We start from the raw sequence: 70,125 nt of genomic DNA, 5'->3' as shown, positions 1-70,125 counted from the left end.
AGGGAAAGGGGAGGGGGAGGGGGGGAAGAAGGGGTGGGGGGAGGGGAGGGTGGGGAGGGGGAGGGAGTGGGAGGGGGGGAAGGGAAGGGGACGGAAGAGGAGGGGGGGAGGGGGAAGAGAGTGAGAGGGAGGGGGGCAGATGGAGGAGGGGAGGGGGGAGAGGGAGCAGGGGAGGGGGAGGGGGAGAGGGCGGGGGAGAGGGGGAAGCGGGGAGAGGGAGGAGGGGAGGGGAGGGGAGGGGAGAGGGGAGGGAGGGAGAGGGTGAGAGGGGGAAGGGGAGAGGGGGGAGAGGAGGGGGTGAGAAAGGGAGGGGGAGCCAGCAGACCCTCCCCTCTGCCGGCGATGGCTCCGCTGAGCTCCGTGCCGCCCCACGCACTGACATGCTGTGGTGATTATTCTTTATGTTTATTAAGAAGTATTGTGATTGGTTGTTTGTTTCCTGCCTTGGGATATATGCTGTAATCTCATTGGTAGTTGATGTCATGTGATTTGTGGTGGCCATCTTAAATTCAGTTCTTTCCAGCCTTTAGTTGGGACTGGGTGTTGAAAGATGTGCTACAGGATTTTTAAGTTAATAAAGCCTAGATTAGAAAGGCAAATCTATTCTTTATTTCAATTTATTAACTTTATGTCAGAATGGAGCGATATCTTCAACCAGAACGATTCAATGCTGACCCTAATTCTGCAGGAGTGGATGATAAATGGAAACACTTGTATTGTACATTTAAAAACTTTTTGGGCATGTTGGATCAAGAGTCTCTAAATAAGCTGAATATGCTGATCCACTGCATTGCTCCGGATGTGTATAAGTATATTTTGGACTGTAAAACTTACGACGTGGCTATTTCTACATTGGAAAAGATTTTTATTAAACCAAAGAATGAGGTATTTGCACGTCACCTTCTATCTGCCCGTAGGCAGCAGGTGGGAGAATCTTTGGATACTTATTTACAAGCACTTCGGTGCCTTAGTGTTAACTGTAATTATAAGGCCGTGACGGCTGAAGAATATAAGGAAGAATCGGTACAGGATGCTTTTATTAATGGATTACTGTCTAGATCAATTCATCAGCGGTTGTTAGAAAATAAGACTTTGGATCTTAAGAGTGCTTTTGAGCAAGCTTCTACATTGGATGTGGCTCAGAGAAGTTTGGATACTTATGCTCTTTTTAATCGGCCTGTGAGTGTGGTTTCGGCAGTTCCGGATGAAAAGGAATTATGTGGACTTAATAGGAGTGGTTTACTAGATTCTGAAACAGTTTCTACTTCAGCGGCTGTTGCCTCTAGGATTCAGAAGTGTTATTTTTGTGGGAACGTCCGGCACCCTCGTCTGAAGTGTCCTGCTCGGGAGGCTGTGTGTAGTAAATGCGGCAAGAGAGGTCATTACGCACGTGTGTGTAAATCATCAGGTTCAATTACCTCCTCTGTGACTATTCAGCCTTTAGATAGGGCGTTTATTGCATCAATTTCTGCTGCATTTGCTCATGGCCTAAACAAAGCTATAGTTACGGCCCAAGTTAATGGGTTGGAAGTGAAGGCCCTTATAGATACGGGCAGTACCGAGACTTTTATAAGTCTTCAGTTTGCAAAGGAGAAGCATTTGAAAATTTCTCCTGTTTCCTATCAGTTGTGTATGGCTCAGACGACTCTCACTTCACAAGTAGCTGGTTGTTGCCTTGTGAAATTGATTCTTCTAGGTAATACGTATACTGATATACGCCTATCTGTTTTGCCTAATCTCTGTGCGGATATTTTGATTGGTCATGATGTGCTTCAGTTACACGAGTCTCTTAGTCTTTCATTTGGAGGGACTAAACCACCTTTATCTATTTGTGGATTAACCTCTTTATCCATTTCTCCATTATCACTTTTTTCCAATTTGATGCCGGATTGTAAGCCAATTGCTGTCAAGTCAAGAAGGTATAGCAGTCAGGATAGAGAATTTATTAATTCTGAAGTTCAACGTCTCTTATTGGAAGGAATCATTGAACCTAGTTGTTCGCCTTGACGGGCACAGGTAGTTGTCACGACTAACGAGAGACATAAGAAACGAATGGCGATAGACTATTCCCAAACTATTAATAGGTATACTCAATTAGATGCGTACCCTTTGCCTAAGATTGATGAGCTTATCAATAAAGTATCTCAGTATAAGGTTTTTAGCACTATTGACCTAAAGAGTGCTTATCATCAGATTCCTATTGTTAAGAAGGATCAACCATATACAGCCTTTGAGGCTGGTGGAAAGCTGTATCAGTTTTGCCGAATACCATTTGGTGTTACTAATGGTGTTGCTTGTTTTCAACGGGCAATGGATGCTTTTATAAGTGATAACTGTCTCTCTGACACCTTTTCATACTTAGATGACATCACGGTGTGTGGCAAATCAAGGGTGGAGCATGATTCTAATTTAGAAAGATTCCTTCAAGCTGCGGAAAAAGTTGGTTTAACTTTCAATAAAGAGAAGTGTACTTTTTCGACCACTGAGGTAAATCTACTGGGGTACATTATCTCGGGAAACAAGATTAAACCAGACCCAGAACGTCTGTGACCATTGATTGATTTACCTTGTCCTACTAATTCTAAGGCTTTGCAACGAGTTGTTGGACTGTTTTCTTACTATTCTAATTGGATTGCAAATTTTTCACAGAAGATCCGGCCTCTTATTCGGGTTACGACATATCCTCTATCATGGGAGGCCAGGACGTGTTTTGATAATTTTAAAAAGGATATCCTTGGAGCAGTTGTGCATTCTATTGATGAGCAGGTTCCTTTTGTGATTGAGATGGATGCTTCTGATTTTGCAATTGGGGCTACTCTGAACCAAAATGGAAGACCTGTGGCCTTTTTCTCACGTACCTTGAACAATAGTGAAAAAAGGCATTCTTCAATAGAGAAAGAGGCGTATGCAATAGTAGAAGCACTGCGTAAATGGAGACATTATTTATCGGGGTGACATTTTATGTTGGTAACTGATCAAAAGTCTGTGTCCTTTATGTTTGATGTCAAACATTTTGGAAAGATTAAGAATGATAAAATAATGAGGTGGAGGATTGAGTTGGCATGTTACCATTTTGATATAGTTTATCGTCCGGGGAAGGATAATGTTGCTGCTGATGCGCTGTCGAGGGCTTATTGTTCTGTGATTCACGGAGATACGCTTATTAATCTTCACAATGCCTTATGCCATCCTGGGGTTACGAGGATGATACACTTCGTACGCAGTAAGAATTTGCCCTTTTCAGTTGAAGACGTCAAGCGGATGACTTCATCATGTTCTATCTGTGCTCAGTGTAAACCGAATTTCTTTAAGCCTCAACGAGCTCATCTTATAAAGGCTACTTCTCCTTTTGAACGTTTGAGCGTCGATTTTAAGGGGCCTCTTCCTTCAACTACTCAAAACCGATATATATTTACTGTTGTGGATGAGTTTTCAAGGTTCCCTTTTGCTTTTCCTTGTGCAGATGTATCAGCTGCTACAGTTATCAAATGTCTGACTCAACTTTTTGTCATCTTTGGGATGCCTGCGTATATCCATTCGGATCAGGAAAGTTCTTTTATGTCTTCCCAGTTGAAGGAATACCTTCAGAGTCGGGGAATTTCTACTAGCAGAACTACCCCGTATAATCCCCAGGGTAATGGGCAGTGCGAACGATACAATGGGGTGATCTGGAAGGCAGTTATGTTGGCTTTGACATCCCGGAACCTTAAGAATACACAGTGGGAAATGGTACTGCCTGATGCCCTGCATTCCATTAGATCATTGCTTTCAACGGCTACTAATGTGACCCCCCATGAAAGGCTCTTTAACTATCCGCGGAGATCTACTACGGGATATTCGGTACCTTCATGGCTTACTATGCAGGGACCTGTGCTGCTTCGACGCCATGTTAGATTGTCAAAATATGATCCTTTAGTGGAGGAGATGGAGCTGTTGGAGGCAAATTCCCAATATGCTCATATTCGATTCCAAGATGGGAAAGAAAGTACCGTTTCAATTAAAGACTTGGCTCCTTGTGGTGGCCAGCCCTCTTCTGAGGATATTAACAATCGTCATGATTCAGATAATGTGGATGCTGTTACAGATACTACGAATATTTCCAATCCGACTGCAGATAATTATACTTCTATTAGTCAGCCCTCGATGGATGTTCATGACCGTCCCAGTTTACCTCCTGATGGGATTTCTAATCCGGAAATCGTTGAAAATTGGGATATGGATAGCCTTCCTGCAGAAGATACTTCTGTGTCTCCTGGTGTGGGAGGGCAAGGAATTTCACCAAGGTTAAGAAGGTCGACACGAACAAGATATCTGGTCGACCGATTGAAAATGGACTTTTAAATTGATAGTAATATTTTAAAATTGTTGAAATATTATATTATATTGTTTTAGTTGAGAGATACTTAATACTTATGTGCAATGTTACTATTTGTTGTTGCTCACTTAGTATTGTGTCATGTTGAATAGTTTTATTTTGTCTGTGCATAGTTTTAGTTGTAAATAATTAATTATAAATTGTAAAGGTTATTTAGGTTGGAGTATATTTTAAAAGGAGGGGTGAATGTGGTGATTATTCTTTATGTTTAGTAAGAAGTATTGTGATTGGTTGTTTGTTTCCTGCCTTGGGATATATGCTGTAATCTCATTGGTAGTTGATGTCATGTGATTTGTGGTGGCCATCTTAAATTCAGCTCTTTCCAGCCTTTAGTTGGGACTGGGTGTTGAAAGATGTGCTACAGGATTTTTAAGTTAATAAAGCCTAGATTAGAAAGGCAAATCTATTCTTTATTTCACATGCCGAGCGCAGCGCCCCGGTCAGCCCGAGCCCCGCCCTCCTGAGGCGGCTTGAGATGGCCGATTGCAGCTGGCCGGGCCGGGTTACCTTGGTAACCCTCCTCCCCTCTCCGCCTCCCGATCTCCGGGACCGGGCCTGAGCGGCTTGAGACGGCCGATTGCGGCTGGCGAGCCCGGTTGCCGGGGTAACCCTCTCCGCTCCCGCTCCCCTCCCGAGCTCCGCCCCCCCTCCCGCTAACCTGCTCGCTTCCCTCTGGCCGCGCTCTGTGTGGAGGTGCGCGTGCGCCGTGCAGCGCGAGCGCGAATGAAGCCCCAGCCAGCCTTTACCAAGATGGCTGGCCGCTGGTTCAAAATCGGGCCCAGCGGGGGGGTGGGGGGTGAGTGGTGGGAGGAGCTTGCCACAAAACAATTGCCTAGGGTCCAGCATGGCTGGCAACAGATACCCAGTCTTCGAGGTCTACCTGCAAAAACGGGGAAAGGTAGGAAAATTAATGAGAATAGATAAAAGATTTAGGCCTAGAAATTCAGTTAGGGGCGCCCAGCTCGCCTGGGCGCCGGAATTACCGCTGCGCGCGGAGCCACTTGCGCCAGCGGGATATTCAGTTTCAGCGCCCCAAGTGGAAGCCGGCCGCTAAACAAGGGTTTTGGCGCCCCACTTGGGGCGCTGAAACTGAATATCGGCGTGCAAAGTGCCGCAGCGCCACCTGCTGTGGCACGGCAGCCTGCGGTACTGCAGGCCTTCCTTTCACTCTTAAGGGGGAGGTGCCTGCAACAGCGCGATCCCCGCTCACGAGTGCTGGCAAATGAGCCCGGCACCAAGGAGAAGTGCCGGGCTCTCTGGAAACAGCCGGCAATGCCGCGGGGGGGGGTGTAGGAGGCCGGGGACGGAGGTGTGGGCAGGCGGCCGCCGAAAAAGCAGCCGGCCGCACCTCCACCTTAACTCGCCCCACTACCGACACAGGTAGGCCCCGTGTACCGGTCGCTGTTTGCGGCCGGCGCGGGGGAGGCGGCAGCGACCAAATATGGCCAGCGGGGCGATAGCGGGGTGCTGCGCACACCGATGACATCATCGATGGCGGCGCAGCGCTACTGGCTAACGCCGCCATTAGCGCCCCGCTAAATATCGCGGTAGGTTTGCACAGTGGCGCAAAAGCCCTCTTTGGGCGCAAACTGGTGGCGCAGGCCACTGAATTTCTAGGCCCATGCGTTTTAAAAGCAACTTTTTTTTTTAAAGACGCAGAAAGCGGGAAAGAGAAATGAAAAGTTTGGAATCAAGATGGCGGCGACTCACCTCGGTTCAGAACGATAAGGCCCGCCCACACACGCACCGATTGGTTGACCGTCAGGTCACCAAAGCATAGGATTGGTCAATCATCCCGTCACTCGATATATCTAAAGCTATATAAAAGTCACAAATAAATTATTTCTGAATCTAAAAATAATTTGTAACTTTTATGTAAGCACATTTGCAAATTATGTAATGTCCTGCACATTACTTTTAAAAGTAATTAATGGTCAGTGGTATGCTCTAAAATTGTCCTCTTGTTCTCACTATGCTGCTGAGATACCACTTTTGATGGACCCTTAGAAATTGTCTGCCTATTAGATTTAGAAGTTATATTTGTATTTCTGAATTCATTGATTCTGTCCACCATCAGCTTTAGTAGAAAAATTGACAATAAATATTTCATGTGCTTGAGGGCAGGTCACTTTATTGTGCAATAAATGTAGGATGAACATGCATTAATAAAAGGTTCTTTCTAGCACCATCTACAGGCACCAGCCTAAGTACAATGAAATGCAATGTCACCATGGGTCAATATTTCTGGTCCTTTAAACCACAGGCTCTGCTCCTCTTAATATTATTTGACTTGTAACTGATGATTCAACCAAATTAAAATTCCTTGCTTTTCATTTTATCATCAAGCAAGGGGTATAAGATATAATTTCTTAGTTAAATGTCAATGGCCTGGTTTTATAATGGACTATTAAAAATGTGTCTCTTCCATATATCCTCATCTTTATGTCCACTCCAGAATCTAAATGGTTTTAGTTGCAAAAATAAGAAGCGTGAGATTTATGTCCGCAGGCTGAATCAGCAGACTTTTTCAGTTGAAACAGATGAGGGATTTACTGTGCAGCAAATACCTCCTTGGGTTTTACTTGTGTTATATCTATCAAGATTTAGCACTCTGTTAAGTCTGCACTATTAGAGCCAATGCCATTTGAAAGTTATGGCAAATTATGGTAGATTTAATGAATTTTCCCCTGTTTTCTCTTGTAAGTTTCAAGGGTTGTGCTTAGCCTAGCAAATAAAACCTCAACAACTTAATATTAGAATAATAAAATAAAATTCTTACTGGCTTCAACTTGATTATAATCCAGAAATGGGCTCAGTATATCATTCAGGTATTGCATTCACACAATGCTCTGCTGCTGCTTTCCATGTTTCATTGTATTCAGCAATGATGTGCTTACCCAAATAATTCATTAGCCAAAGAACTTTCAAAGATGCTACCTCCTAGCTACACCAAAGTTTTCAGAATCAGGTTTGTCCTGATTGGATTCTCAAGTGGTAAAGGAGACACTTGTTCTATGACAAGACAGGCAAGATTGCTTTGATGGTGGCAGAGTCAGTTGTCTGCTACACAAACTAATGAAATGAAAAGTTTGCCACACGCTTTTAAACATGGACAATATTCCTTTAAATTGAGATATCGTCCTGAAGGCATGACTTAATAAAAACATACCACCCAATCAGTAGGAATGGGACCCGTGCAATGTCATGCACTATGCAATGTTGCACTTGGTGTTGCTGCAATGTAGGGTACAGCTATACTGAATCTTTTGTATCAATGCAAACCATTTTCAGATATGCATCAACAAAAAATAGCAGTAGATCTCAGGAATCCTGATCTGACTCCCAAACACACTAAGGTCAAGCTGTGAAAGACCCTGACGAGGGGACAATATCACGCCCACTTGAGTTTGCATTGCAGTATAAATTCTGGGAACATTCAAAAATTTGTATGTAATCTCTTTAGTGCTAGAAGTAGGCCTGTGTACTTACTCTCGTAACATCAAAGGTTAGTCGCCCGGCAAACAGGCATGAACAGACATGAAGTTCTCATGACTGACATTTGTGTGACCTGCAGCAATGTATATTGGGCAGATAAACTTGGATCTGCCAACTGAGCATTGCATTCCACCGATACTAGTCTGAGACTAGCAGCTGTAGTATAACCGTAGCCTCACATCCAGATGCTGAGAGTTGACAACAATAGTGAATTCTGAACTACAGGAAATTATGCATATGGAATTGTGTTGAGTTCTGGGCACCACTTCTCAGGAAGGATATATTGACCTTATAGGGGATACAGGGTAGATTTACCAAAATGATATTGGGACTTAATAGGTTAAATTATAAGGACAGGTTGTATAAACTTGACGTGTATTCCTTTGAGTTTACATCGGTGAGGGGTGATTTAATTGATGTGTTTAAAATGATAAAAGGATTTGGCAGAGTAGATACAGAAAAGCTATTTTCTCTGGTGGGAGAATCTAGAACAAGGGAGTATAATCTTAAAATTAGAGCTGGGTCATTCAGGAGTGAAATTAGGAAGCACTTTTTCATACAAAAAGTAGTGGAAATGTGGAATTCATTCCCCCGAAAGGCTGTGGATGCTAGATCAATTGCAATTTTCAAGACTGGGAAGAACAGATTTTTATTAGGTAAGGGTATCAAGGAATATGGATCAAATGTGCGTAAATGGGGTTGAGATACAGATCAGCCATGATCTAATTAAATGGCAGAACAGGCTCGGGGTGCTGAATGGCTGCCTCCTGTTCCTATGTTCCTATGTACCAGTTTTCATGGAGTCCTTTATCATGGAAAGTGCAGTAAAATTTGAAAAGTAAATGTGCTAATGTTCAAATAATTTGCTGAAGTTACATCATTCATGTCATTAGCTTTAGTTACAGACATTTCAGAGGGCTAGACAGTAATGCTAAACCTACTAATTTCAAAAAGTATCCGTTATTATTATAATTCTAAGAAATAATGGGATCAAAAGGTACAAAGGTGATTTAAGGTGATTGGCGAAAGATCCAGAGGCAACACGAGGAAACATTTTTTTACGCAGCGAGTTGTTGTGATCTGGAATGCACTGCCTGAAAGGGTGGTGGGAGCAGATTCAATAGTAACATTCAAAGGAGAATTAGATAAATACTTGAAGGGAAAAAAACTTACAGGGCTATGGGGAAAGAGCGGGGGAGTGGGACTAATTGGATAGCTCTACCAAAGAGCTGGCACAGGCACGATGGGCCGAATGCCTGCATCATCCTATGATTCTATGATTCTAAAAGTAATTTCAACCTTAATATTTAATATCCTTGAGAAATGGAAGATAGGACATTGTGGTATATATCTTGATGAATTAAGTGTTCTATCTAGTAATTGGATAATCAGAGTATTAAACTTTGTGAATATTTATTGTTATGCATACAAAATCTTTGTAAGATTGAGCATAGGTCTGGTAATCACCCTATTTTGTACTGCTGTTCATAAACAAATTCCTATAAATAAGAAAGTGTATTTTTTTTTAAACTCCTTAATCTTATTTTATCTTCACACGCAGTTATGAAGAAATCCTATCAAACATATAAAGGTCTTGTGTATTTGATAGCAGGATATTTAATACATGCTGTGCGAGTATTCGAAATAACTTGAACAGCATTTTGTCTTAATAATGCGTTGTGAAAAATCTGATATCCATGGTACAATAACATTTCTAATGCAAAAAACAATCAATTCATGTAGTGCTTTATTCGTGTTTAACACACACAAAACACATGGGCACAAGACCTTAGCAGAATGGTAATTTTTTCTATTATTTAATTTTTCATTAAAGAAAAAAAAATGCTTGTGCACCATACTCTTACATCAACAGCACAAAGAACTTATTAAATACAATTGTCGCCAGTAATTTACATTACTACCACGTGATGCAAATGTGTGCATTCTTTTAATTGGTTGTAAACACATTGTAATGCAACATACAAAACATATTACGAGTACAGATTTACACAGTGTAATTATATATACTGCTGTGACCATTTAATGCTGGAGTTTCTGAGTATGTAATTTGCAGCACATCAACATTTCAAACCACACACAGTTACATCTTTCAGAATTATTCAAAACTATTTTACAAAAATTACAACTGCAATTGCAATGCTTTGAACAGTGTTGTGAACTAAAAATTTGATGGTGAACATTTACTAATTGATTGGGGTAAAAATACAGTACTTTTGAAAAGTAAAGGCAATTTGAAACAAATTGTATATATGGTTTATACATAGAACAGATATGTTATCAGATCCAAAGTTGAAACAGCTCTGCAGTTACTCTAACTAGTTGTTCATAAGTTGCTATTATATGATTTTTCCCATAAGTAACATTATACTGTGTTCAGAAGTTCTTTAATATGTTGACTGAAAATACTAACACTTTGTGTGTTTGAATGTATTAGACCTTTGCTACAATTGGGTGTTTATTGTGACACTTGAAGTCAAAAAACTCTAACCCAATTTGACAACCAACAAATAGATACTCATTATTTTTGGAAATGGAAACAGGCTAATACTGTGGTTTGATTACATTCTAAATTGACGTATTAACTTGAAAGTAGAGAAACTACAACAGTAACAGGAATCCTTTAAGCTGCACAAACACCAATAGAACTCATGATTACTAATGTGGCTTCAGGCAGCCTTATCTTTTCCCATGTGGTGACACTTTCAATCCCATCCTGCATAGTAATGAATTGGCATGCTAGCATTAGATTTTCAGCACTTCATAATATAATTCCAGATGGCTGGAATATGGCAACATTTCTTTATGCATTGACCCAGACTCAGTCTGATTTGTTCTCACCAATTCAATCTCGCCAAGACAAATTCATCTGTGCTAAAATGTCCACTTGAACCATTGTAAACTCACTACCACTTACTCCTATCCTACAAAAGTATATTTTATATAACATTTCACCCTACTTTCATTCTACAAAATGCATATAATGTTACCCTACAGGTTATCCTTTCACAAAGTATTCCTAATTCCCAAACTGAGCCCAGCTTGATCTGTCCATCAAAAGATAAGAAATTTGGTCTCTGGCAGTGTGCGTGCCCAAAAGCAGCTTAAAAATATTTGGAGCCCTTTTCTTTCTAAAAAAGCACAAAAATATAAATGCTAAACCTAAAAGTATGATGTAAACCATCTGTGGTAAACATAAATGGCAACGTATAGCAACTCAAAATATGATCCATTAAGGTCCAAAATGAGTGGATCAATAATGGTACTGAGTGCTCATTAATGTTTTAAGCAATGATTTTTCCTGGAACCATAAGGATCAGTGACAGAAAAATCCAATTCACTAAATGCATTGACATTCGAGATCAAATAGCATTCTCAAAGCTATAATCACTTTCTTTTTCTGTCTGGTTTACTTTATAGTGAATAATGACTTTAATGTCGCATTCTGTTCCTGCGTCTTTTAGGGTTGCATCAATAGTACTTTTAATCAGTGAATATATTACAAGCGTTCCTCCACCTGTCACTGAGATCTAGTTCAAAGCAAACATGCATAATAAATGCATGGTTTGCAATGCATTTACAGCATGGTTTACACAAGCTAGATGGTTATATAATGTAGTTTCTGAGTAGAGTAAAATAAATTCATATTAATGGCAAAATTTTCAACCTGAAGCTATAGAAGATAGGGTAGGCAAAACATACAAGGTTATTCTGTTCTCTCAGCAGCCTACCTTTTAAACCAAATTTGTCCCATCCCTAAAACCTCATTTATATCACACATAATGGCATTTTTGCCAAAGAATATTGGAGATGTTTAGTCATGATTTATAACAGACATCACTATGAAAACAAAATCATCATGTTATCATTGAAACAGCTCCATAATCTATGTAATTCCCATTTAAAATGTGTACCTTTTTATTGTAAATACATATCTAATACATGATATAAATAAAATACATCAGGTGCAATGGGATATATTTATATCCCGACCATGGTGCTGACTGCCTTCCCTGCAGTTTTTTTTACTCACAAGTTTACAGGTCAGCCCACTCTTAGGGTATAAACCACATCCCATGGCTCTTAATCAAGTACTTATTTATTTTCACTAATATGCAACATTCGCAAAGACATGGAAAATCAAATACTGTTATATTTTTCCTTTGTATCTTGAATGGTTTCGACTAAGAGTTTTAGTGAATTTTAACCTTTATTTACAACCCATTTTTAGTAGCTTCCTTCTCGGTCACCATTGTTTTTTTATCATGAAATTGTCAGAGAAGCAAAGGATTTCACAATTAAACAATGTTAAAGTTTTAATATGCAACTGCTCCCCAGTTACAACTGCTAATAAATAGAAGGTATTCATCTGTACTATTTACACATATGACATCCACAAAATGTCAAAATATGCAAATACCAGTACATTTAAAGTCTCTGAAGCTACATGTTGAAATAACTTTAAAATGGATGTGACTATATAATACGAATTCTCTCAGTGTAATTTGCCATTCTTCATGTTGCTATTCACTTAGGACATCGCAACTCTCAGTTAAAAAAATGTTTTTTGGTAAATTCTGTGCTTGTTGCAGGGAGGGATTTAAGTGCAGGAAATGGAACACTTTCAATATCAAGCAATTCTAGGTCAGATACAGCACAGTTAAATCCGTAGCAAAGTTCCCTTTACCTTACCTCCACCTCAATCTCAGGAAATTGTCTCCTACTGCAACAATATGATCTTCTTCCTTTGCCCGCATCAGTGATATAGCCAGCTATTCCTACGGCCTCTCTGAATGACATTGATAATTTGGTTTCAACTAGTGCCAAATTAGAAGTAGTATTGTACTTTGGGCCTTTGTTGACTGGAAACTGGGTTCAGTTTATGTAGAATCTTTACTGTTAACCAATAGAGGAGAGTTTCACCTAATCAATATAGGCTAGATTTGAACCTAGAGTAAAAAGCCAGTATCAAATCCACTGTGCCACCTAAACTCCTCCCCTCCAATATATTTCAATGTTAAGGCAACACATGACCGGTTTGTAATTTTTTTTGAGCTTCTTGAGCTATAAACATTAGAATGGGTTTACTTCAAATGTTTTCAGTTCACTCAAAATATTATGGGTTTCCATTGTAAAATCTTTCAGTAAATTCTAAATTTTTCCTTCAAACTTACATCCTAGAAGTTTAATCCTCAGAAACAAATTTCCCAACTTGAACAGCCACACAAAATGCAGACATACATTTAATAGTTTTATTTTGCCTACCCATTCTAATAGCTACTTTGAATTTTTTAAAATTGTTAGCAAACAAGAGAACAACGCCACTTCATCTTATACAGTACAGATCACAATATATACCACAATCAGATGTACAAATTATGTATATTTAGTATAAATTGAAAATTCTTCAGAAAGGCTTTGGGTTGGTTAATGCACAGCTTGTTCCTTGCCTATCAAACAATAAGGTCCAACCCTTGGTTTATCTGCTAACCATCACTCAGGCAATGCCATTTGGCAATTTGTCGCCTTGGGTGCTCACAGATCTCCCTCCAATGCTCCCCCACTGTCCCTTCTGCTGACGCTCCCAGCACCAGGCGCCCGATGATCTCGTTCTTCGTCATTCTGTCAAAATCGATGACCAGAAATTCAACGCTGATGTTTTCAATCCCCTCACATGGAATGTCAAAGACAAACAGCTCATTGAACACTGGATTGAGAGTGCACTTCTTAACATGGGTCTTTTTCTTTGATATTCGTTTCTTATCATGGTACAGGTTGACTTTCACGTAAGGGTCGGCAGCTGGCAAGAAAGCAAGACAATACCGTTTTTCAACTTTTCTAATTATACTTTCTACCATTAATTTTGAAACTCTTTTCAGTTTTTATATTCATAGTAGATTTGAATTGCACTTACTTATTTCAGATATAAAATACAAGTAATCATATGATTAATCTATATTATAATGAGGCTATGCATCCCACAAATGGAAATTCTTATACAAATATTCCATTCAAAATCTTAAAGCATTCAGTATATTCAGTCAGTAACTTTTGATTTAATTGAAGACAATAAATAGATATAAAGATAGAAGGATAGGCACATAGGTACATAGATACAGCGACTGGTTGATCTCAGTGGGATTTTGCTCAGTTCCAGCTGCACTATTACAGGCCACCCTATTTGGATAATTACCTGATAATCCAGACACATCATTTTTAGGCAGATGGCGGGCTTTTAGCACAACAACAGTCAGGGTGTTGGTGGTGGATTGATAGCAAAGGGACACTAATAATTCTCCACGACCCACTGATTTCTGTGAATGAGCAAAAGAAAACACATATGAATAAGCTTTCAGAAACATACTGTTATCACTACACAGTAGATCCTCTCACTGCCCTTTCTGATGACACCATCACTGCAGGAGACAAAAAGATGATCCAACATCTGTCTGGTACCTTGTTACCCATTATTAAAATGATAATCTATATTTTAAACATTCAGTAGTGATAAATCCTGTTTTGAATAACATATCCATTTAGAAAATTAAAGCTGTGTTTATCAGTAATTTACTTTGTTAATTTTATTTTATACAACTAAGACTCTAATCCATTTTGTTCAACATATTTTGGGGGCAGTGGTACATTAGTATTATTTTATATATTTTTATACAGCATGAATTTACCTTAAAATAATTACTCTGCTGTTAGATAGCCAAGCCCTTCTTTGTTTGCTAAGTGTGCAGAAAGTGCCCTGGCTCCCCGATAAGACAGCTGCCTGTGGCTCAGAATGGTGAGAAACTTGAGGCAGGCACATTTTGCCAATGAAATACTGTATAGGGTTAGATGAAGTAGGGTGGGAGAAGGCGCCTGTGGAGCATAAACGCCGGCATAGACCAGTTGGGTTTTTGATTTGCTTTTTTTTTAATGAAATAAAGATCTATTCCAATTCCTCAGTTCGGGACACTCACTAGTTGAACATTTCATTGTGGACCATGTTCCTAGTAGAAGATGCTTTTGAAACCATGGTAACTATTATGCTGCAAGAAGTGCACACCCAACTGATAGCTGTACATTTTTATTAAAACCATAAATATACTACAAAAGATTGCATATTTTCTGCCTATAAGATGCATAATCGTTTCTAAAATTACATGTGATCGAAGTCTACCGCGACTTTTGTGTTTATACGCAGCTCGTCCAGTTTCGGTTTCCATTTTAATCCTTTCAAACTCCAGTCTTCTCATGTCTGTGTCACACCAGAGATCTGCCTCCGGCGCTAACCTAACCTCTCCCTTATCCCCATCAATAACTGATGAGCTGTCTATTTCAAGTAAACCCCGCAAAACACACATCGCATCCATACTGTGGGCAGCAGCGGAGCGCATTCCCCCACCCAACAAGAGGACATTTTAAACATTTACCCGACAGTTTCTTTTGGTGATATCCCTGTTCATCTGCACTTTGCCTTCCGATAGATTGATTCCTGACATCGGTACCAGGACCTCTCCAATGACATCGTCTCTTGAAAACCGGTCAAAGCTCAGCACCAGAAAATGCAGAGACAGGTCTTGCACTTGGCTGTAGGGGATGCCGTAAAACGTGAACGTTTCGTCAAAAGCTGGGTCCAGGGTTTTCCTGAGGACGCGAGTTTTCACTCGATGCTTTTTGTCAGGCAAGATTGACATTTTAATATAAGGATCAGACGTCATCGACTGTTCGTCCATGGCAGGCAGCCCGTGAGCCTCTATAATGTTCACAAGTAATGCCTTCTTATCGAAGTTGTACTTCAAGGAGAACATCAAGGATCCCAGTTTGGGCGGACTGTTTTGTCCTTCAGAAGGTGCCGCTGACTTGTCTGATATTGAAGTCTCGGATGATATACTATCTTTCTCGCCTTCTGAGAATATCTTGGGGGGGACGCTCTCGATTTCTGGGGAGCTGCGGACTTTGGCGTGAGTTTTGGTGAAATTTCCGTTCTGATCGCGACTCTCCAGGTCCAAGTGGAGAGAGTTCTTTGGCATTTTGGCTTTTGAAGAGTCCTTATCTTTATGGTCCGATTTTTCATCCGCCCCGAATTTCTTTTTGCTGCTGAGATTCTCGGGATAGATATCGACTCCCTTCAGCATGTGCACGAATTTATATGGAGGGGTTTTGTTGGCTTTTGACGACTTGCGTTGACAGCAGATCCATGCAAACATGGACACTGTAAATATCAGGCCAAAAGCACTGACTATCCCTATAACTGCCGGCACATCATCTAGAAAAAAAACAAATGTATTCAATAGGATTATGAATCCCATTACAGTTCAAGGGGCATTTTACAAACTTCAGTTTTAATCTTATTAAAGCGACCATCTCACATTGCACCTGCCAAATATTCTTGATTTGAATTATGTTTTTCTTACTGCAGTCCAAGGAAGCAGATTAAATAAATGTCCAATTAGTGTAGAATATACTAAATGGACTAAATTGAGATTCGCAGACTTTTAATTTAAAAAATGCAAAAAAATGTTCCTGAGGCACCTATAGATAAGGTAATTCATATCAATGTTGCCTTACCACATTGTCCTGTCGCTATAACTGATAAACAGCGGCAATTCTGGTTATTGTCTAATTAACGAGGCGAATCGGTGTGAATCCGATTAGCTAGACTCCAATTAGCGCTTCCCCGCTCATACCTACATTAACCAACACGCAGCTTACAAAGATACAGATATGGATTAAAAAAAACGTTTGGACAAAGTGAGCAAACTGGAAGTAAGTAAGATCGAGAAAAGTGAACGGGCGATCGGGAAAGGGAGCAATGAGAATCAAACAAATACAGAACTTTGAGAGAGAGGCAGAAAGAAAGAGGTGGAAATAGGCAATTGAATCACAGACCAACTAAAGCATGCGAATCCAGACATACAAGATAAGGAATCGAGAATAGGCGTTACGATTAGAATATGGTTAGCCAGTTATTCATATTAATATTTACAATATCTGCGTTTCATGGGCAAAGTGCTGTGCAGCAGATTGGCTTTACTGAGCCGGAACACGAGGCATGCGGTGAGCACCGTCAAACCCTAAACACCCAAAGGTGGCAACGCTGTGCCGGAAACAGCCGTCAGCACAGGCACAGAAGTGGCAGCTACATATCTGGAACAAGAAAGCTTTTCAATATCCACCCGAGGGATGAGCTTACCAAAGCTGGTCCCGCTCATCACAATCGGAGCCATGGCGATCCGGGCTCTGTCCGCGGTACTGAAAGGCACCAGTTCTCCGGGTAACGCAGCCACAGATTTCCTCCTCTCCCAGGCGGATGGCTTAATTTATGACTTTCTTTTTAAATGATTTCCTGGAAACTGATCAGACGCGAAATAAAGGGTCTGGTGGAGTGGAGGGGGTTATACTATGCTGGAGATGTGCTGAATCCCAGCTCTGGCTCCGGCACCGGCTGCTGCAGGTCTGAGGAGTCGCAAACACTGTAGACGTGGATGGCTGGATGACGTCTTTCTGACGAAGCCTTGCCTGAGCTGAGCTCTTTTGCTCCCCGAGGTATTTAAATTCTGACCATCAGTTATGTTAAACGGCTGTAGTCTGAATGCTAGCTGCTCGGAGGACAGTAATAGGAGGGACGGGTTTTTTTGTTGCGTCGTTTAATTTCTCCTGGCCAGGAGCGCCGGAGGGGGGCTAGGGGGTTGGGAGAGGCTGACTCACGCCGTCAGCACTGGCTGCTGCAAAACGTGGGAGCCTGGTTTGCACAAAACAGACTTCTCCCTCGCCTTACCGATGCACTTTTGTTTTGTGAGCACAATAATGCAACGGCGTCGAAGCATTTCAGATGGACTGGCATCTGACTTTAGTCCTTTTACTGTTAAAGTTTTTTTGGAGGGAAATTAACATGATCAATCGATCTACGCTTAGATTTCGGGCAAATTCTGTACATTAACGATTCTCCGGAAGGGACCTAACCCTCCCGCCACACACACACACATTCCACTCCCATGCCCGCATTAATTTGGCATTTTGCAATTGATCAGGGAAATAGGATGGACATTAATTATTGATACTTCCTTGTAGAGAAGGCGGACACACACCATCTGCTGGTTAAAGAGATTCAAGACTTGCAATGAGTCAGATGTTCCATTGGCGCGACGATATTTCATTTAGTCAGCGCCTGCAAACCGAGACACCGATTACGCACGTCTAACTTCAGTACTGCAGTATGTTATGTTTCCCTCTTAGGGTTCTTTTTATTTCACATGCTCTATCGACCGGATATCAGAGTTAACACAATCTCTGGTTTGCAGCTGTTCTTATATTTGGTTTTAATGGGGAAAAAAAGTACATTTCAAGCAATTAAATGTTGAACTAAACCCGGAGTCATAAATTACTTTGAATTAAGATTGCAAATAAACAGAAGTGTATAAATCACTGCACGTTCCCGTTACTAGAAAAGGTTAGATGTGCATTTATGTTCCTGTTAATTCGCAAATGATCCCAAAAAGCAGTGAAGATTACAAAATTACAAAACGTGGGATCTGCCTGGAATTGACTAGAATGTATAACCTGATTGTACCTTCGTAGTGAAGTCACAAAGGCGTGCCACGTCACGACCAAGTGTAAATTCAATGGACAATAATAGATTAATCCCAAATTCCAAAATAATCTAGAAAATTGAAGAAAAATTTAAGTGCAAAAAAATAAAAATGTAAACATTTAAAACATAAAATAGTTTTAGATTGTTAAAAATTCATCAATTTCAAATAAATAATTTTGCATGATGTATAAAATGTTGCAACACGCACTATAAAGCACTTAGTTGTGCACTGAGAATGCTTCACAGTGCCAGAGCACAGAGGATGATTTGAGAAAGTATTGTCAATGCAGTGTTAAATGCCACCAGCCAAGTATGTTAAAAACTGCGAGCTAATTTTGGGTTTGGATCAATTAGAAACTGCGCAAGATTCATCACAGCTTTTAATATCGTCCGAATCCCTTAGTTAGATTACAGAGAATAACTCACAGAAATAGCAGGAACCGATTATTTATAGAGTAATATTCCACTATTCCCACAGGATGAGTAAATTACTGATCTTTTGTGAGTGAAATTAACTCCCATGTTCCTGCTAACACTTTTAATAATTTTTTATATTGTTTGTTTATTTGTTTTTCATTGCGCAAAAGTATACATCACAGCTTTTCCAATTCCATCAGGTGATGTGCAATGGAATCCCGAATATGACATAACGGGGGAGAAATTCAGTATCGCCACGTTTGGGGCATTATACTCGAGCGGGCGCGAAATTTAGCGCCCGGCGCAAATTATCGCCACCTACTGCTAAATTGACCTGCTTCGCCCCAGGAGGTGCTTGGAGCGCTAAAACAGGCGCTGCACGACTGTCTTAAGGTGCTAAGCCAGAGAAGCGAGGCGCTACCACCGAGGGTGGGCACAGCGCAGGTGCGGCCAGTTAGCGATTGCACGCAGACATGCTGGCGCCGGTCAGCTCTTAAAGGGGAGGTTCGATCTTGGATTGCAGCCACACCCTGTGCATCGGAGCCCTGATTCTCGGCCTGGACAGACCTGCTGCCACATTCTAATGCCTAGGACCATGGAGAGGGTCAGGGAGCAAGCGCAGCGGTTCAGTGAGGGGGCCCTGGAGGTTCTGGTTGGCGCAGTGGAGCGTAGATGATCTATCCTGTTTCCGGACAGTGGCAGGAGGACACTGCCCAATGACTATCGCAAAGCTTGGAGGGAGGTGGCTCACAGAGTGACCTCCAGCAGCATGGTGCCTAGGACCCCTGTGCAATGCAGGAAGAAGTTCAACGACCTCACTCGGGTCGTCAGGGTGAGTACCCTTTTCAGTATCCTCTTCATCCCTGCATGTCCACCTCACTTTATGGCCAAAGGGTCCTGAAAGCCCCAATGCCCAGCCCTCATCCAACACCTATGGGCCTTTCATGAAACTCACACACACATTCAGCACTTTACACACTATAAGGGCTATTTCACCATGGGAGGCAGTGCAGCCAAGATCAGGGCTTCACACTGTAAGGGCTATTCCACTATGGGAGGCAGTGCAGCCAAGATCAGGGCTTCACACTGTAAGGGCTATTCCACCATGGGAGGCAGTGCAGCCAAGATCAGGGCTTCACACTGTAAGGGCTATTCCACCATGGACACAGTGCAGCCAAGATCAGGTCTTCACACTGTACTCAGAGCCCATCCTTTCTCTTGCAGGGCATAACAGGAGGCAGCAGCAATGGACCGGGGGAGGCCGGCCTCACCTTCAAGACCTCAGCGATCTGGAGCAGCGAGTCCAGCGGATTATGGCAGGCCGGATGATTGGCCCCGTCGCCACTGGAGATGCCGACCCCGCTCTGGACAGCAATCACCTTTTTGACCTCTCTCCTTCCACTTGTGCCTCCCACCAGCATTCTTTGCCACTATCGAACCAATACAGTGCATTGCAGCACTCACGCCTCCCTTGCTGCCGCCCTGTCCTCATGCTAAAGCAACTCTTGTACCTCCCTGCTTTCAGATGCTGATTCGCCAGGTGAGGAGGCGGGCCGTCAAGCTGCCACTGTGAGTGATTCTGAAGGCAAGGAGGAAGAGGAAGCCAGACCATCAGTGCCACCCTTAGCCGAGGCAGCCCATGGCCATAATGGGGACACGTCTTCCCTGGAGGGGTGCAGGGGGGAAGGGTCTGAGGAGAGTGAAGCTCTGGGGCCCAGCGGGCTGCAGCAAAGAGGGGGGGGGGGTGGTAGGGAAGCTCAGCGGCCTTCTCCCCAGAGGGAGAGTCTGGCCTCCAGTCCTGCTACAGTGAGCGCAGAAGAGGTGCGGTTCCTCGCTGAAATGGGCGCCCAGGCAGAGCAGAGGCACACTGAACTCATGGCTGCAGTGGCAAGGATGCCCGAATCCATTGAGTCACTGGCAAGGAGTGTCCAGGACTTCAGCGCAGCACTGGCAAGGAGTCTGCAGGATTTTGGCGCAGCACAGGCGGCTTCCACGCAAGTGCTTAGTGGTGCAATGCAGTCAGTGGCTGGTCTGATGCAGACACAGATTGAGGCCACATGAGCACTGACTGCTGCCACCCCCACTGGATCGGGCACGAATCACCAGGGCCCTCGCCGCGCTGCAGCAGGCCAGCAGTCTGTGCTTCAGCAGATTGCTCCGCATGCTGCAGTGCTGCCCCGTGGGAGTGCCAGTGTGTCGTCTGACCAGGGAGTTGCTGTCCTCTGTCAGGATGGAACATTCCTGCTGCCAACACTGTCACTTCTCCACTGCTGCTGCCACCACCTGTAGGACAGACTGCTGCCGCCCATGCAGAGTTGGAGCAGTCAGCAGCCGGGCCCTTCAGGCCCAGAGCTGGTCCAGGCTGTACCTCAAGGGCATCTGCCGACTCAGTTTCTGACACTCAGCAGCCTTTCCCCAGCCTTGCTGCAGCCACTGGGGTCCCATTGCAGAGGAGCTGCAGGGTGGGAAGGGGCCAATCTCGCAAGCGAAGCAGATCACCCTCGAAGGGCAAAAAGTAGGAGGTGTGGCAAAATGCTGTTAATTTTTTAAGTGAAGGCTGAGGATCGTGGTCATTTTTTGTTTACTCTTTTGTTCATTGTCTCCAGGTTGTGAGAGCCAGTTATGTGTCTGACTGCTTTTTTTGGGGTGTCTCTCTATTACTTTGTCATGCGGGAAGGGCACACAGTTTGTTAAATAAAGAAGTGTCTTTATTCAGATTATGCACGTTTGCTCTTTGAACTATTTGATGCCTTGACCGGCTCAGGGGTTGCGGAACGGTTCCATTCATGTTCTTTCAATGGCACAAGCCATTCCCTCAGAGGGGGCCCAGAACCGACTTGCAATAAGCTGCTGATGGACGGCCCTTGCACTTTGTGCCTCCCTCCCGTCCTGGTGCTCCTCCTCCTCCTCCTCCTCCTCTGCTGGTGCTCCAATGTCTGGTGGCAGTGGCTGAGTCCTGAGGATAGCCAGGTTATGCAGCGTGCAGCACACTACAACAAAATGGGAGACTCGCTCAGGTGAGTACTGAAGGGCTCCCCCAGAATGGTCCAGACAGCGGAACCGTTGCTTTAGCACGCCGATTGTGTGCTCAATGATGTTCGTGGTCGCTTGATGGCTCTCATTGTATCGTTCTTCAGCAGGGGTGCTGGGCGCACGGAGCGGGGTCATCAGCCAGGTGCACAGAGGATAGCCCTTGTCCATGAGAAGCCAGGCTCCTGGGTGAGCCGGGGCTTCGAAAAGGTCTGCCACAGAAGTCTGGCGCAGGATGAAGGCGTTGTGGCTGCTGCCTGGAAAGCGGGCATTGACAGCTAGTATCAGCTGTCTGTGGTCACACACCAACTGGACGTTCAACGAATGGAACCCCTTCCAGTTGCGGTAATCCTCGGCATTCTCTTGCAGCGCCCGCAAAGCCACATGCATGCAGTCAATGGCGCCCTAGACCATGGGGAAGCCAGCTATTCTTACAAATCCCGTTGCGTGCTCTTGCTGCTTGTCCAGGGTCATGGGGAAGGAAATGTACTGACGTTTCCTTTTAAAGAGGGCATTCGTGACTTGGCGGATGCAGCAATGCACCGCGAACTGGAAGACATTGGCAATGTCCCCAGTAGCAGATTGGAAGGAGCCGGTGGCATAGAAGTTGAGAGCCACTGTCACCTTCACTGCCACCGACAGAGACGTCCTGCTCCTCAGTTGAGGCTGCAGATCTGGCTGAAGCAGGTGGCAGAGCTCAGTGACCACCTCCCTGCTGAATTGAAGCCTCCGAAAACACTGCTCCTCAGACATGTTGAGGTACGAGAACTGTTGGCGGAATACCCTGGGGGGGTAAGGCCTCCTGTGCCGATGCCTGTTGGCCCTCCTCCGTCTGGCCATGATTGGCACTCTCTCTCGGCGTCTCTGAGCCCTCTCAATGCAATGGAGAAACCCAATGTTTCAACCCATTGCAGCCCCCATAATATGTGGCCACTCAAGGTTATGCCAGGTAAAAATCAAACCAACTACAAAGTTCTGGGCCATAGCCAGAAGTACCTCTGCGAGCGCTGACTCAATGCAGAAAGCTCTCTCCCTTTGTCTCTCTGCAAATCTCTCTCTCTCTCACAGAAGGAGTGTTCCAAAAATTGCTACCAGAAAGAAGACAGGAAGAGCCCCCTTTAAATAGCGCCCCCCCAGCCCCACAGCGACTGGGAACCATTCCAGTCAACCAGTCGCTGGGAGCGCCAGGCGGAAAGGAGGGGGGCGCCACTGAATTTCCGGTTCGGGGCGCCCTAAGGGCGTTGCACCATGAAATGACATCAGGATTTGCGCGCGCAGCTGAGCGGGCGTTGCGGTTTTGCGCCGCCGCTAAATGTCCGCTCAATTTCGCGAGAGGCGCAGGTCTCGCCACGCCCGGGAGCTAGCCGAATCGCACCCCACTTATCGCCCTCTTAAGGCGCTAAATGGTGGTGCTAACAACTGAATTTCTCCCCCAACATTTTTGGTACTGTAACGCTGGACTAACCAAATAAATGATTGGCTGATATTTTCAACAACGCAATCTAGAAGTCTAATTCATTTTGTACGAAATATATTTTATGAAATTTCGGCTGATATTGTTTGCACTGAAAGACTGAATAAATGATTAAGGAGATAACTTTCTATCTGGTGGTAATTTAATACTATACCTGTAGTACTACCCCGAACAAAAAGTTGCAGTCAAAGTGATACGTAATTCGCATTTCAGCAGTGTTTACGTCCATTCAGGAACTCCCCAGCAAGTTTAACATAGTAGTAAATATCAATTAACCCTTGGATGCCACTTACAATCTCGTTTCAGTGGCACTCGGATACAAATGCCAGTGCTCTCTCTTAGGCACCAGTGTTCATTTAGTTTTCAAATGTCAGCCCAATAATATTTTAATATTTTGACCTGGTCACTCTAATGATATAGAAACATAGAAACATAGAAGATAGGAGCAGGAGTAGGCCATTCGGCCCTTCGAGCCTGCTCCGCCATTCAATGAGATCATGGCTGATCATCCAAACTCAGTACCCTGTCCCTGCCTTCTCCCCATATCCCTTGATCCCTTTAGCCTTAAGAAATATATCTAACTCTTTCTTGAATATACTTAATGAACTGGCCTCCACCGCCCTCTGTGGCAGAGAATTCCTGAACAGAACAAACTATAATCTCTTGATTGGCCTCAAAACTAACCTCTGGAAATGTATTAGCCCATCAGGACCTCTTTTACTCATAAATGGACTAGAGCTGGATCTAGAACAAAAGGATGGAAAGCCAAAACAGATAAGAAACATAGCACACGTTTTTAAAAATAAGTAAACTACAAAAGGATATGTAAACAACCCTCCACCACTGGCGCACCACAGCTGCAGTGTGTCCTGTTTACATTCATTAATGGGATGTGGGCGTCGCTGGCAAGGTCAGCATTTATTACCCATTCCTAATTGTCCTGGAGAAGGTACTCCCACAGTGCTGTTAGGTAGGGAGTTCCAGGAATTTGGCCCAGCGACGATGAAGGAACGGCGATATACTTCCAAGTCAGGATGGTGTGTGACTTGGAGGGAAACTTGGAGGTGATGGTGTTCCCATGCGCCTGCTGCCCTTGTCCTTCTAGACAGTAGAGGTCATGGGTTTGGGAAGTGCTGTCGAAGAAGCCATGACAAGTTGTTGCAGCGCATCTTGTAGCTGGTACACACTACAGCCACGATGCACTGTAGGTGAAGGGAGTGACTGTTTAAGGTGGTGGATGGGGTGCCAATCAAGTGGGCTACTTTGTCCTGGATGGTGTCAATCTTCTTGAGTGTTGTTGGAGCTGCACTCATCCAGGCAAGTGGTGAGTATTCCATCACATTCCTGACTTTTGCCTTGTAGATGGTGGAAAAGCTTTGGGGAGTCAGAAGGTGAGTCACTCACCGCAGAATAACTAGCCTCTGACCTGCTCTTGTAGCCACAGTATTTATGTGGCTGGTCCAGATAAGTTTCTGGTCAATGGTGACCCCCCAGGGTGTTGATGATGGGGGATTCGGCGATAGTAATGCCGCTGAATGTCAACAGGTGGTGGTTAGACTTTCTCTTGTTGGAGATAGTCATTGCCTGGCACTTCTGTGGTGCGAATGTTACCTGCCACTTATCAGCCCAAGCCTGAACGTCGTCCAGGTCTTGCTGCATGTGGGCATGTACTGATTCACTATCTGAGGAGTTGCAAATGGAACTGAACACTGTGCAATCATCTGTGAACATTCCCAATTCTGACCTCATGATGGAGGGAAGGTCATTAATGAAGCAGCTGAAGATAGTTGGGCCTAGGACACTGCCCTAAGGAACTCCTGCAGCGATGTCCTGGGGCTGAGATGATTGGCCTCCAACAACCACAACCATCTTCCTTTGTACTAGGTGTGACTCCAGCCAATGGAAAGTTTTCCTCCTGATTTGCATTGACTTCAGTTTTACAAGGGCTCCTTGATGCCACACTCGGTCAAATGCTGCCTTGATGTCAGGGACATTCACTCTCACCTCACCTCTGGAATTCAGCTCTTTTGTCCATGCTTGGACCAAGGCTGTAATGAGCTGATTGGTACTGGCAGAACCCAAACTGAGCATCGGTGAGCAGGTTATTGGTGAGTAAGTGCCGCTTGATCGCACTGTTGATGACACATTCCATCACTTTGCTGATGATTGAGAGTAGACTCCAGAGACTTGAGCACAAAAATCTAGGCTGACACTCCAGTGCAGTGCTGAAGGAGTGCTGCATGGTTGGAAGGTGCCCTATTTCGGATGACACGTTAAACCAAGGCACTGTCTGCCCTCTCATGTGGACATAAAAGATCCCATGGCATTAGTTCGGAGAAGAGCAGGGGAGTTATCCCCGGTGTCCTGGCCAATAGTTATCCCTCAATCATCATAAAAAAACGATAATCTGGTCATTATTACATTGCTGTTTGTGGGAGTTTGCTGTGTGCAAATTTGCTGCCGCATTTCCTACAGTACAACAGTGACTACACTTCAAAAAGTACTTCATTGGTTGTAAAGTGCTTTGGGATGTCCGGTGGTCATGAAAGGCACTATATAAATGCAAATCTTTCTTTTTAAATTGATGGGGTGGGAATTGGCCAGATTGGATTTGTCCTGCTTTTTATGTGGACAGGACATACTTGCGCAATTTTCACTTTGTCGGGTAGATGCCAGTGTTATAGCTGTACTGGAGTAGCTTGGCTAGAGGCACAGCTAGTTCTGGCGCACAAGTCTTCAGCACTACAGCCAGGATGTAGTCGGGTCCCATAGCCTTTGCTCTGCAGTGTGCTCAGCAATCTCTTGATATCACGTGGATCACATGGATTGAGTCAAATTGGTTGAAAACTGACTTCTGTGATGGTGGGGATTGAAGTCTCCCACCCAGAGTATATTCTGTGCCCTTGCTACCCTCAGTGCTTCTTCCAAGTGGCATTCAACTTGGAGGAGTACTGATTCATCAGCTGAGGGAGGGTGGTAGGTAGTAATCAGGAAGAAGTTTCCTTGCCTATGTTTGACCTGATGCCAAGAGACTTCATGGGGTCTGGAGTCAATGTTGTGGACTCCCAGGGTCACTCCCTTCAGACTATATATCACTGTGCCGACACCTCTGATGGGTCTTTCCTGCCAGTGGGACAGGACATACCTGGGGATGATGGTGGTATCTGCAGGATGCACTGCAGCAACTCACCAAGGCATCTTCAAAAGCACATCCCAAACCAGCAACTTCCACCACCTAGAAGAAGAAGGGCAACAGGTGCATGGGAACAGGATCAACCCCAAGTTCCCCTTCAAGTCACAATCCATCCTGTTCTGGACATATATCATTGTTCCTTCATTGTCACTGTGTCAAAATCCTGGAATTCCCTACCTCACAGTATTGTGGGAGTAATTTCACCACACAGACTTCAGCAGTTCAAGAAGGCTCACTACCACCTTTTAGTTGGCAACTAGGGATGGGCAATAAATGCTGGCCTTGCTAGTGATGCCCATTGTAGGGTTCTCAAAATTCCCACATTCCCCAAAAGTTATGGATAAAGGGACCCTATATGGACAAGTTATTAAAAAGGGTACCCAAAAGAAAATGGCTTCTGAAACCTCGTGACCAAGGCCTGCAGGATTTTAAAAGCAAGGCCCTGCAAAAGGCAGGCCCATTCAAATCCTGAAACGAAACCTAACATGCATGGATCTGTGAAAGACATTGTCCTTTTCTAAAGCCAGACAGCTAGGTAAACACAGAATATGCATTCTTCATCTTGAGAACAGATCAAATCAGGATAGGCCTAATCTTGAGGCCATTAACTTTCTGCATAAATAATCGGTAACAGCTCAAAGTAGCTACCAAGCCAGGAAAAGATGATTAAATTTCATAAATAACAAACAGCCAGGATATTGAAGCCATTAAACAAGGAGGCAACCGCCCCAAAAACAGTTAAGGTGAATGACTGTAATCACTTTAGACGAGCCCGCCAAAATTAAACAAAGAACTGACCTGATTTGGCGCGCAGATAAGGGGTGAAGAATCGGGTATAATTGTAGGCCCACCGGTAGCCAAGATCTCTCCCCGCTCTCTCTCTTGCTCCTGTCTCTCTCGACACCGGGGACGCCCATTACAACACCGGGGGCCAAACGCGGGAGGAGAACGGGACCCGAATCAAACACACACAGGACACACGGGGCCGCAAACGGGCAGACGAGACGAGACAAATGGCAAAAACCGATAAGCAGAGAAGGGCAGCATAAAGAAGCATTGGGGATGAGTGGGCACACACCTCGGTCCAGTTATAAGCTGGCGTTTGAAGCATGGGTAGAAGAATCAAGCCAACACTATAGACCGCCAACCAAACCCCAACCGCAAAAGAACCGTCGGCGACCAAACCACCACCAGAAGAACAACCATTTCTGCAGGGTAAAGTACCCAACAAAGACTTTACTCCCTATCTCTAACGGAGGAAATGGAGGGTACTTTACACAGACGATTCCACCACCGCGCCCTGGGACCACGTGACGACGGCAGGCCCCAAAGGACAACAAGAGTGAACCCCAAAACCACAACCGGCTTAATAGACAGGTTTTGAACCATCAAAAGGGGAACCCCATTGGTGAGCATAAATCCCTGGCCCCTCGTAGTTTAATCTAGTTAGGTATTGGGGGTGGGACAAGGGTAGGGGGATTTTTAATGTGTTTGTTCCCTCGATGTACCGTGTGTTCCCCATTCCTAAATAAGTGTAATTTTATATGCCTGTAATTATTCCAGTAATTCTCAGTATTGTGATTTTATTGTGCCTTTAATAAAAATTACGGTTTTCTTGCACCAAACCAGTTGTCTACTCTATTTTCTGTATCGCCGCCTGTACCTAAGTCCGGTGTCTAGAACCCAGGGGTGTGGGAGCGATTCGAACCGCTCAGAGACAGTCAGGGGCAGAGCTGACTGGGCACATGCCACCCCCTACACTGTATCCCAAGAATTAATTCAAAACACAATGAATAAAAATATAAAATAATAACAGTGAGCATAGAAAAGGGAATGAAGCAGAAAGGTAATGCAAAATAAAGATTCAATTTGTTTAAAATTGTTAAAATGACCTAATTTATACCATATTTATTAAAGTAATACAGACTTTCTTAAAATCTGATTACCACTATAATATTGGAATATGTAAACCAAAAACAACAAAATGGCCAATGTAAGGAAATGGTTAATTGTATGCTCCTATGAAAGCCAATTAATGCCTTTGAACCCGATTATATTGTGGAATAACTTATAAACATATAAGTAAGAACAACCATTCTCTAACAGCCAATCTAGTAAACCAGGAACCTTCTGCAGCTGCCAACAATCTGAAGGTTATACCAATTATGTGATGGGAGTGTGAAGCAAAATACATTTTTGACATGCTGCATATTCAAAATAGACATGTGGTACACTCAAATAGAGTTATAATTCATACACAGATCAGCATTTAATTTTCAATATTGGAGTAAAATTAGTACAATGGAAGCTGATTTTTTGAACAGACTGGAATACTTTAATTAAAACGAATGTATGTAGCATTCTGACCTACGTGTAGGTGCATGCCTTCATCCTACATTGGTGCCCTCTATAATATTTGCAATGAATCTTCTATACATTGCATAATATTTATGTATTTTTCTGAATTAATTCTTCATGCATAGATGAAATTTTAACACATGGAAAAATTAAGTATGCAGCAACAACTGGCACAAAGCATCACCTTTGCCAATAAAAGATGAATCTCATTGGTGTAACACATGGGACAGAACATTTCAGAAAGTGTTGCAATTAAAAGGAGGAGGGTGAACCGGATTGACTTTGCATAAAAAATTAGATTGATAGATGGGCTTGGAGGAGGAAAACAAGACAGTGGAGAACAAAGTTTTTTTTATTTGTTCATCAGATGTGGGCGTCGCTGGCAAGGCCAGCATTTATTGCCCATTCCTAGTTGCCCTTGAGCAGGTGGTGGTGAGCCGCCTTCATGAACTTCTGCAGTCTGTGTGGTGAAGGTACTCCCACAGTGCTGTTAGGAAGTGAGTTCCAGGGTTTTGACCCAGCGACGATGAAGGAACGGTGATATACTTCCATGTCAGGATTGTGTGTGATTTGGAGGGGAACTTGGAGGTGATGGTGTTCCCATGCGCCAGCTGCCCTTGTACTTCTAGGTGGTAGAGGTTGCGGGTTTGGGAGGTGCTGCCAAAGAAGTCTTGGTGAGATGATGCAGTGCATCTTGTAGATGGTACACACTGTAGACACGGTACACTGGTGGTGGAGGGAGTGAATATTTAAGGTGGTGGATGGGGTGTCAATCAAGTGGGCTGCTTTGTCTTGAATTGTGTCGAGCTTCTTGAGTGTTGTTGGAGCTGTACTTACCCAGGCAAGTGGCGAGTATTCCATCACACTCCTGACCTGTGCCTTGTAGATGGTGGAAAGGCTTTAGGGAGTCAGGAGGTGACCTAGCCTCTGACCTGCTCTTATTGCCAGAGTATTTATGTGGCTGGTCCAGTTAAGTTTCTGGTCAATGGTGACCCCCAGGATGTTGATGGTGTGGCATTCAGCGATGATAATGCTGTTGAATGTCAAGGGGCGGTGGTTAGATGCTCGCTTGTTGGAGATAGTCATTGCCTAGCACTTCTGTGGCATGAATATTACCTGCCACTTATCAGCCCAAGCCTGAATGTCGTCCAGGTCTTGCTGCATGTGAGCATGGACATCTTCATTATCTGAGGAGTTGCAAATGGCACTGAACGCTGTACAGTCATCAGCAAACATCCACACTTCTGACCTTATGTTGGAGGGAAGGTCATTGATGAAGCAGCTGTAGATGGTTGGGCCTAGGAAATTGCCCTGAGGAACTCCTGCAGCAATGCCCTGGGGCTGTGATGATTGACCTTCAACCTCCACAACCACCTTCCTTTGTGCTAGGTATGACTTCAGCCAGTGGAGAGTTTGCCTCCTGATTCCCATTGACTTCAGTTTTACTAGGGCTCTTTGATGCCACACTCGGTCAAATGTTGCCTTGATGTCATAGGTTGGCACTCTCACTTCACCTCTGGAATCCAGCTCTTTTGTCCATGTTTGGACCAAGGTTGTAATGAGGTCTGGAGCTGAGTGGTCCTGGCAGAACCCAAACTGGGCATCAGTGAGCAGGTTATTGGTGAGTAAGTGTTGCTTCATAGCACTGTCGACGACATCTTTGATCATTTTGTTGATGATTGAGTGTAGATTGATGGGGTGGTAATTGGCAGGATTGGATTTGTCCTGCTTTATGTGGACAGGGCATCCTTGGGCAGTTTTCCACATTACATAGAAACATAGAAGATAGGAGCAGGAGTAGGCCATTCAGCCCCTCGAGCCTGCTCCGCCATTTAATGAGATCATGGCTGATCATCCAAATTCAGTACCCTGACCCTGCTTTCTCCCCATAGCCCTTGATCCCTTTAGCCTTAAGAAATATATCTAATTCCTTCTTGAATATATTTAATGAATTGGCCTCAACTGCCTTTTGTGGTAGAGAATTCCACAGGTTCACCACTCTCTGCTGAAGAAATTCCTCCTCATCTCTGTCCTAAATGGCTTACCACTTATCTTTAGACTGTGACCACTGGTTCTGGACTCCCCCGCCATCGGGAACATCCTTCCTGCATCTAGTCTGTCTAGTCCTGTAAGAATTTTATAAGTTTCAATGCGATCCTCTATCATTCTTCTAAACTCCAGCGAATATAAGCCCAATCGACCCAATCTCTCCTCGTACGTCATTCCTGCCATCCCAGGTATCAGTCTGGTAAATCTTTGCTGCATTCCCTCCATGGCAAGAACTTCCTTCCTCAGATAAGGTGACCAAAACTGCACACAATACTCACTGTGTGGTCTCACCAAGGCCCTGTACAACTGCAACAAGACATCCTTGCTCCTGTACTCGAATCCTCTCGCTATGAAGGCCAACATGCCATTTGCCTTCTTAACTGCCTGCTGCACCTGCATGCTTACCTTCAGTGACTGGTGCACAAGGACACCCAGGTCTCATTGCACTTCCCCTTCTCCCAATCTATTGCCATTCAGATAATAATCTGCTTTCCTGCTTTTGCCACCAAAGTGGATAACCTCACATTTATCCACATTATACTGCATCTCCATGGACCTGCCCAATCACCCAACCTGCCCAAATCATACTGGAGTTTCTCAGGATCCTCCTCACAGCACACACGCCCACCCAGCTTTGTGTCGTCTGCAAACTTGGAGATATTACATCTAGTTCCCTCATCTAGATCATTAATATATATTGTGAATAGTTGGGGTCCTAGCACCGATCCCTGTGGTACCCCATTAGTCACTGCCTACTACTCGGAAAAAGACCCGTTTATTCCAACTCTTTGCTTCTTGTCTGCCAACCAGTTCTCTATGCAAGTCAGTACCTTACCCCCAATCCATGTGCTTTAACTTCACACGCTATTCTCTTATGCGGGACCTTATCGAAAGCCTTCTGAAATTCCAAATGCACCACATCCACTGGTTCTCCATATCCATTCTACCAGTTACATCCTCAAAAAATTCCAGTAGATTAGTCAAGCACGATTTACCTTTTGTAAATCCATGTTGACTTTGTCTGATCCTGTCACTGTTTTCCAAGTGCTCTGCTATTACATCTTTTATAATGGACTCTAGTATTTTCCCCACTGCCGATGCCAGGGTCACCAGTCTATAATTCCCCGTTTTCTCTCTACCACCTTTTTTAAATATTGGGGTTACATTAGCTACCCTCCAATGCATGGGAACTGTGCCAGAGTCTACAGAATTTTGGAAGATGACCAGCAATGCATCTATTATTTCTAGAGCCACTTCCTTAAGTACTCTAGGATGTAGATTATCAGGCCCTGGGGATTTACCGGCCTTCAATCCCATCAATTTCCCTAACACCATTTCCCTGCAAATACTGATTTAATTCAGTTCCTCGCTCCCATTAGACCCTATGCTCCCCAACATCTCTGGGAGGTTATTTGTGTCCTCCTTTGTGAAGATAGAACAAAAGTATGTATTTAATTGGTCAGCATTTCTTTGTTCCCCATTATAAATTCCCCTGATTCTGACTGCAAGGGACCTACGCTTGACTTCACCAATCTTTTTCTCTTCACATATCTATAGAAACTGTTACAGTCAGTTTTTATGTTCCCTGCAAGCTTACTCTCATACTCTATTTCCCCCGTCTTAGTTCTTTTGTCCTCCTTTGTTGAATCCTAAACTGCTCCCAATCCTCAGGTTTGCTGCTTTTTCTGGCCAATTTATATGACCTCTCCTTGGATCTTATACTATCCCTAATTTCCCTTGTTAGCAATGGTTGCGCCACGTTTTTTGTTTTATTTTTATGCCAGACAGGGATAAACAAATTCTGTAGTTCATCCATGCGATCTTTAAATGTTTGCCTTTGCCTATCCACCGTCAACCCTTTAAGTAACATTCCCCAATCCATCCTAGCCAACTCATGCCTCATACAATCGTAGTTTCCTTTATTTAAATTCAGGACCCTAGTCTCTGAGTCAACTACTTCACTCTCCATCTTAATGAAGAATTCTATCATATTATGATCGCTCCTCCCCAAGGGGCCTCGCACGACAAGATTGCTAATCAATCCTTTCTCATTACATAATACCCAGTCTAAGATGGCCTGATCTCTAGTTGGTTCCTCGACGTATTGGTCCAGGAAACCATCCCGTATACACTCTAGGAATTCCTCCTCCACAGTATTGTTAGTAATTTGGTTAGCCCAATCTATATGTAGATTACAGTCACCCATGATAACTGCTGTGCCCTTATTGCATGCATCTCTAATTTCCTGTTTAATTCCATTCCCAACCTCAGCATTACTGTTTGGGGTTTGTATACAACTCCCACTAATGTTTTCTGCCCCTTGGTATTTTTCAGCTCTGCCCATACAGATTCCACATCAGCAGAGCTAATATCCTTCCTTGCTATTGTGTTAATCTCCTCTTTAACAAGCAATGCTATCCCACCTCTTTTTCCTTTTTGCCTATCCTTCCTGAATATTGAATACCCCTGGATTTTGAATTCCCAGCCTTGGTCACCCTGGAGCCATGTATCCGTAATCCCAATTATATCATATTTGTTTACCTCTATTTGCACAGCTAATTCATCCACCTTATTACGAATGCTCCTCGAATTAAGACACAAAGCCTCCAGGCTTGTTTTCTTTAACACTGTTAGTCCTTTTAGAATTATTATGTACTGTGGCCCTGTATGATTTACACACTTGATTTCTCTGCCTTCCACTTTTGCTTCTCTCCTTCCTGTCTGTTGCTTCTATCCTTGCTTCCCTTTCCTCTGTCTCCCTGCACAGGTTCCCAACTCCCTGCCATTTTAGTGTAAACCTTCCCCAACAGCACTAGCAAACACTCCCCCTCAGACATCGGTCCCAGTCCTGCCCAGGTGCAAACTGTCCAGTTTGTACTGGTCCCACCTCCCCCAGAAACCCCCAGTGTTGGATAGATGATAGTGTTATATCTGTACTGGAACAGCTTGGCTAGAGCCACAGCTAGTTCTGGAGCACAAGTCTTCAGCATGACAGCCAGGATGTTGTCGGGGCCCACAGCCTTTGCTTTATCCAGTGCGCTCTGCCATTTCTTGATTTCACATGGAGTGAATCGAATTGGCCGAAGACTGGCTTCTGTGTTGTAAGTTTGAAAAATAAAAGCCTTTCATTTCAACAAGAGAATTATTACAGCCAAATAAAATATTAATAGGGTATAAAAGTCAGGTGTGATCAATGTAGTTAGCTCTATTGCAATCTGAGGTGGTAACTTAAAATAACTAAATGGTACATATGAAAAAACAATCTGTGCACTATAGCAATTTTGTGCAAGGCATAAACATTATGTGGAAAGATAAAAAGTGATAATAATAGAGCAATAACATAATCTTAATGTCTGCTCCACACTGGGATTGCATTACTGAAGGTACGCTTATAAGTATGCATGATTACATAATTACCTTTTGACTATCTTTTACTGTTTATCTTTTAAAAATAATTATATGGCAAACTTTGGGCAGGCCCAACTAGTGCAGGGTGGTCCTCAAAGTGGTACTTCAGAAGGAGAGAGAAATCTTAGCTTCAGGGGGAAGGGAAAGCCATTGTAGAAAGACTTTAAGATGATTCAGTAAAACTCTGGATATCTACATCCTAGAGCAAGACGATTGATGATTTTGCACCAATGTGGTGGCAGACTGACTAGAGAGTCCATCTGCTCAATGTGCGCAACCCAACTTCAAAATATTATGCAGTCTTAGCACGTCAGTGTGCATTTGGATGTTCTCAGACTGACAAGAGCATTATCCATAGTCTGATTACGCAGCCACATATCCTCTTTGTCAATACTCTGGCATTTCATAGATTTACCAACAATCCAGCATGTGCCTGGTGAGGCTGACACATTTTCTCACCAGTTATTTCAGATCTTGTATATTGTGGTAACTCAGAGAAGGGCATGTGGGGAATCTGATAAGAATGTACTCTAGTTGGGGTACTTCAATATCCATCACCAAGAGTGGCTCGGTAGCACCACTACTGACCGAGTTGGCCAAGTCCTGAAGGAAATAGTTCGCAAACCTGGCACTAACACCATGCTAAATTGAATAGATTCAGAACAGATCTAGCAGCTCAAAACTGGGCATCCATCAGGCGCTGTGGGCCATCAGCAGCAGCAGAATTGTATTCCACCACAATCTGTAACCTCATGGCCCGGCATATCCCTCTCTCTCAAATTAGCATCAAGCCAGGGGACCAACCCTGGTTCAATAAGGAGTGTAGAAGAGCATGCCAGGAGCAGCACCGGGTGTACCTAAAAATGAGGTGCCAAAGTAGTGAAGCTGCATCACAGGACTACATGCATGCTAAACAGCGGATGCAGCATGCTATAGACAGAGCTAAGCGATCCCACAATCAACAGATCAGATCAAAGCTCTGCAGTCCTGCCACATCCAGTCATGAATGGTGGTGGACAATTAAACAACTAATGGGAAGAGTAGTCTCCATGATCATGCCCATCCTCAATGATGGCAGAGCCCAGCATGTGAGGGTAAAAGACAATGCTGAACCATTTGTAAACATCTTCATCCAGAAGTGCCTTGTGGATGATCCATCTTGGCCTACTCCTGAGGTTCCCACCATCACAGAAGCCAATATTCAGCCAATTTGATTCACTCCATGTGATATCAAGAAACAACTGAGTGCACGGGATACAACAAAGGCTATGTGCCCAGAAAACATCCCGGCTGCAGTGCTAAAGACTAGCCACACCTCTAGCCAAGCTGTTCCAGTACAGCTACAAAACTGGCATCTACCCGATGAAGTGGAAAATTGCCCAGGTATGCCCTGTCCACAAAAAGCAGGACAAATCCAATCCGGCCAATTACTGCCCCATCAGCATACACTCAATCATCAGCAAAGTGAAGGAAGGGGTCATTGACTGTGCTATCAAGCGGCACTTATCAATAACCTGCTCACCGATGCCCATTTTGGGTTCCACCAGGACCACTCAGCTCCAGACCTCATTACAGACTTGGTCAACATGGACAAAAGAGCTGAATTCCAGAGGTGAGGTGAGAGTGACTGCCCTTGACATCAAGGCAGCATTTGACCGAGTGTGGCATCAAGGAGCCCTAGTAAAATTGAAGTCAATGGGAATCAGGGGGAAAATTCTCCACTGGCTGCAGTCATGCCTAGCACAAAGGAAGATGCTTGTGGTTGTTGGAGGTCAATCATCTCAGCCCCAGGACAGCACTGCAAGAGTTCCTCAGTGCAGTGTCCTAGGCCCAACCAGCTTCAGCTGCTTCATCAATGACTTCCCTCCATCATAGGTTCAGAAGTGTGGAAATTCGTTGATAACTGCACAGTGTTCAGTTCCATTCGCAACTTCTCAGATAATGAAGTAGTCCGTGCTCGCATGCAGCAAGACCTGGACAATATTCAGGCTTGGGCTGATAAGTGGCAAGCAACATTTGCGCCACACAAAAGTCAAGCAATGACTATCTCCAACAAGAGAGAATCTAACTACCTCCTCTTGACATTCAATGTCATTACCATCGTTGAATTCCCCACTATAAACATCCTGGGGGTCACCATTGACCAGAAACGTAACTGGACCAGCCACATAAATATTGTGGCAACAAGAGCAGTTCAGAGGCTTGGTATTCTGCGACGAGTGACTCACCTCCTGACTCCCCAAACCTTTCCACTACCTACAAGGCACAAGTCAGGAGTGTGATGAAATACTCTCCACTTGCCTGGATGAGTGCAGCTCCAACAACACTCAAGAAGCTCGACACTATCCAGAACAAAGCCAGCTTAATTGGCACCCCAACCACCACCTTAAACATTCACTCCCTCCACCACCAGCACACCGTGTCTACAGTGTGTACCATTTACAAGATGCACTGCAGCAACTCACCAAGGCTTCTTCGACAGTTCGTCTCAAACCCATGAACTCTACCACCTAGAAGGACAAGGACAGCAGGTGCATGGAAACACCACCACCTCCAAGTTCCGCTCCAAGACAGACGCCATCCTAACTTGGAAAGATATCACTGTTCCTTCATCATTGCTGGGTCATAATCTTGGAACTCCCTCCCTAAGAGCACTGTGGGAGTGCCTTCACCACACGGACTGCAGTAGTTCAAGAAGGCGGCTCACCACCACCTTCTCAAGGGAAATTGCTTCCCTGCTATCCAATAAGATTGTTAGCACCTCATAATAAATAGATTGGAAAGAAGGATTTCATGCAATATACATATATAAAGATGTCTATATGTATGAAAATAGGATAGGTGTTCTTACATAAATTATATATTAAATAATAACATACTGAGAATTATGTTCCAAGGCAGTAACACAACTCAGGGTTGGGATGATATTAGTAATTTACTTTTTACAGAAACTTAATATCTCTTTCATCAAACAGTTCATGAATTGAATATCAATATCATACTGTATGATTTGGATCACAGGTCACACGCAGATTACCCAAAGGATCTTAGGAGTTGTAAGGCATTGTATTAAGGAGCGGCAGTTTAAGTTAAGTACAACAGGCAATCAAGATAAACATATGAGCTTGACAAGCAGCTGGTATTGGTCCTGATCGGACAGACGGCTGGCGTGCGTGAACAGCTCTTCCTTCCCCTTCACTGTCTGAGCTAAAAGCTCTTTAGATATCTCTTTTACTCTCTTTTTAGGGGTGGGCCTAGGGTAGATTATCAAAGGTACAGTCAACAACCTTTCTAGCACACAAACAGCAGACAGCTAGTCTGGAAACAAGGTCACCGCCACGGTGCAGAATGTTATAACTTCCGCAGGGAATCAAGAACATAAGCAAATTTTAAGCGTCCATCCAGTTATTCTAACACCAGTCTGAAGAAACTTTTTTGTCTCAAGTTATTTCTTCCAATTCACAATTACTTACAATACTATTTTTAATATAATTTATCATATATGGAAATTTCCTCCTTTTTTACCCTTTTCAGTGCTTAATTTGTCATTTGAGTTTTCTATTTGTTTTGCACCATAGTAGACAATGATAGATACTCTGCTCTTGATTTTCTGTCGTATGATTGCTTACTAGAATACTATGTGATCAGCTCAGGAGTAATATCAGCAATTACTTTATGGCTTAATACACTTCTGTGAAGCATTTGGGGCATTTTTCTACATTAAAGATGATATAATTGCAAGTTGATGTAGGGGAATTCCATAACATCTACATATTATAATATACTAGTACAATAATATAAGAAATATTAATTTATTTCTGTAGAAAAATAAACAAGAGCAATCTTTTCAAAGTGTTTAAGTAAGATGTAGCCCTCCCAATGGCTTAGGGGGCAAATGCTTCCTGTGGTACTGAGCCATACAGACCAGGAAATTGCCTGGTCTGTATTGACCTAGCTGATCTCAAGCAAGGTGGCAGTGCGACAATTAGCTTCATCATTCTTATGCTAGAGAGGGGTAACATTAGACTAGGTCCTCAGTTCCAATTGCTAGCCAATGAATCTTGCCAAAGGTGCATGTTTGGATAGCAGGTGAAGAAAGGACTGGACTTGGTGAGATGCTCCCATGGATAAATAGACTGCCAGTGCTAACCATCTAGGTTCACAAAGGAAGAATGGCCCCATGGGTGAGATTACAGAGCTTCTGCTGACATCTATGGCACTGTACGCCAACATGAATCAGCACTGTCAGGCGAGAAGAGGAAAGAACTCAGGAAAAACATAAGATGTAGAAGACACTGGATGAGGACTGCAGAATTTGGAATGCATTTATTTGGCGTAGCTCAAAATCAATTATGAATTATCAGACTCTCCTTAATTTCTATATTTTATCATAAAACCATAGAAATGTATAGCACCACTACAAGATGCACTGCAGCAACTCACCAAGGCTTCTTCGGCAGCACCTCCCAAACTCGTGATTTCTACCACCTAGATGGACAAGGGCAGCAGGCGCATGGGAACACCATCACCTGCAAGTTCGCCTGCAAGTTACACACCATCCTGGCTTGGAAATATATCGCTGTTCCTTCATCGTCGCTGGGTCAAAATCCTGAAACTCCCTCCCTAACAGCACTGTGGGAGTACCTTCACCACACGGACTGCAGTGCTTCAAGAAGGCGGCTCACCACCACCTTCTCAAGGGCAATTAGGGATGGGCAATAAATGCTGGCCTTGCTAGCGACGCCCACATCACATGAACGAATAATTTTTTTAAAAAGGAGGCAAATTGACCCACTCTATCGATGCTGCCGCTTTGCTAGAGCAAATTTAAACAAATCTCGTTGCCCTTGTCTGTCTCCATAGCCAAGTTTCCTCCTCTACTTTAAATATTTATTCAATATTCCCTTAAAATATAGAATGATCCCTGGCTCAATTATTGCCTGTGACAAAGCATTCAAAGCACCAACAATCCTCTGCATAAAGACATTTCTCATAACCTTTTCCACCTCATTGTCTTAATGGCCCAGAAATTCAGGTCGGGGGCTTCCCGCGGGTGTAAGCCCCCGACCTGCACTTACCTTGCGCGCCGGCAGTTGAGCTGTAGGGCCCCGTGGAATTCCGCTCCGGGGCCTGGCCCAGCTGCCGGCGCGCTGTGCTTGCATGTCCCAGGGGTGTAGTTAGTGCGATGTGTCCCCTGGGATCACGTGAGCCATGGGCAGCCAATCGGAGGAGGGAAAAGCCCATTCATAAGATTGACAGGTAGACCTGTCAAAACTTATAAATACTACGGGCCCAAAATAGCAGTAAACCTTCAAATAAATTGTTAAAAAAATCACACTTTTTAAATAAACTATAAATTACATTAAATAACTATTTTAAACAATAATTTAAATTTTTGAAAAAAATAATTTTATATTATAATGGGGCTAAAAATAAACTTACCTTGCTTTGAAGTATTTAAAAATAATAAACCTGTGGAAAAAATGTTTTAATTTTAATTAATTGACCACTTACCTTGCAAAAAGCAGGCCTTACGCCTGCTTTTCAAATGTGTAAATCCTACAGGCTTACCCTCCCGGGAAAACCTGTAAAAAAAACCTAAGTTCAAAGCACACGCACAGCCTCCCCTGCACGTGCGTTCGACCTCTGAACCTCTTCGTTCAGAGGATTGGAAGTGCCGGTTTCCCGCGCATGCGCAGTGCATGCAGGAAACCGGCAATTCCATTTGGCCTACGGGTGAGCACCCCATGCGTACTCACCCAGGGAGTGCCGAATTTCTTGGCCATTAAACCTACACTGTCTGCGGCTTTAACGTCCTTTTTGTAATGGGGCATCCAAAACTACACACAGCACTCTAACTGTGGCCTAACCAAGGTTTTATAGAAAATTATCATTACCTTTTCACTCTTGTACTTTATGCCCTCTTTAAAAAGAATCAAGATGCTGTTGGCCATTTTTATGGATTTATCTACCTACACTTGCACTTTCATGGAAATATGTATTTGAACCCCTAGGTCCCTCTTTTCAGCCACCCTCTTCTGCATTTTTTCCATTGAGTGTATACTCATATAATTTCTTTTCCTCCTAAAATGTATGACTTCACATTTCTCTACGTTAAATTGCATCTTCTTAAGCTGTCTCTGACTTCCTGAAGTCATTATAGACCTCCTTACTATTTTCCAAACTGCTTGGCCCCTATATTTACGGGGAGGTGGAGAAGGTGCAGGTGAGGCCGGAAATGGCCGAAGAACCCGGCAAGGTTGGGGATGCAGATGTCCTGTCGATCCTAACATCAGGGCATGATTTGCATCTTGCAGCTCCACTACCCACGAGGCAGCTGGCCAAATGGACAGCCTGGCCAACAGGCAAGAGGGAACACTAGTGGCTGCAGGACGGAGCCGGGGACACTTGGGGACGGTCCCCGGCAATTGGGAGAGAGGGAAGATCAGCAATCAGGAGGAGAGGAGACGATTGCAATCGGGAGGGCTGGGGGGAGGCTAGAGATTGGGACCGGGGGTAGCCAAAGGCTTCCTTGATAGGCCTGGGGGAGCTCTCCTGCTCCTCCTGGCCTACGAGGAGCACTGAAACAAGCACTTACCTTGGGGAGCCAGTAGCTCCCGGCTCCATTTCACTGCCAAGTCTCCCGATCCCTGAGAAACACATGCAACAACAGTTAACTTCATATCGGGCTCCCAATTGCACTGCAGGAGACCAATTTAAATATGTTAATAAGCGTCCTGCCTCTCCATGGTAGGGCACTCAGACGACCTGAAATCCACTGCCATAAAAATGGCGGCGGCGTGTGCGTGGCATGTTGTGGTTGCGTTACACACATTTCACCCATGCTCCTGATCTTTGGTCACCCAGTGCGGAGGGAAGCGGGCAGATCGGAGGACCTCCTCATAGGACTGCTCCTGGGCCTGGCCAAAGTGGCCATTAACTGGTCCAGGCAGTGGGCGGTCGAGGGGGTCATTCGGCCCGATTGCCTGTCTCTCTTCCACAACCATGTTCGCGCCCGGGTGGCCCTGGAGATGGAACACGCGGTGTCCGCCAGCACAGTCGAGGCCTTCCGTGACCGGTGGGCGCCGCGGCGACTGGAGTGCATCATCATCTCGGCCAATCAAATTTTAAGTTAAGTTGTTAAGTTTCCTTTAATGTTTTATTAGTTACAGTTTATTTGTTTAAGCACCCAACCAAAAGAGTACATGCATTTTACTTTTTAAACCCCTCTCGACTCTTTTCCATCCATCATGGGGGGTTTATATCTAGACCCTTATCTTTGTGTCATAAGCAATTTTGAGATTGGACTTCCTATACCCATGTCCAGATTATATATACTAAGAACAAAAGTGAACCTAACACCGACCTATGGGATATACCACTTCCAATCCTTCTCTAATCCAATCAACACCCATTTACCCTAATTCTTAATTTCCAGTCTGTCAAGCCACTTTCTATCCATGTTCCTACATTTCGTCTAATGATTTCTTAAGTGTTATTAACCCTAATTTTATTATACGCCTCCCATGAGTGCAGGGCATAATCAACTGCACACATGTGGCCATCAGGGCACCCTCACATCATCCAGGAGTGTTTGTGAACGACAAGGGCTTCCACTCCCTCAATGTGCGGCTCGTCTGCATCCATGGGAAGATCATCATGCATGTGTGTGCCAGATTCCTTGGCAGCTGTTGTTAGGTCCGTGTATCTTGATGTTGTGTGTCCTTCAATAATTAGACAAGAGACTGCAGGGAACAATCAACAGGTGTTTAATGGATGAGGGTTACTCTAAAACTAACTATACAGATCCCTACTCAGGGTTTATATACAGGTGTGGTCACTGCCGGTACTACAGTATACAGGAGCTGTAAAAAGTAGTTCTCCCCTTAAAGGAACATACACTACAATTCCTCCCCTTTTAGATTAACAGTACCATAACATTCATTTAACAATTAAATATCAACTAATTACAATTAACACTTTTAACATGCAACATTAACTGAAAATAGTCTATTTATAAATTCAGTCTTTGGGGCGGCATCCTGATCCTTTCTGGATAGCGCCTTTCCTGAGTGTCTTGCTCTTGGTGCGGAGGCGATTCTGGCCCCCTGTCGTCGGTTGGTTCATCAGCTTCCGATGCTACTGTTTCTGGCGTAGATGCTACCTGTATGTTGGGTTCATCACCAGGTACGCGAGACATGAAGTTGACTCGTTCCTGTGACTCTAGGATCTGGTCAACATGGCGTCTCACAATGTTCTCCCCAACATCCACTGTGTACATTAGTGGCCCCTGCCGTGTGCATATCGTTCCTGGTTGCCATTTCTCTGTTCGGTAGTCGCGGGCCAAGACTGGTTGCCCTACATTGAAGCTCCTTGTCGGCTTCTCATTGATGTGCTGGAATTGCTTATTCTCAACATCTCTTCGTACATTTGGTCTGAGCAAATCCAGACGAGATTTCAACCTTCGGTTAAAGAACATCATGGCCGGGGTCTGGTTGCTGACTGCATGTGTCGCATTTCTGTAGGCTAACAGGAAATTATCCATCTTATGCTGCAGTGGAATGTCGTCATCGCACATGGCCCTTACTGCTTTTTTAAAGGTTTGTACGAACCTCTCAGCCAATCCATTTGTGGCTGGATGACACGGGACGAATGTGTAATGCCTTACCCCATTCCTTTTCATAAATCTTTGAAAATCTTCGGACACGAACTGTGGTCCGTTATCAGCGCAAATCTGGTCTGGCAAGCCGTTCCTGGCAAATATGGTCCGTAGGACTGCAATAGTTTTCACCGTGGTGGTGGAGGACATTTTGATCACCTCAGGCCATTTCGAGTGCGCATCCACGGCTATTAAAAACATTGAGTCCATGAATGGACCAGCAAAATCAATATGCACCCATTGCCATGGAGATGAGGGCCACTCCCATGGGTGTAGAGGGGCATGTGGTGGTGCATTTTGGACCTTCTGGCATCCTGAGCAGCTCTTTGTCAGGTCCTCGATTTGCTGATCGATCCCCGGCCACCACACATAAGCCCTAGCAAGGCTTTTCATTTTCACCCCTCCCAGATGGCCTTCGCGAAGCTCATTGAGCACTCTCTCCCTTAATTTGGGTGGATTTACCACTCGGGATCCACACATCAAGGTTCCCTGGCATACTGACAGCTGTTCTCTTCTGGATGAGAATGCTGGCAACAGTGAGTCGCCATGTGTTGGCCATCCCTTCACCGTCAAGTCATATACCCGAGACAGTGTCGGGTCATTTCGGGTCTCCTTCTCTATAGCAGTGTTAGTTACTGGCAAGCGTTCAATTATAGTCGAATAAAATATTTCGACAGGGTCCACTGCTGGTGCTTCCTCTGCAGTAGGCAGTGGCAGGCGTGATAGCCCATCAGCATTTCCATGCTGTTTCGTGCCCTTATACTCGATTTCATATTGGTTCGCCCCTAGAAAAAGGGACCATCTTTGTAGCCGTTGCGCAGTCATCAGCGGAACGCCCTTCTTTGGATTAAAGATGGAGACAAGTGGTTGGTGGTCAGTCAGCAAGGTGAACTTCTGCCCGTGCAGATAGTGGTTGAACTTTTTCACTCCCCACACTAGGCCGAGGGCCTCCCTGTCAATCTGGGAGTAGTTACGCTCGGCTGAGGTTAGTGACCGAGACGCAAAGGCTACTGGCCTCTCCGAGCCGTCCGGGAATTTGTGCGACAGCACCGCTCCAATGCCATAGGGTGATGCATCACACGCCAACCGAATTGGTAGTGCTGGGTTGAAATGAGCCAACACCTCTTTTGATGTGATCAATTCTTTGCACTTCTGGAAAGCTCGTTTACATTCGTCATTCCACTTCCATGGTACCCCCGTTTGCAGTAGGGTGTTCAGTGGGTGTAGTACTGTAGACAAATTCAGCAAGAACTTATGGTAGTAGTTCACCAGCCCGAGGAACGACCTCAGTTGTGATACATTATCTGGTGCTGGAGCCTTGACTACTGCCTCAATCTTTTCAGTGGGCTTATGTAACCCCTCTTCATCAATAACGTGGCCACAATACGAGATCTGCTTCTGGAAAAACTCGCATTTGTGGCGATTAGCTCGGAGCCCATATTCCTTCAATCTAGTGAGCACCTGCTCCAGGTTGGCGAGGTGATCACTGTCATTTTCGCCCGTGACCAGGATGTCGTCCAAATTACACTGGGTCCCTGGAATCCCTTGCAGGACTTGATCCATTGCCCTTTGCCAAATAGCCGGAGCTGATGCTACCCCGAACACCAGCCGGTTGTATTGGTAGAGACCTTTATGAGTGTTGATCGTGAGGTACTGTTTCGAGGCTTCTTCTACCTCCATTTGCAGGTATGCCTGGGCCAGATCAATCTTAGTGAAGCGTTTCCCTCCAGATAGCGAGGCGAAAATATCTTCAATCCGCGGAAGCGGATATTGTACCGTGTGAAGGATTGGGTTCACTGTCACCTTAAAGTCCCCACAGATGCGAACCTTCTTTGGTTCCCCGGGTGTATTACTCAACGACCTCTTCATTACAGGAATGATGGGTGTAGCCCACTCGCTCCAGTCCACTTTGGACAGTACCACTGAATGTTCCAAACCTTCCAGCTCTGCTTCGACGGCTGGGCGGATCGCATAAGGCACCGGTCTGGCCTTAAAAAACTTTGGGCTTGCATTTTCCTCTATTTTGATCGTCGCTGTTATGCCTTTTAGTATTCCGAGTCCCTCCTGGAACACATCTTGTGCGTCAGTTAGCATTTTTGACAGTCGTCCAGGTGTGACGTCGTCATCCTTTTTGGCATCTACAGTCAGTGCTTGTATGGAATGCCAATCTAGCTGTATCTTCCGGATCCATTCACGTCCTGTGTCCAATTCCATTTTCACTTGGACTCCGGCTATCTTGAGCGTGACCCAGATAGTTTGGTGATCCTCTGTTTTGATCACCTTATGTAGTTTCAGACAACCCAGCTCCTTGCTTCCGGAGTCTGTATCACTTTTCTGTTTGTCTGAACTACTCTCCGTCACCTTATGTACCTTCTTGTACTGCTCCTGTGGAGATTTCTTGCTGCTGGTTTTCTTTCCCGACCTGCAGACTCTTGCTATGTGTCCTATTTTTCCACATTGTCTGCACACTTTGTCCTTGAACCAGCAATCATTATGGTCGTGTGTTGTTCTGCCGCAGCGATAGCACTTCACTGTTCCGTATGACATTTCATTTGTGCCATATTCTTGCGGTCTCCGTTGTATCTCTGCAGCGCCCCGTGCGGCTGCTTTGTGTGATACTGCAATGCTGAAAGCCTTGTCCAGCATAAGATCCTTTTCTGATAGAAGCCGTTTCTGGGTTCCTTCACTTTGAAGCCCACACACAAACTTGTCCCTTAAAGTATCTGCTAGTCCCGTTCCAAACTGGCAGTGTTTCGATAGCTTGTGCAGTTCCGTTAAATACTCAGCATTACTTTCATTTTTATGCTGGTTCCTTTTGTGAAACTTAAATCTTTCTGCTATCAGCAGCGGTGTGGGGTTTAAGTGGTCCTGTAGGATTGACACTATGTTTTCAAAATCCTTTTCCACTGGCTTCTCTGGGGTTACTAGGTTTTGCAGTAAGCCATATGTTTCTGCACCCGTTGAATTCAACAATACAAGTGCTTTCCTGTCATCTGGCACTTCATTCACCTTGCAGTACACTTCTATGCATTCGACATATGTCGTCCAATCTTCGACTTCGTTGTCGAACGCTGTGACACTGCCACTCTTCGGCATCCCTGGGTGTGGTTAGACTGGCTCAAAATGGCGTCCCCCGCGCTCTCCCTTCTTCTCCGCTGTAGCTCAAAATGGCGTCTCCCGCGCTCTCCCTCCTTCTCCGCTGCGGCTCAAATTGGCGTCTCCCGCGTTTTCCTTTCTTCCCCGCTGACGCTGCTCGGCCCTTGAACACCGGCTGCGCTCTGCGCGTTTTCCTGCGTGCCTCTCTCTCTCATTGACGCTGCTCGGCCCTTGAACACCGGCTACGCCCTGCTCTCTCTCGTTGACGCCGCTCGGTCCTGAACACCGGCTGTGCCCTGTGCGCTCTACCCTCTCTCTTCTCCCATCGACGCCGCTCGGTCCTGAACACCAGCTGCGCCCTGTGCGCTCTACCCTCTCTCTTCTCCCGTCGATGCTTCTCAGCCTTTTTCTGTGCCATTGGTCGGCTTTAGCCTCCGCTGTCCGGGAAGGGTCTGCGCCGTACCTGTTGCCAGCCCATTTCGCTGGACCACCGTGACTGGAAAACCAAGCCCAGCTCTCAACAGACTCCCCTGCGATGCGCAAGTCTCCACTGGATGGTCGACGCCCGTACTTCTGGACTCGGCCTTCTTCTTTCACTGGTCTCCAGGAGCGGATCCCTGGGAGGTGATGCAGAGTTGCAGGTAGGTTTGAATCTTCTCGTCGCCAATGTTAGATCCATATATCTTGATGTTGTGTGTCCTTCAATAATTAGACAAGAGTCTGCAGGGAACAATCAACAGGTGTTTACTGGATGAGGGTTACTCTAAAACTAACTGTACAGATCCCTACTCAGGGTTTATATACAGGTGTGGTCACTGCCGGTACTACAGTATACAGGAGCTGTAAAAAGTTGTTCTCCCCTTAAAGGTACATACACTACAGTTGTCATGACTCTTTTGTGCCATGCCAGTCCACCCTCCCTCAGCTCTTTGCATATTTATCAGCTGGCTGCTTGGAGACAAGGGCTTTCCACTGAAGATGTGGCTCATGACATCCTTAAGGAGGCCATGCAATGAGGCTGAGGAGCGTTATAATGAAAGCCACATGTCCACCAGATGTGTCATAGAGCAAACAATAGGCATGCTGAAGATGCGCTTCAGATGCCTTGATAGATCTTGAGGAACCCTTCAGTACGCACCAGCCAGGGTCTCCAGAATTGTTGTCATCTGCTGCGCGCAGCACAACATAGCACAGCAACGAGGATTAGCGCTGCATGAGGAGCAAGGCGCAGAGTGCACAGCCTCTTCAGAGGAGTAGGAGGTGAAGGAGGAGGAGCAGCAGCTGGAAGATGAGAAGGATGAGCAGGAGGAACATAAGGTTCGGATAGCACCAGCAGCAGAGCAGATTGCTGCCTGGGAGGCCAGGGATGGCCTCATCATGGCCAGATTTACTTAACATCCTACATTGCACTCTGACTGCCACATGCTGTGTCAAGCTCCCCGCCTCATGCTGTGCCAAGCTCCCCACCCCCTGCACCCCCCAACAACACCATAAAGCATCCCTACAATGAACAAGCCATTCCTTTCACACTGACCCCCATTACTGGAGGTCACATTATGTCTCACCATTCTACCCAACTCACAAAGCCACTTCCAAAGTAGCAGACTATTATGTCCGTGTGTAATTGAGACACGGACTGCAGGAGTTGGTTACAACAGGTCTTTACTGAGTGGAGACAAAAACTGGAACTACTATGCAAAGTTACTACACAGGCTTATATACAGGGGTGGTCACTACTGGTACTGCAGTATACAGGGGCTGCAGGATATAGTTCCTTCTGCAAAGTACATACACTACAATTCCTCCCCTTTTAGCTAAACAGTACATAACATTCGATTAATAATTAAATAACATATTTACAATTACAGTTGTTATATACATTAGCTGAAGTTAAGCAATTATAAGTTCAGTCTTTGAGGAGGCTTCCTGATTCTGTCTGGATAACGCCTCTTTGGGGTATCAGGTTCTTCTGGCAAAGTTGATTCGGAATCAACGTCGTTGTTAGGTTCGTCTGCTTCCAATATTCCCGATTCTGAGGTAGATGCAATTGGTACTTCGGTTTCATCACCAGGTGTAACGGATCGTGGTGTGGAATTGATGTTTTCCAATGACTCTAGAATCTGGTCAGCATGGTGTCTTACAATGCTCTCTCCAACGTCCATGGTATACATTAGAGGTCCTTGCCGTGTGCAGATCGTTCCTGGCTGCCATTTCTCTGTGCAGTAGTCCCGGGCCAAAACTGGTTGACCTATCTTAAAACTCCTGGTCGGCCTTTCATTCATATTCTGAAACTGCCTGTTCTCCACATCTCTTCTGATGTTTGGCTTAACCAAATTCAAGCGGCATCGTAGTCTTCGATTGAAGAACATCATGGCTGGAGTTTTGTTGGTAACCGCATGTGTCGCATTCCGGTAGGCAAACAAGAAGTTATCCACCTTGTGTTGTAGGGGTATGTCTTCATTACACATTGCCTTGATAGCCTTCTTGAATGTTTGAACGAACCTCTCAGCCAATCCATTGGTGGCTGGATGATATGGGGCGGATGTGTAATGCTTAACACCATTGTTCTTTAAGAACCTCCAGAACTCTTCAGACACAAACTGTGGTCCATTGTCAGAGCAAATCTGTTCAGGCAGCCCATTTCTGGTGAATATGGTTCGTAAGACTGTGATAGTTTTTTCTGTGGTGGTTGAGGACATTTTTATTACCTCTGGCCACTTTGAATGTGCATCCACCACAATTAAAAACATCGAGTCCATAAATGGACCAGCAAAATCAATGTGCACACTTTGCCATGGAGATGAGGGCCACTCCCATGGATGTAGAGGGGCTTGTGGTAGGGCGTTTTGGACCTTCTGGCATCCTGTACAGCTCTTGGTCATCTCTTCGATTTCTCTATCGATTCCCGGCCACCACACAAACGCTCTGGCTAAGTTCTTCATTTTTACCCCTCCCAGATGACCCTCATGAAGCTCATTGAGCACTCTATCCTTCAATTTGGGTGGAATTACTACTCTGGATCCACACATCAAGGTTCCTCTGCACACTGACAGCTGTTGTCTTCTCGGCGAGAATGCTGGCAACAGTGTTTCGCCATGTGCTGGCCATCCCTTCACCATTAAATCATAGACCCAGGAGAGTGTCGGGTCATTTCGCGTTTCCTTTTCTATGTTTGCATTCATCACAGGTAGACATTCGACTATGGTCGAGTGGAATATCTCCACAGGATCCACTGCAGGTGCTTCTTCCACCATCGGCAACGGTAGGCGCGACAATCCATCAGCATTCCCATGCTGTTTAGTTCCTTTGTACTCGATGTAATATTGGTGTGCCCCTAGGAAAAGGGACCACCTCTGTAGCCGTTGTGCTGTCATTATCGGGACGCCCTTCTGAGGGTTGAAAATGGAGACAAGAGGTTGATGATCAGTTAGTAGAGTAAATTTCTGTCCGTGGAGGTAGTGATTGAACTTCTTCACCCCCCAAAGCAGGCTGAGGGCCTCTCTGTGAATCTGGGCGTAGTTACGCTCGGCTGACGTTAATGAGCGTGACGCAAAAGCTATCGGCCTCTCTGAACCATCAAGGAATTTATGTGACAGTACTGCTCCAATGTCGTAGGGAGACGCATCACACGCCAGTCTTATCGGTAGTGATGGGTTGTCGTGAGCCAATTCTTCTCTTGAAGTGATTAGGTCTTTACTCTTCTGAAAGGCCCGCTTACATTCATCACTCCATTTCCATGCTACTCCAGTTTGTAGTAGGGCGTTCAGTGGGTGCAGAATTGTCGACAAATTCGGCAAAAACTTACGGTAGTAATTCACCAATCCGAGGAATGACCTCAGTTGCAACACATTTTCAGGCGCTGGAGTCTTAACTACCGCTTCAATTTTGTCAGGGGACTTATGTAACCCCTCTTCATCAATCACGTGGCCACAATACGATATCTGTTTCTTAAAAAACTCGCACTTGGGGCGATTGGCTCGTAGCCCATGTTCTCTTAGTCTAGTGAGCACCTGCTCTAGGTTGGCAAGGTGTTCACTGTCATCTTCACCTGTCACTAGGATGTCGTCCAAGTAACACTGAGTCCCCGGAATCCCTTGCAGGACTTGTTCCATCGCTCTTTGCCATATCGCCAGAGCTGATGCTACTCCGAATACCAGTCGATTATACTGGTAAAGACCTTTGTGAGTGTTTATCGTGAGATACTTCCTAGAGGATTCTTCAATCTCCATCTGCAAATATGCTTGTGCTAGGTCAATTTTTGTAAAACGCTTCTCTCCAGATAGTGAGGCGAAAATATCTTCTATCCTCGGGAGAGGATATTGTACTGTGTGAAGTAGTGGGTTCACCGTCACCTTGAAGTCCCCACAGATGCGAACCTTCCTTGGCTCCTCAGACTTATTGTCTAACGTTTTCTTCATGACAGGAACGATGGGTGTCGCCCACTCGCTCCAGTCTACCTTAGATAACATGCCTGCATTCTCCAGATTCTCCAGCTCTGCCTCGACGGCTCGGCGAATTGCATACGGTACCGGTCTTGCTTTGAAAAACTTGGGAATTGCATTCTCTTCTATTTTTATCGAGGCGGTTACGCCTTTAAGAGTTCCCAGTTCTTGTTGAAATACCTCTTTGGCGTTAGCTAAGATTTTTGACAATCGTCCAGGTGTGACGTCGTCATCCTTTTTACCAGCCACCATCAGTGCCTGAATGGAGTGCCAGTCTAAACTTATCTTTCTGATCCATTCACGTCCCAATAACGGTGGTCCACCATCTTGCAGTATGTACAGATACAATTTCTGGAGTTCCTTGCCGTTGTATTCGACAGGCACCCTTATTTTCCCTCTGGGGTATACTTTCTGCCCCGTATACGTCTTCAAGACAATGGATGTCTCGTTCAAGGGTATGTGTGAGAATAGCCGCTCGTAGTCTCGTCGATTCATGATGGTCAGGGCTGATCCTGTATCCAATTCCATTTTGACTTGGGACCCTGCTATCGTGAGCGTGACCCAAATGGTTCGGTGATCCTCTTTTGCGATTACGTTGTGAAGTTTGAGACAGCTTAGTCTCTTGTTCCCGGATTCACTATCGCTCTTCTGGTCTTCGGAACTACTGTCCGTCATCTTTTGTACTTTAGTGTACTGTTCCTTTGTAGCCTTTTTGTTGTCGTTAGTCTTCTTCCCAGACCTGCAAACTCGTGCAATGTGTCCTATCTTTCCGCATTGCCTGCATGTTTTGTCCTTGGACCAGCAGTCCTTCTGGTCATGGGTTGTTCTGCCGCAGCGATAACATTTTTCAAATCCCCGTGTCATTTCGTGGGTGCCGTATTCCTGTGGCTTTTGCTGTATTTCCGCAGCTCCCCTTGCTGCTGCTTCGTACAATACTGCCACGCTGAAAGCCTTATCTAGCATCAGCTCTTTCTCTGAGAGTAACCTCTTCTGGTTTCCTTCACTCAGGAGTCCACAGACAAATTTATCCCGTAGGGTATCAGCCAGTCCTGCTCCGAACTGGCAGTGCTTCGATAGCCCGCGTAGTTCCGTAAGGTAATCAGCATTGCTCTCATCTTTATGCTGATTTCTCCTGTGGAATTTAAATCTTTCTGCTATCAGCAGCGGTGTAGGATTTAGGTGATCCTGTAGGATATCAACAATTTCATTAAAACTCTTCGCCATCGGTTTGGCTGGAGTGATCAGGTTCCGCAATAGGCCGTACGTTCTTGCGCCCATTAAGTTTAGTGGTACCGATGCCTTTTTCTCATCGGCTACTTCGTTTGCCTTGCAATATACTTCGACTCTTTCCAGATACGTGGTCCAGTCTTCTATTGCATTATTGAAGGCAGTGATATTGCCAGTCTTCGGCATCTTGGAAATCTAAGATGGCACCTCCCGCGCTATGCCTTCTTCCCCGATTTAACAAAATGGCGCCTCCCGCGCTTCGCCTTCTTCCCCACTGGGTTAAGATGACGCCTCCCGCGCTTTCCGTCTTCTCCGCTGCTGCTAGCGCTGTTGCTGGCGTTTTATGCCTTGATGGTGATGCCCTATGGTCTTTGCGCACTTCCCCCCCGCGCTGCTGCTAACGCCGTTCTCCGCGGTTCCCGTGGCAAACTGCAGCTCCTCACGGCTTTCTGCGCTTCTAATTTCTTTTATTTTCCCGTCGTCAGAGCAACCCTACGGGACACTTTCCTCCCTCTTCTCGGGTCTGTACGCTGCCCGGCTTCATAGCACCGGCCGCACCCTGTGTGCTCCACCCTCTCTCTCTCTGCTCGGCCCCGTTGAAAAGCCACCCGATCGAGCTCTAGCCCGCCGCAGCCCAGGAAGGATCAGTGTACTACCTGCCACCAGCCCGATTAGCTGGAACACCATCGACAGGATAACCAAGCCCCGCTCTCGACAGCCTCTCCTGCAAATCTTCAACTCCGATGAATCAGAGGCGGTTGCCCACGGTCGACGCCCGTTTCTTCTGTTTGTTTTTTTTTTCTTTCTTCCTTCTGGCCTCGACCTCTAACAACTTCGCTTCAGGGATGGATCCCCATGAGGTGGTGCAGAACTGTAGGTAAGTTCGGATCTGCTCATCGCCAGTATTATGTCCGTGTGTAATTGAGACACGGACTGCAGGAGTTGGTTACAACAGGTCTTTACTGAGTGGAGACAAAAACTGGAACTACTATGCAAAGTTACTCCACAGGCTTATATACAGGGGTGGTCACTACTGGTACTGCAGAATACAGGGGCTGCAGAGTATAGTTCCTTCTGCAAAGTACATACACTACACAGACAAAAATGGGCATGACTGGAAAGGGGTGAAAATAAATACTTTTATATGTGTGATAACAATAATGGAACCTTAACAATAACACTTTGTTATACATCCATGTGCTTACCCTTGTGCATCTACTTCTGTGTCATTTTTCTTTTAGGCGAGGTGCACCCCCTGTGGCTTCAGCAGAGGTAGAGGCAGGCTGCTCACTTTTCTGCTGCGAAATGCTTTGACACATTTGGCGGGTGTCCTCTAGGTTTTGGAGCCTGTGATGGCTCCACCAAAGTCTGCTCCTCCTGCGACTTTGCAGGGGCAGACTTGACCATCATGATTTGAGGAAGAATCTGGAGCTCTGACTGAGGGTGGGGGGAGAAGTGGGAGTGCTTTGAGAGGAGCCCCCACTTCCATGTCCCCTCTCACCACCATCCCTCTCATAGGCCACCCGCACTTCCCTGCTATCAAGGAGCTGGAGACCACCTTGCTGTACAGCAGTGGGGCCATGAGGACCCAAGTCTACATTTAGATCCCTCCTAGACAGGAGGTCTTTGAGTCTCTGCCAACTGTTGTCCATAGCTAGCATGAGCTCATGTGACTGATGCGTTAGCTGCTCCATGCAGGTGGTCATTCTTTCCATGGAAGAGCACATCATCGCCATCGCCTGTGACATGCTGGTGCTCATATTGGAAATGGACTCCTCCATTCTCTGCACATTTGCAGACATTGCGGCTGCAAAACCTGTCAGAACCTTCTGCATTTCTTGCTGCCTCTCCAGGATCACCCTCTTTCTCGATGGTCCCTGAGGCTCAGCATCTGTGAAGTTTGAGACACCAGGTGACAACTCTACTCAATCTCGCAAAGGACCCACCGAGGTGTGAGTATCTGCGCTGGTGCTGGGTGTGCTTGGGTCTGCTGACGGTGCACCTTCAGAGGCTGGAGGCTCCTCTGAGGAGTCATCTTCCTCCTCCAGCTGGACAGTGGGGGATCTCTTGATGGACCTGTGGGAGAGTAAAGAGATGAGTTAGAAATGTTATATTAAGAATGGGTAAAGATACCATTTTGCACATGATGAATATTCACTGGCTGCTGACATCAGTCACCATATGAGTGACTGCGGTAGGCCATGTGGTTTTATGAGATGTAATTCTATCACCAGGTTGCTGAGAGGTCCCCCTCTCTCCGTCTCCCACTGCCAGCCGCTCTGCAACTCTTGAGACCTCCAGGGCCACCTCCTCTGCTGCAGTTAAAGTACTGAAGGATGGAGGGCCACCTCTGGTTTTCTCCCTCTCCCTGTTGTTGTGGGCTCTCTTCTCCTGCAAGGAGGGAAAAAGAGAAGTTTGAGTGCGAGTGATGGCATGAGTGTAAGAAATGTGTGGGTTACATCTGTACGGGGTGACTATGAGGGAGTGTGGTGCCAATGCCAAATGGCCCCTTTCTGTGGTGTTACTTGGTATGATTACATTAGGATGAGGGTGAGTGTGAGGGATGGTTAGTCAGAAAGGGATGTGGATTTGCACATAGTGAGGGAGGGGTGGGTGGAAGTGCAAGGTATGTTAGTGTGAGTAATGATGTGCAGGAGTAGGCTTGGGAAGGCAGAGTGATGGGGATGTGCTGACAGGCACATCAGGATGAAGGTGAGGGTGGCATTGCACTCACCTTTCCTGATGTCATCAGATCATTGAAGCGCTTCCTGCACTGCATCCAGGTCCTCCTTACGACACCCCTGCTGTTAACCACCTCAGCAATTTGTAGCCATGCTCTTTTGGTCTCTTGGGGAGATCTCTTTTGTCCATCAGCAGGGAAGAGGGCCTCACTGCGTGCTCTGACTCCCTCCACAAGAATGTATAGGGAGTCATCGGAAAAGCGGGGTGCAGCCCTCTGTCTTTGGGAAGTCATTTTTCTATTTCTCTGCAACAAGGCACTCCTCTCCAATCCCCCCTCCACACTCCTACATGAACCTTCAAATGCGATGTGGCCAAGGCTGCTTTAAATATCGCTGCTGGAAATGAGTCATTGATGATGTCATCAGACCCGCACCATTTAATAGGGCCAGGAAATGCACATTTCTGCCTTAATAGAGGCCAATACGCTTATATCGTTCTTAAGAGCAGGCTGGTCAATTCATCGCGGTACCGACCCACCATGTGGCCTGCATGCACCCGATCCGACTCGGTAGGGAAATTCTGGCCACTGACTTAGGAAGCAGTCTTTGGTACATTCTACAGCATATCAGCACTTTGACCACTTGCATTCCCTTTATTCCAGTCTATCTTGGAATAGCTAAAGTCACCCAATATTATTGCCCTATTGTTTTTACATATCTTTATGAACTGTCTTCAGATCTCCATTTCTATCTCATCTCCTGTTGCCTGTAACGCACACGAAAAATGGTACCATTTCCCTTTCTATTTCATAATTCTAACCACGTAGATTCTACATTAACACACCCCACAGGATAACCTCCCATCCTAGACCTGTGATAGAATCCTTTTCTAGCACTGCCACTGACCCTAATTTTTCTCTCCTTATCTTTACTAAAAATGTTATAACAAGGAATATTAAGTTCCCAGTTTATTCCAGTTCTGTTATAATAGCATATCATACTCCTCCGTAGTTATTAATACTTCTAGCTGTCCAGGTGGGAAAGTAAGTTGTGAGGAGGGTGCAAAGAGGCTGCAAAATGATATAGATAGCTTAAGTGCGTGGGCAAGAACATGGCAGATGGAATATAATGTGGCGAAGTGTGAAGTTATCCACTTTGGTAGGAAAAATAGAAAAGCAGAATATTTTTCAAATGGTGAAATATTGGGAAATGTTGGTATTCAGAGGAATTTGGGTGTCCTTGTACACGAATCCCTGAAAGTTAACATGCAGGTACAGCAAGCAATTAGGAAAGCAATTGGTATGTTAGCCTTTATTGCAAAAGGATTGGAGTATAAGAGTAAGGAAGTCTTACTGCGATTATATAGACCATAAGAGCATAAGAAATAGGAGCAGGAGTAGGCCATTCGGCCCTTCGAGCCTGCTCCACCATTCAATAAGATCATGGCTGATGTTCTACCTCATCTCCATCTTTCCTGCACTATCCCCGTATCCCTTGAATCCCTTAGTATCCAAAAATCCATCAATCTCTGTCTTGAATATACTCAACGACTGAACATCCACAGCTCTCTGGGGTACAGAATTCCAAAGATTCACAACCTTTGAGTGAAGAAATTTCCCCTCAGTTCTAAATGGCCGACCCCTTATTCTGAGACTGTGTCCCCTAGTTTACACTCCCCAGCCAGGGGAAACATCCTTCCTGCATCTACCCTGTCAAGCCCTGTAAGAATTTTATATGTTTCAATGAGATCACCTCTCATTCTTCTAAACTCTAGAGAATATAGGCCTAGTCTACTCAATCTCAACAGAGGGCCTTGGTGAGACCACACCTGGAGTACTGTATACAGTTCTGGGGGTAGAAATTCCCTACCTTATCGCCGTCCGTTTGCGCCGCTATCAAGTGAAAAATGGCGGCCACCACTCTAACACCCTTCACTGGCATGGGCCTCGGCGGCTGCATTTCTGTGAGGACCTTAGCTGGCCCTGGAGATGCAAATGTGGAGAGTGTGACATCAGTTGGCGCGCAACGCCAACTTAATGTCACTCTCTGCGAACTTCAACCATAGCACTGAGTTTAGCACTGGGTCTTAAGATCGCTCTGAAAAGCGAGCATTCAGCAGACTGTTAGCATTTCTTAAAGGGACACACACATCTTTCAGCTAAGTTTCCATTTAAGATTTTGGACTGAGTGTTTTTTTGTTTTACTGAAGTAGTGGCTTGGTGCAATACATGTTAAACGTTTTTTTAATGTGTAGGGAGTGCTGCTGGATGCTAGCAAAGCTTCAGATGGTAAAGGAAGGCCTCTGAGAAGACAGAAAATGCTGGAAATACTCATCAGGTAAGGCAACATCCATGAAGAGAGAAACAGAGTCCACGTCTCGGATCGAGATGCTGCCTGACCTGCTGAGTATTTCCAGCATTTTCTGCTTTTACTTCATATTTAAGCATCCGCTCACAGAGGGAAGAGGAAGACACAGAAGTGGAAGACACAGAAGAGGAGGAAGCAGAAGAGGAGGAAGCAGAATAGGAGGAAGCAAAAGGAAAGATGCAACCCAGACAGCCCCTTTCTGGACAGGATATCCGGGATGGACCATAACCCCAATTCCCCTTTCAACATTTGTCCCATACCTTACCCTCCTTCTGTTACTGACCACCATAGTGTCCTCCTGGCCACAGTGCTGAAATAAAAGCCACCACAAATGTTAGTGAGGAGGACTTTGCAGGGTCGACTGGGCTGGGTGTGCCATTATCATGTCTGTAGCCGGTGCTGAGGTGGATGCCGGGTGGTCCATTCAGTTTTATTCTTATTATTGTTTTTCGTAGTGGTTTGTTATAAGTGAGTGGCTTGCTGGGCCATTTCAGAGAGCAGTTAAGAGTCAACCACATTGCTGTGAGTCTGGAGTCACATATAGGCCAGACCAGGTAAGGACGGCAGATTTCCTTCCCTAAAGGACATTAGTGAACCAAATGGGTTTTTACGACAATCCGATCGTTACATGGTCACCCTTACTGGAACTAGCTTTTTAATCCCTGATTTATTTAATTAAGTGAAGTTAAATTCCCCAGATGCCATGGTGGGATTTGAACTCATGTTTACTATCATGTCTACTATTAGTCCAGGCCTCTGGATTACTAATGCAAAAGCAAAATACTGCAGATGCTGGAAATCTGAAATAAAAACAGAAAATGCTGGAAATACTCAGCAGGTCAGGCAGCATCTGTAGAGAGAGAAACAGAGTTAACGTTTCAGGTCGATGACCCTTCATCTTAACTTGTCCCATTACCATCTCCTTTTGCCTTGCACCATCTCTTAATGGCTCTTAATCTCTCCTGCCTTCCATCTAGAGCCATCTTTTGTTTCTTAACTTGTCTCATTACCATCTCCTTTTGCCTTGCACCATCTTTTAATCTCTCCTGCCTTTCATTCCTATCACAGACCTTCCCTTTTGTTCTTTCCTCCCCTCCCCCCTTTCCCTGCCCCTGCACTTGCTTAAAAACCTGTTCGATCTCCACCTTTTTCCAGTAGTGACGAAGGTTCATCGACCTGAAATGTTAACTCTGTTTCTCTCTCCACAGATGCTGCCTGACCTGCTGAGTATTTCCAGCATTTTCTGTTTTTATTTACCTCTGGATTATTAGTTCAGTAACAGAACCACGATGCTACCTTTCCCATATGAGGAGATATTGAAGAGATTAGGCCAATTCTTTTGTAATTTATTTGTTCTCAGGACTTGGGCAACACTGGCAAGGTTGCATTTATTGCCCATCCCTGGATGCCCTCAGAAGGTGATAGTGGACCTTCTCATTGAACTGCTACAATCCTTGAGGCGATGATATTCCCCTGATGGTGTTAGGTAGGTGTTAAAACATCGGGTATGATGCAAGTAACTACTTAGGTCCAGACATGTCAGTTACTCCCCTAAGTGATCTGGTTACATATGCCTGTTTTTTTATACTCGTTGACTCCCACTGCCTTGTATCTACTATTTCAGTAGTGGGACTGGAGAACATAACAATAAAACTGCCTTGGGTACTGGACTGGATGTCTTTGTTTTAAGCAACTATACTCCTTTAATTTTTCTCTGAAACCAGACTGAGTCAATACTAGGGAAGGTGTCACTTATTTTTGTTCATAAACTGTTTTATTTTATGGTAAACAAAAGATACAGAGCACCAAGTATAATGAAAGTCACTTGGTAAAAACAATCTGTCATACTCCTGACTTAAGCCTTGCAGATGTTACAGAGGCTTTGAGGGGTCAAGATGTGAACCATTCATCACAAAGTACCCAACTGCTGCCCTGCTTTTGCAGCCGTGGTGTTGATATGGTTGGTCCAGTTAAGTTTCTGGTCTATTGCGACCTGCATGATGTTACTGGTGGAGGACTCTGCAATGGTGGTATTGTTGAACGTCAGGGGGAGATGGGTGGGCTTTCTCTTGTTGGACCTGACTGAACTGCTGAGTATTTCCAGAATCCACGGTATTTTGCTTTTGTTTCTCTTATTGGAGATGGTCATTACCTGGCACTTAAGTGGCGTGAATATCATTTTCAACTTGTCAGCCCAAGCCTGTATATTGTTCAAGTCCTGGCAGGGGCTGTTTCATTATTGAAGGAATTGTGAATGGAGCTGAACACTGTGGATTCATCAACAAACAGCCCTACTCTTTATTTTATGATAGAGCGAAGGTCACTAATGAATCAGCTAAAGATGGTTTGTCCAAGGATGCTTCCCATTGAACTCTGCAGCGATGTCCTGGGGCTGCGATGATTAGCCTCCAACTACCACCACCATCTCTCTTTGTGTTAAGTATGACTCCAGCCACTGCAGAGTTTTCCTTTTGACCTCCATTGACCTCAATTTTGCTAGGTTTCCTGGTTCCATACAGTCAATGCTGTCTTGATGTTGAGGGAAGGTACTCTCACCTCTCCTCTGGTATTCAGCTCTTGCATCCATGACTGGATCAAGGCTGTGACAAGGTCTGGAGCTGATCAAACCCGAACTGAACATCAGTTAGCATGCTTTTGGTGAGTAGGTATGACTTGATGGCACTATTGATGACTCTTTGCATCACGTTATTGATGATTGGGAAGAGGCTGACAGTGTACTAATTGGCCAGGTTAGAATTAGCCTATTTTTTGTAGATAGGACACACCTGGGCAATCACCCGCATTGTTGGATAGATGCCATTGTACTCTTTTGAACAACCCATAAACAAATAGACTGTAACTTAAAACATGAAAGGAAACTTAATAAATTAAATTAAAATTCTATTACCGGTGGTGATGATGCACTCCAGTCCCTGTGGTGCCCACCGGTCGCGGAAAGCCTCGAGCGTGCTGGTGGCCACCGCGTGCTCCATCTCCAAGGCCACCCGGTAGCGAACATGGCCGCATAAGAGAGGTTATCACACCCATAGCCTTAGCTGTATCCAGTGTTATCAGTCACTTCTTAATGTTACGTGAAATAAACTGAATTGGCTGGAATCTGGCACCTATGATAATGGAGACCTCAGGAGGTGGTCTAGTAGAATCATTCTCTCAATACTTTTGGTTGAAGATACTTCAGCCTTGTGGTGATATACAATTCTGCTGCTACTGACCCACATTGGCTCATCAATGCCGAATTTTGGGCAGCCTGAACTGTCCTTTTCTGTTCCATTTAACACAGTTGTAATGCCACACTATATGATGGAGGATGTCGTCAAGGTGGAGACGAGATTTTGGGGTTAAATTCCCAAGTGGATTCGCCCGATTGTCCACTGCACATTTGGCGGAAGATCAACAGAAATCCTGGAGAAATGTCATAGATGCTTATATTGTTTCTCTCGGGTTTCTGCAGATCTTCCACAGAAGTTACAGTGGACAATGAGAGGCACCCCCACGGAAATTTAACCTCTTTGTTTTCACTCCTGCCGATGTTATCATATTATACAGACAGGCCTGCAACAGAAAGATTAGTGAGAATGAAAGCAATTAAGTTACTTTCTCATATTGGTTCTCTCACCACCTGACATAGTCACAGCCCAGTAGCTATGTCACTCAAGATTCAGCTAGCTTGATCTGTACTGGTCGTACCAAGCATCTCTTAGGTGGTAAGCATTGGAGTATCTTACCAATGTTGCATTCCATGCCCATGATTCCCTCAAACCTTCCTTCAAGTGATGTTCACCTTGAAGGAGTACTGACTTGTCAGTTGAGAGGGGCAGTAGGCGGTGATCAGCATGATGTTTCCTTGTTTGATCTGCAGCCATAAGACTTCACGGCATCAATATTCTATGTTAAGGACTGCCAGGGTCACTCCCACCTGACTCTTCATCTCTGATAGCTTTATTTCGCTGATGGGACAGGATGATGAAGGAGAAGTCTAGGATGTTGACAGATAGATATGATTCTGTGAGAACGTCTATGTCAGGCTGTTGCCTGACTAGTCTATGGGACATTGCTTCCAATTTGGGCACCAGCCCTCAGATATTAGTGAGGAGAATTTTGCAGAGTCAACTGAGCCTGAGATTGTGTTGTCCTGATATAATGGTTGGAACTTTGCCAATAGACATGTCTGATATTTCCCCTTCATTTTTAAACTTTGTAGTGATTGTTTTCAAATGAGTTTGCTAAGCCACTTCACATTGCATTAAGAGTCAAGAGTCAGTCATGCAGCATGAGACTGGAATCACATGTAGATTTGGGGCAGGTTCCCTTCTCCGAAGAACATTAGTGAACCAGCAGGACTTTTATCTAGCAGCTTTCATGGCTATTTAATTTTACAAAGTGCCATGATGGGACTTTAACTCACAACCTTTGGGTTGTTAATTCAGTACCATAATCACTGCACTACTGTATCCCTTTGAACTACTCAAGCACAAAGAACCTCTGTTCCAGAGAATCAATTTTCCAACACTTAGTCCCAATGTCCAACCACTGAATATTTTTTTTATTCGATTATGGGATGTGGACATTGCTGGCAAGGCCAGCATTTATTGCCCATCCCTAATTGCCCTTGAGAAGGTGGTGGTGAGCCGCCTTCTTGAAACGCTGCAGTCCATGTGGCGAAGGTACTCCCACAGTGCGGTTAGGGTGGAATTTCCAGGATTTTGACCCAGCAACGATGAAGCATCAGCGATATACTTCTAAGTCATGATGGTGTGTGACTTGGAGGGGAACTTGGAGGTTGCCCTTGTTCTTCTGGGTGGAAGAGGTCGTGGGTTTGAGAGGTGCTGCTGAAGAAGCCTTAGAGAGTTGCTGCAGTGCATTTTGTAGATGGTACACACTGCAGCCATGGTACGCTGGTGGTGGAGGCAGTGAATGTTTAAGGTGGTGGATGGGGTGCCAATCAAACGGGCTGCTTTGTCCTGGATGGTGTCGAGCTTCTTGAGTGTTGTTGGAGCTGCACTCATCCAGGCAAGTGGAGAGTATTCAATCACACTCCTTATTTGTGCCTTGTAGATGGTGGAAAGGCTTTGGGGAGTCAGGAGGTGAGACGCTCGCCACAGAATACCCAGCCTCTGACCTGCTCTTGTTGCCACATTATGTATGTAGCTGGTCCAGTTAAGTTTCTGGTCAATGGTGACCCCCCAGGATGTTGATGGTGGGGGATTCGGCGATGGTAATGCTGTTGAATGTCAAGGGGTGGTGGTTAGACTCTTGTTTGTTGGAGATAGTCACTGCCTAGCACTTCTGTGGCGTGAATGTTACCTGCCACTTATCAGCCCAAGACTGAACGTCATCCAGGTCTTGTTGCATGCGGGCATGGACTGCTTCATTATCTGAGGAGTTGTGGATGGCACTGAACACTGTGCAGTCATCAGCGAATATAATGAGGATCTATGAAGTCCCACATATCACACTCCACACTCTTGTCACAAGGGTTTCCTGCACCACCATACCTCTGTGTCTAACTTAAAAAATGTAGATAGTGTTAGCCTGAGCTCTCAGTAGCAGCAAACACTCGTAAGAATAAAGTGAACTCCTGCTGAAGCTAAATTCCATACTCTTCTGGCCTTTCACAATTCACTCACCTCTACCAGCTACAGGAAACTTTGGTTTATCCGGAGGTTGTATGTCCGGAATACTCGATCTAACGGCAAAAATCAGGAGCCGTTTTCTGTAAGTTTTTTTAGATCTCGTTCTTTTTTTTTCCCCAGTCAGCCATTGCAAAGTCTGTAGCTATAGCAACAGCTTCAGCTACAGATGCTTGCAACTGCAGCCGACTCTTTAGAAGCTGTTGCTAAGCAACAGTGTTTGTTGTCAGATACGGAGATGAAAACCTCCGTATGCTACAACATTAACTTTGTATGTCCGGCAGTTTTGATAGATCGGGAACACGCCGGTCCCGTCGGTGCCGGATATCACAAAGTTTCCTGTAGTTACTGTTGGATCACTCTTTTTTCCAGCTTATGTATACTTTTCTTCGATTGCATCACAGTTGAAATAGCTATGTTGTATGCATAGAGGCTACTTTAATACTCCTCAGTATTTCATTCATGGCATCTTAAAGCACACTTTCGAAGTTGGATAATCTATCTTGAAAATGTAATTCCCGTAGCAGGGATGAAGAATAAAATTCACAATTCCATCTTCTGTTTACACCATGAAAGTGTGTCCACCACCGGCGCACTGTGGCTGCAGTGTATACCATCTACAAGATGCACTGCAGCAACTCGCCAAAGCTCCTTCAACAGCACCTTCCAAACCCGTGACCTCTACCACTTAGAAGGACAAGGGCAGCAGACGCATGGGAACATCACCACCTACAAGTTCCCCTTCAAGCCACACACCATCTTGACTTGGACCTGTATCGCCGTTCCTTCACTGTCGCTGGGCCAAAATCCTGGAACTCCCTTCCTAACAGCATTGTGGGTGTACCTACACCATATGGACTGCAGCGGTTCAAGAAGGCGGCTCACCACCAGCTTCTCAAGGGCAATTAGGGATGGGCACTAAATGCAGGCCTAGCCAGCGACGCCCACATCCCATCAATGAATAAAAAAAACTAGAACAATCCTTTACTTTATTTTCACAGATTGCTGTATTTCTCCATCAGTTGTTAATATGCATAGAGCATCTATGCTACGCAATGCAACCAGCTTACTTTAGTACATTATTAGCTGCTAATCACATACATGTCATTGTTATGATATATTGCTAGACTTCAGTGTTATTGTATTCAATGGATATTAATTATCTGTTCATGGAATGATCTGCATAACATCAGCTGTTCTGATTATCTATTGAACTTAACAATTACGATGTAATCCTTTTATTTTCAGTGGAAGAGAAAGGGGTTCTCTGAAGCACTTGTTTGTATTTTTTTATTAATCATTATAACTATTGGGATAAATTTGGAGAATCTGGGTAATCATGCACAATTTGAATACCATTAAAACTGCTAAATAACACATTTATTGGCTTGGTGCAATTAATCGGCATCTCACATCTAAATCAGAAAATTGTGGATTCAAATCTCATTCCATGACTTGAGCACGTAATCTAAAATTACACTTCAGTGCAGTACAAAGGGAGTGTTGTAATATCAGAGGTGCTAAGGATAAAAAGTTAAATCAAGGCCCTGTCTGTCTATTAAGGTAGACAGTAAAGGGTAAATTTTGCTCTTCTTTGTGCCTGGGGAAGATTCATTTCCCAGGCATAGTGAAGAATTTTAATTATGACTTAGAGTGGGCTACTCCTCCTGGGACTTTACATGTGCAGAACCTATGACTATTTCAGTATATTTTGTACAGCCTCAATTTTTTGAGACATAAATTATTTATTTCTGCTTTAAATCAAGTGCCTTTCCTACCTCAATACAATTTGTTTGAATACTTTCATTGGATCTTTAAGGAACGATTTGCCTCTCCAGGCTCCCAATAGAGAGCTGAGCCTATGAGAGGAGGAATGCACCAACATTTTCTTTCCTGGACATTTTGCAAGGCCAGGGCACCGTCCCAGTGCAGGTCTGTCCACTGGAAGGGCATGTACTGGGACTAGAGGGCTGAAACCGGCAGCATCAAGGTCTTCTGCTTGAGGCCAAAGGCCCCAAGGTTTAGAGATGGTTCACGTGGAAGTGGGGGAGGGGGTTAGAAATTTAAAGTAGCTAGTTCCTGCTTGTATCTTTGAGCTGCTCCTAGCCTGTGAAGTGTCCCAAAGACAGCTATTTTTGAGATGCCCCTCCATTTGGCCACCTTGCATGAAAAATAGAGTGGCCTTAGGAACATAGGAACATGAGTAGGCCATTCAGCCCCAGATCTGCTATTCAATTAGATTGTGGCTGCTATGTACCTTAACCCAATTTTCCTGCCTTAGCTCCATATCCCTTGATGCCCTTAGTTAACAAAAATCTATTAATCTCAGTCTTGAAAACTCTAATCGACCCAGCATCCACAGCCATTTGGGGCAGAAAATTCCAGATTTCTACTACCCTTTGTGTGAAAAAATGCTTCCTGATTTCCCTCCTAAATGGCCTAGCTCTAATTTTAATATTATATCCCCCCATTCTGGATTCCCCCATCAGAGGAAATAGTTTTTCTGTTTCTATGCTATCGAATCCTTTTAACATTTTAAACATCTCAATCCGATCACCCCTCAATCTCCTATATTCAAGGAAATACAAACCAAGTGTATGTAACCTCTCCTCATAATTTAACCCTCTAAGCCACAGTATTATTCTTGTGAATCTGTGTGGCACCCCCTCCAAGGCCAAGATATCCTTCCGGGGGTGCGGTGCCCAATATGAATGCAGTGCTCCATGGGGTCTGACCAAGGCTCCATATAACTGGAGCATAATTTCCTCCGCTTTGTATTCCAGCCCCCTAGAGATAAAGGCCAACATCCCATTATCCTCTTTGATTGGTTTTAGACAAGAAGGCAGCCCACTAACCAAGCATCAGTCCAGGCCACCTGCATGTGGTTTATTGAGCATATCAATACTGGCTTATAAAGCTAAAAGTTATAAAATGACATTAGAAAGAAGTACCATAGCCTGTGGGTAGCCACTAAGACATGCAGAAATAGAACTGCAAATGTTCCAGCCTTTTTTTTAATTCATTGATGGGATGTGGGCGTCGCTGGCTAGGCCTGCATTTAGTGCCCATCCCTAATTGCCCTTGAGAAGATGGTGGTGAGCCGCCTTCTTGAACCGCTGCAGTCCATATGGTGTAGGTACACCCACAATGCTGTTAGGAAGGGAGTTCCAGGATTTTGGCCCAGCGACAGTGAAGGAACGGCGATACAGGTCCAAGTCAAGATGGTGTGTGGCTTGGAGGGGAACTTCTAGGTGGTGATGTTCCCATGCGTCTGCTGCCCTTGTCCTTCTAAGTGGTAGAGGTCGCGGGTTTGGAAGGTGCTGTTGAAGGAGCTCTGGCGAGTTGCTGCAGTGCATCTTGTAGATGGTACACACTGCAGCCACAGTGCGCCGGTGGTGGAGGGAGTGAATGTTGAAGGTGGTGGATGGAGTGCCAATCAAGCGGGCTGCTTTATCCTGAATGGTGTCGAGCTTCTTGAGTGTTGTTGAAGCTGCACTCATCCAGGCAAGTGGAGAGTATTCCATCACACTCCTGACTTGTGCCTTGTAGATGGTGGAAAGGCTTTGGGGAGTCAGGAGGTGAGACACTCGCCACAGAATTCCCAGCCTCTGACCTGCTCTTGTAGCCACAGTATTTATATGGCTGGTCCAGTTCAGTTTCTGATCAATGGTAACCCCCAGGATGTTGATCGTAGGGGATTCAGCGATGGTAATGCCATTGAATGTCAAGGGGAGATGGTTAGAATCTCGCTTGTTGGAGATGGTCATTGCCTGGCACTTGTGTGGTGCGAATGTTACTTGCCACTTGTCAGCCCAAGTCTGAATGTTGTCCAGGTCTTGCTGCATATGGACACGGACTGCGTCAGTATCTGACGAGTCTCGAATGGTGCTGAACAGTGTGCAATCATCAGCGAACATCCCCACTTCTGACCTTATGATGGAGGGAAGGTCATTGATGAAACAGCTGAAGATGGTTGGGCCTAGGACACTGCCCTGAAGAACTCCTGCAGTGATGTCATGTGATTGAGATGAATGAACTCCAACAACCACAGCCAACTTCCTTTGTGCTAGGTATGATTCCAACCAATGGAGAGTTTTCCCCTTGATTCCAGTTTTGCTAGGGCTCCTTGAGGCCACACTCGATCAAATGCTGCCTTGATGTCAAGGGCAGTCACTCTCACCTCACCTCTTGAGATCAGCTCTTTTGTCCATGTTTGGACCAAGGCTGTAATGAGGTCAGGAGCTGAGTGGCCCTGGCGGAACCCAAACTGGGCGTCAGTTAGCAGGTTATTGCTGAGTAAGTGCCACTTGATAGCGCTGTCGACGACACCTTCCACCACTTTTTTTTTATTCATTGATGTGATGTGGGCGTCGCTGGCTGGATAGGCCTGCATTTAGTGCCCATCCCTAATTGCCCTTGAGAAGATGGTGGTGAGCCGCCTTCTTGAACTGCTGCAGTCCATATGGTGTAGGTCGTAGCGGTTGTTTACAACTGAGTGGCTTGCTAGGCCATTTCAGAGGGCATTAAGAGTCAACCACATTGCTGTGGGTCTGGAGTCACATGTAGGCCAGACCAGGTAAGAACGGCAGATTTCCTTCCCTAAAGGACATTAGTGAACCAGATGGGTCTTTGCAACAATCGACAATGGTATCATGGTCGCCATTACTAATGGCTAACATTTAATTCCAGAATTAAATTGAATTGAATTTAAATTCCACCAGCTGCCGTGGTGGGATTTGAACCTATATCCTCAGAGCATTTGACTGAGCCTCTGGCTTATTAGTCTAGTGACGTAACCACTACGCCACCGTAGAGTAGACTGATGGGACGGTATTTGGCCGGGTCGGATTTGTCCTGCTTTTTGTAGACAGGACATACTTGGGCAATTTTCCACATTGCTGGGTAGATGCCAGTGTTGTAGCTGTACTGGAACAGCTTGGCTAGGGGCGCAGCTAGTTCTGGAGCACAAGTCTTCAGTACTATTGCCGGAATGTTGTCGGGGCCCATAGCCTTTGCAGTATCCAGTGTCTTCAGCTGTTTCTTGACATCACGTGGAGTGAATTGAATGGGCTGAAGACAGGCATCTGTGATGCTGGGGACCTCAGGAGGAGGCCGAGATGGATCATCCACTCGGCACTTCTGGCTGAAGATAGTTGTAAATGCTTCAGCCTTGTCTTTTGCACTCACGTGCTGAGCTCCACCATCATTGAGGATGGGGATATTTTTGGAGCCTCCTCCTCCTGTTAACTGTTTAATTGTCCACCACCACTCACGACTGGATGTGGCAGGACTGCAGAGCTTTGATTTGATCCGATGGTTGTGAGATCGCTTAGCTCTGTCTATTGCATGTTGCTTCCGTTGTTTGACATGCAAGTAGTCCTGTGTTGTAGCCTCACCAGGTTGACACCTCATTTTTCGGTATGCCTGGTGCTGTTCCCGGCATGCTCTCCTGCACTCTTCGTTAAACCAGGGTTGATCTCCCGGCTTGATGGTAATGGTAGAGTGAGGGATATTCCGGGCCATGAGGTTACAGGTTATGGTTGAATACAATTCTGCTGTTGCTGGTGGCCCACAGCGCCTCATGGATGCCCAGTTTTGAGTTGCCAGATCTGTTCGAAGTAGGAATATATTTCATTATGACATCTCAAAATATTGCACATATCATCAAAAACTTCCCTGAGTCATATACTGCCATAATGTTTGCTTTTAAGAAGGTTTCTTGGAACATTTATATTAGGCATGCCATGGTAGTACAGGAAAGCCAACACAGCATTACATGAGTCTTTCTGAACAGCGCATTGTTCTTATTGGTATTGGAGGTAGATAGCAATGAAGGAAGCCCAATGACATCCTTTGATCGAACAAGAATAGCTACTTGAGGAGTGATGCTGATGGGTTGCACTGAGGCTGAGATAATGAACCAGTTACTGTGGCAGCATAAGGGCAGCTTTACTCTGCTTCTAGCCATGCTATAGCTGAGCCTGGAATATTTGATGCTGACACTGGCTGACAAAACTGAAAACATGTTGCATTCCATTGAATGACTATCCTTCACCTTGATGAATGACATTCATCTCCAAAAGTTTAATTTTAAAGTTGTGAAGTTGTCATCAAAATTGTTTATTAACATTATCTTGGCTGAAGAAAAAAAGGTTTAAAGAGCTGAGCATCATTTCTGTGACATCAAATATTGCAGTTACATGAGATTTATACTGTTGTTTCATGTATTTCTAAACAAAAGGGTTGCATAGCACTGTTTCATTATTGGTGCCTCCTTAAAAAATTGGTGATAATCCTGCAGGTAAGTATTTGAAGGAATAACTAATTTTAACTCTCCCAAAAAAGAAGAAAAATATTCAAGCTCAGATCTAAGATTTAGTTTGCTTGCATTTTTTAAAACATTGATATGCTGTGCCACCTCACTTCTGTCTCTGTCTAGTGAAGTGACCATGTCTGTCACTCAACAGAATAAGACTGCACATTCGCTCTATTCCTCCCAAGATACATTGAAGGATTAACTGCTGACAGCCATGGTTAGAGTTTAATTACAAGTGGGGGTAGAGTTATGTTTTCAATGTCTGCTTGATGAATCTGTCAACTTGAGATCAATCATTGATAGTTCCAGCTGAACAGATTACAATTTCAAATGTATGGTGTCTTTCTTGCCTTAGGCAGGAATATAATCCAAGTCAAAAGTCCATCTGATGGTTTCTCACTAACACCCATTGTTAATCATAGCCAATGGTAGCGTCTCCGCTGGAATGGTCATTTAGATCATTGTTTTTCTTTTCCTTAGTAAAGGTTACGGTTACATGGTTGACTTAAAGGAAGACAGAATAGAGAACTTTCATTAAGTCTGTACTAAAAGGCTATAAGATGGGAGAATAATTACTATACCTCATATTTGGCCAAGTTCACGAACTACCAGCCCGAGCTCACCTATAGTTGTAGTTAACAACATTCAAGGTAATTTTCAAGATTTAAAGGTAGGATGTAATAAGGGTTTTCAGAGTATTGGAATGGACTTTCATTTGATCATCTATAGTGTCAGCTTAATTCACTCTCACCCCAAGTCAGAAGGTTGTAGGTTCCTGGACTTCAACAGATAATGTAAACTGACACACTAGTGCAGTACTGTGAATGTGCTGCATTATCAGATGTCTCATTATTCAGCGGATATGTTAAACTGAGACGCCACCTGCTTATTCTGGTGTTTCAAAAAGATTTTAAAGATCCATGCCACTATTTGAAGAAGAGCAGGAAGTTCTCCCATTATACTGGACAACATTGTCCCCTCAAAAAATACAGATTACATACGAACATACAAAATTGACAGGCAAGAAAAGACTATCTGGTCCATCAAGCCTTGCCTTACATCATGATGACCGAGCATCATGACTAAACACTTCTTCCCAAGATTCTATCTTGTGAAGTAACCTTGTGTGAAGTACCTTATCAAAGGCTTTCCGAGAGTCCAGGTAGACAATGTCTACTTGATTTGTCTCATCCACTACCCTCGTGACTTCCTCCACAAACTCCATCAAATTTGTACGGCACAACCTATTTTTTTGGAAGCCGTGTTGTGAATTTCTAATGCCCTCTT

At 44.8% G+C, this 70,125-nt stretch overlaps 1 protein-coding gene across 1 annotated transcript; it reads right to left on the bottom strand.

Annotated features, from left to right (window-relative positions):
• Positions 1–9,599: 9,599 nt before the first annotated feature.
• Positions 9,600–17,664, bottom strand: syt4 (synaptotagmin IV). Its single transcript, XM_085973220.1, has 4 exons — positions 17,073–17,664; positions 15,310–16,145; positions 14,082–14,202; positions 9,600–13,688 (listed from the first exon to the last, which is right to left on the bottom strand). The coding sequence occupies exons 1-4, from the start codon at positions 17,104–17,106 to the stop codon at positions 13,375–13,377; spliced, it is 1,305 nt and encodes a 434-aa protein (XP_085829346.1). The 5' UTR covers positions 17,107–17,664; the 3' UTR covers positions 9,600–13,374.
• Between the last annotated feature and the right edge of the window lie 52,461 nt (positions 17,665–70,125).

This window comes from Somniosus microcephalus, chromosome 2 (genome assembly GCF_052327205.1).
Source record: "Somniosus microcephalus isolate GS21.2 chromosome 2, FLI_Smic_1.0, whole genome shotgun sequence".
Lineage (NCBI taxonomy): Eukaryota > Metazoa > Chordata > Chondrichthyes > Squaliformes > Somniosidae > Somniosus > Somniosus microcephalus.
This window is presented reverse-complemented; position numbering and strand designations above follow the sequence as displayed.

What these genes read in the sequence shown, in the direction of transcription:
- syt4 (XM_085973220.1), bottom strand. Translation starts at nt 17,106, where the DNA reads ATGGCTCCGATTGTGATGAGCGGGACCAGCTTTG. An exon ending in GATGAGCGGGACCAGCTTTG is followed by an intron (nt 16,146 to 17,072) that starts GTAAGCTCATCC and finishes TTTTTTTTCTAG; the next exon opens with ATGATGTGCCGGCAGTTATA. An exon ending in TCACCAAAAGAAACTGTCGG is followed by an intron (nt 14,203 to 15,309) that starts GTAAATGTTTAA and finishes GCTCATTCACAG; the next exon opens with AAATCAGTGGGTCGTGGAGA.